Here is a 60029-nt window from a genome sequence, read left to right as displayed (position 1 = left end):
TGCAAGTTCGACGTGGCCGACTGGCTGGAGTCGCTGAACCTGGGCGAGCACCGCGCGCGCTTCCTGCACAACGAGATCGACGGGACGCACCTGCCGGCGCTGACCAAGGAGGATTACATCGACCTGGGCGTCACCCGCGTCGGGCACCGCATGAACATCGACCGCGCCCTCCGCCTCTTCCTCGAGAGGTGATGGAGGCGCCGCCAGGAGGGGCGGAGGGAGGGGAGGGGGCGGTGGGTGCCGGGGGGAGAGCTCCGGGTACCGGGGTGAGACCCCCAGGTGTGGGGGTGAGACCCCCAGGTGTGGGGGTGACGCCGTCAGGTACCGGGGTCAGACCTTCAGGTACCGAGGAGAGACCCCCAGGTACCCGGGAGAGACCCCCAAGTACCGGGCTGAGACCCCCAAGTACCGGGGAGAGACCCCCAGGTATCGGGGAGAGACCCCCAGGTATCGGGGAGAGACCCCCAGGTACCCGGGAGAGACCCCCAGGTATCGGGGAGAGACCCCCAGGTGTGGGGGATAGAGGGGGAGAGGGGGGAGGCGAGTGTGCAATAGGGTGTGAGTGTGCAAAGAGATCTCGGTGTGCAACGGGATCTGAGTGTGCAACGGGATCCAGGTGTGAAATGGGATCCAGGTGTGAAATGGGATCCAGGTGTGCAAAGAGATCTGAGTGGGCAAGAGGATCCAAGTGTGTAACGGGATCCGAGTGTGCAACGGGATCCAGGTGTGAAATGGGATCCGGGTGTGCAATGGGATCTGAGTGTGTAACAGGATCCAGGTGTGCAAAGAGATCTCGGTGTGCAAGGGGATCTCAGTGTGCAACAGGGTCCGAGTGTGCAAGGGGATCCAGGTGTGCAACGGGATCCAGATACGGGGCTGCAATGGGATCTGAGTGTGCAACGGGATCCGAGTGTGCAACGGGACCTGGACATGGGAATGTGATGGGATCTGAGTGTGCAAGGGGATCCAGGTGTGCCACGGGATCCAGGTGTGCAAGGGGATCCGAGTGTGCAAGAGGATCCAAGTGTGTAACGGGATCCGAGTGTGCAATGGGATCTGGACATGGGCATGCAGCGGGGTCCAGGTGTGCAACAGGATCCGAATGTGCAAGGGGATCCGAGTGTGCAAGGGGATCTGGACACGGGAATGTGGTGGGATCCGAGTGTGCCACGGGATCCAGGTGTGCAAGGGGATCCAGGTGTGCAAGGGGATCCAGGAGTGCCACAAGATCCGAGTGTGCAAGGGGATCCGAGTGTGCCATAGGATCTGAGTGTGCCACGGGATCCGAGTGTGCAAAGAGATCCGAGTGTGCAAGGGGATCCAGATGTGGGGATTCAGTGGGACCTGGACATGGGAATGTGATGGGATCTGAGTGTGCAACAGGATCCGAGTGTGCCACAGGATCCGAGTGTGCTACAGGATCCAGGTGTGCCATGGGATCCAGGTGTGCCATGGGATCTGGACATGGGAATGTGGTGGGATCCGAGTGTGCAAAGGGATCCGGGTGTGCCATGGGATCTGAGTGTGCCCCGAGATCCGGGCGTGCCACGGGATCCGAGTGTGCAAGGGGATCTGGACATGGGAATATGATGGGATCCAGGTGTGCCACAGGATCCGAGTGTGCAAAGGGATCCAGGTGTGCCACAGGATCTGAGTGTGCCCCGAGATCCGAGTGTGCAAGGGGATCTGGACGTGGGAATGTGACGGGATCCAGGTGTTCCACGGGATCTGAGTGTGCCACAGGATCCGAGTGTGCAAAGGGATCCAGGTGTGCCCCGAGATCCGGGCGTGCCACGGGATCTGAGTGTGCAAGGGGATCTGGACATGGGAATGTGATGGGATCCAGGTGTGCAAAGGGATCCGGGTGTGCCACAGGATCCGAGTGTGCCCCGAGATCCGAGTGTGCAAAGAGATCCGAGTGTGCAAGGGGATCCAGATGTGGGGATTCAGTGGGACCTGGACATGGGAATGTGATGGGATCTGAGTGTGCAACAGGATCCGAGTGTGCCACAGGATCCGAGTGTGCTACAGGATCCAGGTGTGCCATGGGATCCAGGTGTGCCATGGGATCTGGACATGGGAATGTGGTGGGATCCGAGTGTGCAAAGGGATCCGGGTGTGCCATGGGATCTGAGTGTGCCCCGAGATCCGGGCGTGCCACGGGATCCGAGTGTGCAAGGGGATCTGGACATGGGAATATGATGGGATCCAGGTGTGCCACAGGATCCGAGTGTGCAAAGGGATCCAGGTGTGCCACAGGATCTGAGTGTGCCCCGAGATCCGAGTGTGCAAGGGGATCTGGACGTGGGAATGTGACGGGATCCAGGTGTTCCACGGGATCTGAGTGTGCCACAGGATCCGAGTGTGCAAAGGGATCCAGGTGTGCCCCGAGATCCGGGCGTGCCACGGGATCTGAGTGTGCAAGGGGATCTGGACATGGGAATGTGATGGGATCCAGGTGTGCAAAGGGATCCGGGTGTGCCACAGGATCCGAGTGTGCCCGAGATCCGAGTGTGCAAGGGGATCCGGACATGGGAATGTGACGGGATCCGAGTGTGCCACAGGGTCTGAGTGTGCCACAGGATCCGAGTGTGCAAAGGGATCCAGGTGTGCAAAGGGATCCAGATGTTCCACGGGATCCGGGTGTTCCACGGGATCCGAGTGTGCCACAGGGTCTGAGTGTGCCACAGGGTCTGAGTGTGCCACAGGATCCGAGTGTGCAAAGGGATCCAGGTGTTCCACAGGATCCAGGTGTTCCACGGGATCCGAGTGTGCAAAGGGATCCGGACATGGGAATGTGACGGGATCCAGGTGTGCAAAGGGATCCGAGTGTGCCACGGGATCTGAGTGTGCAAAGGGATCCGGACATGGGAATGTGACGGGATCCAGGTGTTCCACGGGATCCAGGCGTGCCCCGAGATCCGAGTGTGCAAGGAGATCCGAGTGTGCAAGGAGATGCGGGGGGCGCGGGTGGGCTCTGGGGCGCGCGCCGGGGCGTGCGGCGGGAGCTGAGTGTGCAACGGGACGTGGACAGCGGGCGCCGGGACGTGGACGTGGGCATCCGCTGGGACACGAGCGTGCAACGGGAGCTGAGTGTGCAACAGGAGATGGACATGGGAGCCCGGCGGGATCTGAGCGTGCCACGGAAGCTGAGCGTGCAACGGGAGCTGGAGGCGCAGAGGAGGCTGAGCGTGCAACAGGAGCTGAGCGTGCAACGGGAGGTGGAGATCCAGAGGAAGCTGAGCGTGCAACAGGAGCTGAGCGTGCGGCGGCAGCTGGAGCTGGGCGTGCAATGGGAGCCGGGCGTGCAACGGGAGCCGGGCGTGCAATGGGAGCCGAGTGTGCAACGGGAGCTGAGCGTGCAACGAGAGCCGGGCGTGTCATGGGAGCCGAGTGTGCAACAGGAGCTGAGCGTGCAACGGGAGCCGGGCGTGCAATGGGAGCCGGGCGTGCAACGGGAGGCGGAGCTGAGCGTGCAACGGGAGATGAGCGTGCAATGGGAGCCGAGTGTGCAACGGGAGCTGAACGTGCAACAGGAGCCGGGCGTGCAATGGGAGCCGAGCGTGCCGCAGGACATGGAGCTGAGCGTGCAACGGGAGCTGAGCGTGCAACAGGAGCCGGGCGTGCAATGGCAGCCGAGCGTGCAACGGGAGGCGGAGCTGAGCGTGCAAGCGGCCCCGAGCGTGCGGTGGGACGTGGAGATGGGCGTGCAAGCGGAGCTGAGCGTGCAAGGGCAGGACGCGAGCGTGCAGTGGGAGCCGGGCGTGCAAGCGGAGCTGCTGAGCGTGCAAGAGGCAGCGGGCGTGCAAGGGGAGGCGAAGGCGCCGCAGGAGCCGGGCGTGCAAGAGGCGCCGGGCGTGCAACGGGAGCCCCTGAGTGTGCAAGGGGAGGCGGGGGTGTGAGCGGGCGTGCAAAGGCGCGGGCGTGGGGCTGAGGGCTTCCCCCCCACCCCCGGGGCACGCGCGTGTGCAAGGTGGCGTCGCTGCCCCCCCCCTTCCTCGTGCCCCCCCTTGCACACTCACAGCCTTGAACGCTCACGGCTTGGCCTTGCACGCCCACGCGTGTGCCCTCGGCCCTCTCCTTGCACACTCGTTACACACTCGGCCTTCTCTCGGCACACCCGTCACGCACTCGCCCCCCTCCTTGCACACTCGCCTTTCACACACTCACCCCCTCCTTGCACACTCGTTACACACTCTGCCCCACCCCCTTGCACACTCATCACGCACTCGCCCATCCCCTTGCACACTCGCCTTTCACACACTCAGCCCCATCCCCTTGCACACTTGCCACTCCCTCAGCCCCACCCCCTTGCACACTCATCACACACTCACCCCCCTCCTTGCACACTCGTTACACTCTCAACCCCACCCCTTGCACACTCGTCGCACACTTAGCCACACCCCCTTGCACACTCAGCCCCACCCCTTGCACACTCGTTACACACTCACCCCCTCCTTGCACACTCATCACACACTCGCCCCCCCTCCTTGCACACTCATTACACACTCACCCCCTCCTTGCACACTTGTTACACACTCAGCCCCTCCCCTTCCACACTCGTCACACACTCAGCCCCACCCCTTGCACACTTGTTACACATTCAGCCCCACCCCTTGCACACTCATCACACACTCACCCCTTGCACACTCGTCACACACTCACCCCCTCCTTGCACACTCATCACACACTCAGCCACACCCCTTGCACACTCAGCCCCACCCCTTGCACACTCGTTACACTCTCACCTTCTCCTTGCACACTCGTTACACACTCACCCCTTGCACACTCATCACACACTTGCCCCCTCCTTGCACACTCGTTACACACTCACCCCCTCCTTGCACACTCGCCTTTCACACACTCGCCCCTCCCCCCACACACCCCTCTCACCCCCCCCTCTCACCCCCCCCACACTTTTGCACACGCGCGTGCCCGCCGCCCCTCCCCCACCCCTCCCTCCGCGCGCGCGCCCGGCCGCGCCCGCCCCTCCCCCTCCCCCCCAAACACTTTTTGCACACGCGCGTGCCCGCCGCCCCTCCCCCCCCTCACCCCCCCCGCCCCTCCCCCACCCCCGCCCGTGCCCCGCATGCTCACGGGCCCCTCCCCCCGGCCAGGCCGGGCTCTCAAAGGGCTCTCTCAGGGTCGTCGCCCCTCCCCCCACCCCCCAAAAAAACACCCCCTCCCCCCCCCCAGGCAACGACCCCCCACTCGAATGTCTTCCAGCGCCCCTCCCCCCACCCCTCCCTCCGAACCCCTCCCCCCACCCCAAAATCCCCCCCCCCCAGGGTGGGGGAGGGGCGCACCCCCGATTCACTGTGACCCGCGGAAAGCGAATGAAAGGGGGAAGGGGGGGAGGGGCGGGAGCGGAGCCACGCCCCTCCCCCGCCCCTCCTCCCCTCCCCCCGCCAACGCCCCTCCCCCACCCCCCCTCCAACCCCCTCCCCCCACCCATAGAGAAAGGAAAAAAAACAAAAAACACAAAAAAAACCTTAAAACCCCTCCCCCCAAAACGCTGCCGAGCTGCCCCTCCCCCACCTCCTCCTCGCCCCTCCCCCTTCCCCTCCCCCCCCCCCCGCGCAGCGGCTCGGGTGTAATTACGGGGTAATTAATTAATTCAGTAATTAATGAACGAATGAACGAGCGAGGTTCCGGAGTTTTCTTTGCGAATATTAAACAGCGAGGAAGCCCCGCCCCCTCTCCCCCTCTCAAGCCCCGCCCCCTCCGAGTGTGCAAAGTGAGCGTGCAAGGGGTGGGGGAGGGGCTGAGTGTGCAAGGAGGGGTGGGCGTGGCCCTTTGGTGGACACGCCCCCCTCGCGTGACGACAGCGCCCCCTGGTGGCCCGGAGGAGTCTCCTGCAGGAGAGAGGAGTTGGCCACGCCCCTTCTTTGAGGACACGCCCCCTCCTTTGAGGACACGCCCCCTTTGGGAAGACACGCCCCCTTTTGGGGGACACGCCCCCTTTGGAGGGACACGTCCCTTATTTGGGGACACGCCCTTTTGAGGACACGCCCCTTCTTTGAGGACACGCCCCCTTTTGAGGACACACCCCCCTTTTGGGGACACGCCTCCTTTTGGGGGACACGTCCCTTATTTGGGGACACGCCCCTTCTTTGAGGACACGCCCCTTCTTTGAGGACACGCCCCCTTTTGAGGACACACCCCCTTTTGGGGACACGCCCCTTATTTGAGGACATGTCCCCTCCTTTGGGGACACGCCTCCTTTTGGGGGACACACACCTTATTTGAGGACACGCCCCTTTGAGGACACGCCCCTTCTTTGAGGACACGCCCCCTTTTGAGGACACGCCCCCTTTTGAGGACACGCCCCTTCTTTGAGAACACGCCCCTTCTTTGAGGACACGCCCCCTTTGGGGGACACACCCCCACCTTTAAGGATCCGCTCCCTCCTTTGGGGACACTCCCCTTTATTTAGGGCCACGCCCCCTTTTGAGGACACGCCCCCTTTGGGAGACACGCCCCTTCTTTTAGGACACGCCCCCTCCTTGAGGACACGCCCCTTCCTTTGGGGACACGCCCCCTCTGGGGACACGCCCCTTCTTTGTGGACGCACCCCCTTCTTTTAGGACACGCCCCCTCCTTTGGGAACACGCCCCTTCTTTGGGGACACGCCCCCTCATTTAGGGACACGCCCCTTATTTGAGGACACACCCCTTTATTTAGGGGCACACTCCTTTATTTAGGGACACGCCCCCTTTAAGGACACGCCCCTTTCTAGGACACGCCCCCTCTCTGAGGACACGCCCTCTTTTGAGGACACGCCCCCTCATTTGTGGACACACCCCCTTTTGGGGACACGCCCCCTTTTGGGGAACACACCCTTTTTAAGGACACGCCCCCTTTTTTGGACACGCCCCCTTGTTTGAGGACACGCCTCTTCTTTTAGGACACGCCCCCTCATTTAGGGACACGCCTCTTTATTTAGGGACACGCCCCCTCCTTTAAGGGCACGCCCCTTCTTTGGGGACACACCCCTTATTTGAGGACACGCCCCTCCTTTGGGGACACGCCCCTCCTTTGGGGACACGCCCCTTTGGGGACAAGCCCCTTTATTTAGGGACACGCCCCCTCTTATAAGGGCACGCCCCTCCTTTGGGGACATGCCCTTTATTTGAGGACACGCCCCCTTTGGGGGACACACCCCCTCCTTTAAGGACCCGCTCCCTCCTTTGGGGACACTCCCCTTTATTTAGGGCCACGCCCCCTTTGGGGGGACACGCCCCTTCTTTTAGGACACGCCCCCTCCTTGAGGACACGCCCCTTCCTTTGGGGACACGCCCCCTCTGGGGACACGCCCCTTCTTTGTGGACGCACCCCCTTCTTTGAGGACACGCCCCCTCCTTTGGGGACACGCCCCTTTTTGGGGACACGCCCCATTTTAAGGACATGCCCCCTCTTTTGAGGACACGCCCCCTCTTTTGGTGACACGCCCCTTCATTTAGGACACGCCCCTTATTTGAGGACACTCCCCATTGTTTGAGGACACGCCCCCTCATTTGGGGACACGCCCCCTCTGGAGTCACGCCCCTTCTTTGGGGACACGCCCCTTTATTTAGGGATACGCCCCCTCATTTAGGGACACACCCCCTTTGAGGACACGCCCCTTATTTGAGGACACACTCCTTAATTTAGGGACACGCCCCCTCCTTTAAGGACACGCCCCTTTTGGGGACACGCCCCCCTCTGAGGACACGCCCCTTTTTGGGGACATGCCCAATTTTAAGGACATGCCCCCTCTTTTGAGGACACGCCCCCTTTGGGGGGACACGCCCCCTCTTTTTGGGGACACGCCCCCTTTGAAAACACACCCCCTTTGGGGGACACGCCCCTTATTTGAGGTCACGCCCCCTTCTTTGAGGCCACACCCCTTTTTGGGACACGCCCCCTCATTCGGGAACACGCCCCCTTTTGGGGGACACGCCCCCTTCTTTGAGGACACGCCCCTTTTTGGGACACACCACCTCCTTTGAGGACACACCTCCTCTGGGGACACGCCCCTTTTTGGGGGACACGCCCCTTTATTTAGGGACACGCCCCCTCATTTGGTGACACGCCCTCTCATTTAGGACACGCCCCCTTGTTTGAGGACACGCCCCCTCATTTGGGAACACGCCCCCTTTTTGGGAACACGCCCCCTCCTTGTGGACACGCACCCCCTTGTGGACACGCCCCCTCTGGGGACACGCCCCTTCTTTGGGGACACGCCCCTTCTTTGGGAACACACCCCCTTGGAGGACACGCCCCTTATTTGAGGACACACTTCTTTATTTAGGGACACGCCCCCTCCTTTAAGGACACACCCCTTTTTGGGACACGCCCCCTCTTTGAGGCCACGCCCCCTCCTTTAGGGACACGTCCCTCTTTTAAGGACACGCCCCTTCCTTTGGGGACACACACCCTTTTGGACACGCCCCTTTATTTGGGACACGCCCCCTCCTTTAAGGGCACGCCCTTCTTTGAGGACACAGCCCTTGAGGACACACCCCCTTTTGGGGACACGCCTCTCCTTTGAGGACACGCCCCCTCCTTTGGGGACACGCCCCTTTTTGGACACGCCCCTTTTGGGGACATGTCCCCTCTTTGAGGACACACCCCCTTCTTTTAGGACACACCCCCCATTTAGGGACACGCCCCCTTTGAGGACACGCCCCTCTTGGGGACACGCCCCTCTTTTGGGGACACGCCCCCTCCTTTGGGGACACGCCCATTTGAGAACACGACCCCTCCCTTGGGGACACGCCCCTTCTGTGAGGACACACCCCCTTTTTGGGGACATGTCCTCTTTTTTGGGGACACGCCCCCTCTTTGGAGACACGCCCCCTTCACTGAGGACATGCCACATATTTGAGGACACGCCCCTTCCTTTGGGGACACGCCCCCTTCTCTGGGGACACGCCCCTTCTTTTGGGGACACGCCCCCTCCTTTGGGGACACGCCCCCCTGTTAAGGACACACCCCTTCCTTTGGGCCACGCCCCCTAGTTCCCCCATAGCCCCCCCAATAATCTCCTTCCCATAATCCCCCCTCAGACCCCATAAACCCCCCACGGACCCCCTATAGACCCCCCAATAATCCCCCCTAGACCCCCCCAAAATCCCCCCAAAAGGACCCCCCCATGATTCCCCTATAGACCCCCCATAGTGCCCCCCATAAACCCCCCATATGGCCCCCAATAATCCCCCAAAACCCCCCAAATCCCCCCAAAAGGACCCCCCCAAAATCCCCTACAGACCCCCCATATCCCCCCAATAATCCCCCACAGACCCCCCATAAACCCCCCACAATTCCCCTACAGACCCCCCCATATCCCCCCAAAAGGACCCCCCATAATCCCCCCAATAATCCCCCAAGACACCCCAAAATCCCCCCAAAAGGACCCCAAATAAACCCCCCCATAATTCCCCTTTAGACCCCTCATAGTCCCCCCATAATTCCCCCCATAAACCCCCCATATCCCCCCCCAATAATCCCCCCTAGACTCCCCCAAAATCCCCCCAAAATCCCCCCAAAAGGACCCCCCATAAATCCCCTACAGACCCCCCATAGTGCCCCCCATAAACCCCCCAAAATTCCCCCCATAGACCCCCATAGTCCCCCCAATAATGCCCCATAAACCCCCCATAATTCCCCTATAGTGCCCCCCATAAACCCCCCATATGGCCCCCAATAATCCCCCCTAGACCCCCCAAAACCCCCCCAAATCCCCCCAAAAGGACCCCCCAAAATTCCCCTATAGACCCCCCATAGTGCCCCCCATAAACCCCCCATATCCCCCCAATAATCCCCCCTAGACCCCCCCAAAACCCCCCAAAATTCCCCCAAAAGGACCCCCATAATCCCCCCAATAATCACCCAAAACCCCCCAAAAGGACCCCCCAATAATCCCCTATGGAGCCCCCATAGTCCCCCCTATAAGCCCCCCACAATCCCCCCACAGCCCCCCCATATCCCCCCAAAAAGTCCCCCAAAATCCCCCCAATAATCCCCCCTAGACCCCCCAAAACCCCCAAAAACCCCCCAAAAGGACCCCCCATAATCCCCCTATAGAGCCCCCATAGTTCCCCCTATAAGCCCCCCACAATCCCCCCTACAGACCCCCCCATATCCCCCCAAAAAGTCCCCCAAAATCCACTCAATAATCCCCCCTAGACTTCCCCAAAACTCCCCAAAATCCCCCCAAAAGGACCCCCCATTAAATCCCCCCAAAGGACCCCCCCATAATGCCCCTATAGCCCCCTCATAGTCCCCCCTAATAAACCCCCCACAATCCTCCCCATACCCCCCCCACAGGATCCCCCCCAATAATCCCCCCTAGACCCCCAAAATTCCCGCCAAAAGGACCCACCATAATCCCCCCCATATCCCCCCCATAGTCGCCCCTAAAGCCCCCCCACAATCCCCCCCTAAACCCCCCCAAAACCCCCCAAAAATCCCCCCACAAGGACCCCAAAATCCACCCAATATCCCCCCTAGACCCCCCAAAAATCCCCCCAAAAGGACCCCCAAAATCCCCCCAATAATCCCCCCTAGACCCCCCAAAAATTCCCCCAAAAGGACCCCCATAATCCCCCCATATCCCCCCCATAGTCGCCCCTATAAGCCCCCACAATCCCCCTAAACCCCCCCAAAACCCCCCAAAAAGCCCCCCCAAAAGGACCCCCAAAATCCACCCAATAATCCCCCTAGACCCCCCAAAAATCCCCCAAAAGGACCCCAAAATCCCCCCAATAATCCCCCTAGACCCCCCAAAAATTCCCCAAAAGGACCCCCAATAATCCCCCCATATCCCCCCATAGTCGCCCCTTATAAGCCCCCCACAATCCCCCTAAACCCCCCCAAAACCCCCCAAAAATCCCCCCAAAAGGACCCCAAAATCCCCCAATAATCCCCCCTAGACCTCCCCAAAACCCCAAAATCCCCCAAAAGGACCCCCAATAAATCCCCTCATTGTCCCCCCATAGTCCCCCCTATAAACCCCCCACAATCCCCCTAAACCCCCAAAATCCCCAAATCCCCCCAAAAGGACCCCCCATAATCCCCTATAAACCCCCCACAATCCCCCCACAGACCCCTCATATCCCCCCAAAACGACCCCCAAAATCCACCCAATAATCCCCCTAGACCCCCCCAAAAATCCCCCCAAAAGGACCCCCCATAATCCCCCTATAAACCCCTCATAGTCCCCCCTATAAACCCCCACAATCCCCTAAACCCCCCAAAATCCCCAAAATCCCCCAAAAGGACCCCCAATAATCCCCTATAGACCCCCCATAGTCCCCCCTATAAACCCCCCACAATCCCCCCACAGACCCCCCATATCCCCCCAAAAGGACCCCCCATAATCCCCCCAATAATCCCCCTAGACCCCCCCAAAACTCCCCAAAATCCCCCAAAAGGACCCCCAAAATCCCCCCAATAATCCCCCCTAGACCCCCCATATCCCCCCAAAAGGACCCCCAAAATCCCCCCAATAATCCCCCTAGACCCCCCCAAAAATCCCCCCAAAAGGACCCCCAAAATCCCCCAATAATCCCCCTAGACCCCCCCAAAATCCCCCCAAAAGGACCCCCAAAATCCCCCATATCCCCCCAAAACGACCCCAAAATCCCCCCACAGCCCCCCAAATCCCCCCGCAGCCCCCTCCCCCCGCCGCCGGTGGGCGGAGCCGAAGCCCCCTCGGCACCTGCCGGCCCCGCTCGGCCTCTCTCGGCTCCCATCGGCTCTTCCCGTCCTCCCTCGGGCCGGTTCGGACCGGTTCGGCTCCGTTCGGCTCCGCTCGGGGACTCTCGGGGTAGCTCGGGCCGGTTCGGCTCCGTTCGGGCCGATTCGGCTCCGCTCGCGCTCGTTCGGGCCGGTTCGGCTCCGTTCGGGCCGGTTCGGCTCCGTTCGGGCCGGTTCGGCTCCGTTCGGCTCCGCTCGGGCCGGCAGGTGAGCGGGCCCGGCCGGAGGGACCGCGGGTCCGGGGGGGCGGGGGGCGGATTTGGGGGGCGGATTTTGGGGGGCAGGTGATGGGGGGCAGGGCTGGGGGGGGCAGGTGTGGGGGGGGTGCAGGTGTTGGGGTGCAGGTGTGCGGGGGAGGGTTTGGGGGGCGGTTTGGGGGGACAGTGTGTGAGGGACAGGTGAGGGGGGACAGGTGAGGGGGGCGATTTTGGGTGCAGGTTTTGGGGGGGCAGGTGATGGGGGGATTTTGGGGTGCAGGTGAGATTTGGGGTGCAGGTGTTGGGGTGCAGGTGTGTGGGGCGGTTTGGGGGACAGGTGTGAGGGACAGGTGAGGAGGGGGGAAGGTGATGGGGGGATTTTGGGGTGCAGATTTTGGGGTGCAGATTTTGGGGTGCAGGTGATGGGGGGGATTTGGGGGGGCAGATTTTGGGGTGCAGGTGTTGGGGTGCAGGTGTGTGGGGGAGGGTTTGGGGGGCGGTTTTGGGGTGCAGGTGTGAGGGACAGGTGTGGGGGGACAGGTGATGGCGGATTTTGGGGTGCAGATTTTGGGGGGCGGTTTTGGGGTGCAGGTGTTGGGGTGCAGGTGTGAGGGGTTCAGTTGTGAGGGTGATTTTGGGTGCAGGTGAGATTTGGGGTGCAGTGTTGGGGTGCAGGTGTTGGGGTGCAGGTGTGTGGGGCGGTTTTGGGGGGACAGGTGTGAGGGACAGGTGAGGAGGGGGAAGGTGAGGGGGGGCGATTTTGGGGTGCAGATTTGGGGTTCAGGTGTGGGGGTGATTTTGGGGGGCAGATTTTGGGGTGCAGGTGTTGGGGTGCAGGTGTGTGGGGCGGTTTTGGGGGACAGGTGTGAGGGACAGGTGAGGGGGGACAGGTGAGGGGCGATTTTTGGGGTGCAGGTGAGATTTTGGGTGCAGGTGTTGGGGTGCAGGTGTGTGGGGCGGTTTTGGGGGACAGGTGTGAGGGACAGGTGAGGAGGGGGAAGGTGATGGGCGGATTTTGGGGTGCAGATTTTGGGGTGCAGATTTTGGGGTGCAGGTGATGGGGGGATTTTGGGGGGCAGATTTTGGGGTGCAGATTTGGGGGGGCAGGTGATGGGGGGGTTTTGGGGTGCAGGTGAGATTTGGGGTGCAGGTGTTGGGGTGCAGGTGTTGGGGTGCAGGTGTGTGGGGGTGGTTTTGGGGGACAGGTGTGAGGGACAGGTGAGGAGGGGGAAGGTGATGGGGGGATTTTGGGGTGCAGATTTTGGGGTGCAGATTTTGGGGTGCAGGTGATGGGGGGATTTTGGGGGGCAGATTTTGGGGTGCAGGTGTTGGGGTGCAGGTGTGCGGGGGAGGGTTTGGGGGCGGTTTTGGGGTGCAGGTGTGAGGGACAGGTGAGGGAGGCCAGGTGATGGGGGCGATTTTGGGGTGCAGATTTTGGGGTGCAGGTGTTGGGGTGCAGATTTTGGGGTGCAGGTGATGAGGGGGCAGGTGATGGGGGATTTGGGGGGTGCAGGTGAGATTTGGGGTGCAGGTGTTGGGGTTGCAGGTGTTGGGGTGCAGGTGTGTGGGGCGGTTTTGGGGGGACAGGTGTGAGGGACAGGTGAGGGGGGAGAAGGTGAGGGGGACGATTTTGGGGGTCAGATTTTGGGGGGCAGATTGTGGGGGTTCAGGTGTGTGGGGTCTGAATTTTGGGGGGCAGATTTTGGGGGGCAGATTTTGGGGTTCAGGTGTGCGGGGCAGGTTTTGGGGGGCAGATTTTGGGGGGTTCAGGTGAGCCGGGCAGATTTGTGGTCTGGATTTTGGGGGTCAGATTTTGGGGGCAGATTGTGGGGTTCAGGTGTGTGGGGTCTGGATTTTGGGGGCAGATTTTGGGGGTTCAGGTGTGTGGGGCGGATTTGGGGTCTGGATTTTGGGGGGCAGATTTTGGGGGTTCAGGTGTGTGGGGCAGGTTTGGGATGGAATTTTGGGGGGCAGATTTTGGGGGTTCAGGTGAGCGGGCAGATTTGTGGTCTGGATTTTGGGGGCAGATTTTTGGGGGCAGATTTGGGGGTTCAGGTGTGTGGGGCAGATTTTGGGGGTCAGTTTTTGGGGGTCTCACCTGTGCCCCTCCCCCTCACTTTTGTCTCCCCTCCCCCCCCCCCTCAGGTGACGCGAGGGGCCCCCCCCAGGCCCCGCCCTCCATGGCCCGGCCCCGCCCCCCCCTCCCCCCCCCCCGGGCCCCTCTGAGCCCCCCAAAAGTCGGGAGACCCCAAAGGTGAGCGGGGGAGGGGCGGGAGGGGCGGGGCTTGAGGGGGAGGGGCTTAAAGGGGTGGGGTCGGAGGGGAGGGGCTTAAATGGGGTGGGGTGAAAGGGGGAGGGGCTTAAATGGGTGGGTCAGAGGGAGGGGCTTAAAGGGGTGGGTCCTAAAGGGGAGGGGCTTAAAGGGGGAGGGCTTAAAGGGGAGAGGCTTAAATGGGTGGGGTCGAAGGGGAGGGGCTTAAAATGGGGTGGGGTCAGAGGGGAGGGGCTTAAAGGGGTGGGTCCTAAAGCGGAGGGGCTTAAAGGGGGAGTGGCTTAAATGGGAGGGGTTTGAGGGGGCTTAAAGGGTGGGTCCTAAAGGGGGAGGGGCTTAAATGGGTGGGGTGTGAAAGGGGGAGGGGCTTAAATGAGGGGAGGGCAAGGGGAGGGGCTTAAAGGGGAGGGGCTTAAAGGGGGTGGGGTGTAAAAGGGGGAGGGGCATAAAGGGGAGGGGCTTAAATGGGAGGGGTTTGAGGGGGCTTAAAGGGGTGGGTCCTAAAGGGGCGGGGCTTAACTGGGTGGGGTATGGAAGGGGGAGGGGCTTAAATGTGGTGGGTGTGAAAGGGGGAGGGCTTAAATGGGAGGGGTTTGAGGGAGGGGCTTAAAGGGGTGAGTCCTAAAGGGGAGGGGCTTAAATGGGGTGGGGTCAGAGGGGAGGGGCTTCAATGGTGGGGTTGGATGGAGGAGCTTAAAGGGGGTTAAATTTAAAAGGGGAGGGGCTTAATTGGGGTGGGGTTAAATTGGCGTGGTTTAAAGGAGTGAATGGTAATGGGGAGGGGCTTAAAAGGGTGGGGTTGAGTGGAGGAGCTTAAAGGGCTGAGAGTTGAAAGGGGAGGGGCTAAAGTGGGTGGGGCTCGAGGGGGAGGGGCTTGGAAAGGGAGGGGATTAAGTGGGTGGGGCTTAAAGGGGTGAAAGGTAAAGGGGAGGGGCTTAAAGGGGTGGGGTTGAGTGGGAGGAGCTTAAAGGGGAGGGGCTTAAAGGGATGGGGTTTAAGGGGTGGGGATAAAAGGGGTGGGGATTGAGGGGGAGGGCTTGGAAGGGGAGGGGCTTAAAGGGGTGAAAGGTAAAGGGGAGGGGCTTAAAGGGGTGGGGTTTAAGGGCGGGGCTAAAAGGGTGGGGATCGAGGGGGAGGGGCTTGGAAGGGGAGGAGATTAAGTGGGCGGGGCTTAAAGGGGTGAAAGGTAAAGGGGAGGGGCTTAAAGGGGTGGGGTTGTGTGGGAGGGGCTTAGAGGGGGATTTTAGGGGTGGGGTTTAAAAGGGGGAGGGGCTTAAATGGGGTGGGGTCAAGGGGAGGGGCTTAAATGGGTGGGATTTGAAAGGGGAGGGGCTTAAATGGGGATGGGTCAAGGGGAGGGGCTTAAAGGGGTGGGGTCAAAGGGGAGGGGCTTAAATGGATGGGGTCGGGGGAGTGGCTTAAAGGGGAGGGGGTTTGAAAGGGGGAGGGGCTTAAATGGGTGGGATTTGAAAGGGGAGGGGCTAAAATGGGCGGGGCTTAAATAGGAAGGGCTTAAAGGGGCGTGGCTTAAGTGGGAGGTGCTCAAAGGGGCGGGGCTTAAATGGGAGGGGCTCAAAGGGGGCGTGGCTTAAATGGGAGGGGCACGAAGGGGGCGTGGCTTAAAGGGTGAGGGGCTACAATGGAAGCAGCTCGTGCCAGATGTGCCCCAGATGTGCCCAGATGTGCCCCAGGTGTGCCCCAGGTGTGCCCGGCTCCATTTCTCGGCCCTGCCCACACCTGGATGTTTTTCCCACATTTTTCCATTTTTTTTTTTAAATCCCGTTTTTTCCTCCCCCCCGCCCGTGGGGGATCACGAGCGGGAAATTTCTCTGCTTTTTTTTTCCCCATTTTTCTCGTTTTTAACCCGTTTTTTCAGCCACGTTCAGGGATACAAAGGAAACATTTATCCATTTTTATATCCCTGTTTGATCCAGAATTTTCCCAATTTTCCCAGTTTTTCCCGCCAGTATCCGGTATCGCGACGAGTTCATTTTTCCCACCTTTTTTCCCAATTTTCCAGTTTTTCCCCCATTTTTAGCCCATGTCTGGGGACTAGAAGGAAAATATTTACACCCTCTATTTTTATCCATATTTTATCCAATTTTCCCCATTTTTTCAGGATTTTTTCCCCAATTTTTTCTCACATTTTTTCTCATTTTTGCCCTCATTTTTTCCCAATTTCTCCCTTTTTTCCCCCATTCCCATGTCATGTCCGGGGACTACGAGGAGAACATTTACACCCTGTATTTTTATCCATATTTTATCCATATTTTATCCATATTTTCACCAATTTTCCCCATTTTTTCAGGATTTTTTCCCCCTATTTTTTCCATTATTTTTCCCCATTTTTCCCCCATTTTTTACCAATTTCTCCCGTTTTTCCCCCATTCCCATGCCATGTCCGGGGACTACGAGGAGAACATTTACACCCTGAATTTTTACCTGAATTTTATCCATATTTTATCCATACTTTATCCATATTTTATCCAATTTTCCCCATTTTTTCAGGATTTTTTCCCCCTATTTTTTTCCAATTTTTTCCCCATTTTTCCCCCATTTTTTCCCAATTTCTCCCTTTTTTCCCCCATTCCCAGGCCATGTCAGGGGACTACGAGGAGAACATTTGCACCCTGTATTTTTATCCGTATTTCATCCATATTTCATCCATATTTTATCCATATTTTATCCATATTTTATCCATATTCTATCCATATTTTCACCAATTTTCCCCATTTTTTCAGGATTTTTTCCCCTATTTTTCCCATTATTTTTCCCCATTTTTCCCCCATTTTTTCCCAATTTCTCCCTTTTTTCCCCCATTTTTAGGCCATGTCAGGGGACTACGAGGAGGACGTTTACACCCTGTATTTTTATCCATATTTTATTCATATTTTATCCATATTTTATTCATATTTTATCCATATTTTCCCCAATTTTTCTCATTTTTTCAGGATTTTCCCCCCCTATTTTTTCCCTATTTTTTTCCCCATTTTTTCCCAATTTCTCCCTTTTTTCCCCCATTCCCAGGCCATGTCAGGGGACTACGAGGAGAACATTTACACCCTGTATTTTTATCCATATTTTATCCATATTTTATCCATATTTTCCCCAATTTTCCCCATTTTTTCAGGATTTTTTCCCCCTATTTTTTCCAATTTTTTCCCCCATTTTTTCCCAATTTCTCCCTTTTTTCCCCCATTTCCAGGCCATGTCAGGGGACTACAAGGAGAACATTTACACCCTGTATTTTTATCCGTATTTTATCCATATTTTATCCATATTTTATCCATATTTTCACGAATTTTCCCCATTTTTTCAGGATTTTTTCCCCCTATTTTTTCCAATTTTTTCCCCTATTTTTTCCCCCATTTTTTCCCAATTTCTCCCTTTTTTCCCCCATTTTTAGGCCATGTCAGGGGACTACGAGGAGAACTTTTACACCCTGTATTTTTATCCATATTTTATCCATATTTCACCTATTTTTTATCCATATTTTATCCATATTTTATCCATATTTTCCCCAATTTTCCCCATTTTTTCAGGATTTTTTCCCCCTATTTTTTCCAATTTTTTCCCCATTTTTCCCCCCATTTTTTCCCAATTTCTCCCGTTTTTCCCCCATTTCCAGGCCATGTCAGGGGACTACGAGGAGAACATTTACACCCTGTATTTTTATCCATATTTTATTCATATTTTATCCATATTTTATCCATATTTTCCCCAATTTTCCCCATTTTTTCAGGATTTTTTTCTCCTATTTTTTCCATTATTTTTCTTCCATTTTTTCCCAATTTCTCCCTTTTTTCCCCATTTTTAGGCCATGTCAGGGGACTACAAGGAGGACGTTTACACCCTGTATTTTTATCCATATTTTATCCATATTTTATCCATATCTTATCCATATTTTTTCCAATTTTCCCCATTTTTCAGGATTTTTTCCCCAATTTTTTTCCCACATTTTTTCGCATTTTTCCCCCATTTTTTCCCAATTTCTCCCTTTTTTCCCCCATTTTTAGGCCATGTCCGGTGACTACGAGGAGAACATTTGCACCCTGTATTTTTATCCACATTTTATCCATATTTTATCCATATTTTCACCAATTTTCCCCATTTTTTCAGGATTTTTTCCCCCTATTTTTCCCATTATTTTTCCCCATTTTTCCCTCATTTTTTCCCAATTTCTCCCTTTTTTCCCCCATTTCCAGGCCATGTCAGGGGACTACAAGGAGGACGTTTACACCCTGTATTTTTATCCATATTTTATCCACATTTCACCTATTTTTTATCCATATTTTATCCATATTTTCCCCAATTTTCCCCATTTTTTCAGGATTTTTTCCCCCTATTTTTTCCAATTTTTTTCCCTATTTTTTCCCCCATTTTTTCCCAATTTCTCCCGTTTTTCCCCCATTTCCAGGCCATGTCAGGGGACTACGAGGAGGACGTTTACACCCTGTATTTTTATCCATATTTTATCCATATTTTATCCATATTTCATCCAATTTTCTCCATTTTTTCAGGATTTTTTCCCCCTATTTTTTCCAATTTTTTTCCCTATTTTTTTCCCCCCATTTTTTCCCAATTTCTCCCTTTTTTCCCCCATTTTTAGGCCATGTCAGGGGACTACGAGGAGGACGTTTACACCCTGTATTTTTATCCATATTTTATCCATATTTTATCCATATTTTCCCCAACTTTTCTCATTTTTTTAGGATTTTTTCCCCCTATTTTTTCATTATTTTTTCCTCATTTTTTCCCAATTTCTCCCATTTTTCCCCCATTTCCAGGCCATGTCAGGGGACTACGAGGAGAACATTTACACTCTATTTTTATCTGTATTTTATCCATATTTTATCCATATTTCATCCATATTTCATCCAATTTTCCCCATTTTTTCAGGATTTTTTCCCCTATTTTTTCCAATTTTTTCCATTATTTTTCTTCCATTTTTTCCCAATTTCTCCTGTTTTTCCCCCATTCCCAGGCCATGTCCGGGGACTACGAGAAGAACATTTACACCCTGTATTTTTATCCATATTTTATCCATATTTTATCCATATTTTATCCATATTTTATCCATACTTCCACCAATTTTTCTCATTTTTTCAGGATTTTTTCCCCTATTTTTTCCATTATTTTTCCCCCATTTTTTCCCAATTTCTCCCTTTTTCCCCCCATTTTTAGGCCATGTCCGGGGACTACGAGGAGAACGTTTACACCCTCTATTTTTCTCTGCATTTTATCCATATTTTATCCATATTTTCACCAATTTTTCACCTATTTTCCCCATTTTTTCAGGATTTTTTCCCCCTATTATTTCCAATTTTTTTCCATGATTTTTCCCCCGTTTTTTCCCAATTTCTCCCGTTTTTCCCCCATTCCCAGGCCATGTCAGGGGACTACGAGGAGAACCTTTACACCCTGTATTTTTACCTGTATTTTATCCATATTTTATCCATATTTTATCCATATTTTATCCATATTTTATCCATATTTTCACCAATTTTTCACCAATTTTCCTCGTTTTTTCAGGATGTTATTTCCATTATTTTTCCATTATTTTTCCCCCATTTTTTCCCAATTTCTCCCGTTTTTCCCCCATTCCCAGGCTATGTCAGGGGACTACGAGGAGAACATTTACACCCTGAATTTTTACCTGAATTTTATCCATATTTCACCTATTTTTTATCCGCATTTTATCCATATTTTATCCATATTTTATCCATATTTTCCCCAATTTTCCCCATTTTTTCAGGATTTTTTCCCCCTATTTTTTCCATTATTTTTCCCCCATTTTTTCCCAATTTCTCCCGTTTTTCCCCCATTTTTAGGCCATGTCAGGGGACTACGAGGAGAACTTTTACACCCTCTATTTTTATCCATATTTTATCCATATTTTATCCATTTTTCATCCATATTTTCCCTAATTTTCCTCATTTTTTCAGGATTTTTCCCCCTATTTTTTCCACGATTTTTTCCTCGTTTTTGCCCAAATTTGCCCTTTTTCTCCCCATTTTTAGGCCATGTCAGGGGACTACGAGAAGAACATTTACACCCTGTATTTTTATCCATATTTTATCCATATTTTATCCATATTTTATCCATATTTTCCCTAATTTCCCCCATTTTTTCAGGATTTTTTTCCCTCTATTTTTTCCCCTGTTTTTTCCCCCATTTTTTCCCAATTTCTCCCTTTTTTCCCCCATTTTTAGGCCATGTCAGGGGACTACGAGGAGGACGTTTACACCCTGTATTTTTACCTGAATTTTATCCATATTTTATCCATATTTTATCCACATTTTATCCATATTTCCACCAATTTTTCTCATTTTTTCAGGATTTTTTCCCCCTATTTTTTCCATTATTTTTCCCATTATTTTTCCCCATTTTTCCCCCATTTTTTCCCAATTTCTCCCGTTTTTCCCCCATTTCCAGGCCATGTCAGGGGACTACGAGGAGAACTTTTACACCCTGTATTTTTATCCATATTTTATCCATATTTTATCCATATTTTATCCATATTTTATCCATATTTTATCCATATTTTATCCGTGTTTTGTCCAATTTTTCTCCATTTTTTCAGGATTTTTTCCCCCTATTATTTTCATTATTTTTCCCTATTTTTCCCCCCATTTTTTCCCAATTTCTCCCTTTTTTCCCCCATTTCCAGGCCATGTCCAGGGACTACGAGGAGAACGTTTACACCCTGTATTTTATCCATATTTTATCCGTATTTCATCCATATTTCATCAAATTTTCCCCATTTTTTCAGGATTTTTTCCTCCTATTTTTTCCATTATTTTTTCCCCATTTTTTCCCCCATTTTTTCCCAATTTCTCCCTTTTTTCCCCCATTCCCAGGCCATGTCAGGGGACTACGAGGAGAACATTTACTCCCTGTATTTTATCCATATTTTATCCATATTTTATCCATATTTTCACCAATTTTCCTCATTTTTTCAGGATTTTTTCCCGCTATTTTTTCCATTATTTTTTCCCCATTTTTTCCCCCATTTTTTCCCAATTTCTCCCTTTTTTCCCCCATTTCCAGGCCATGTCAGGGGACTACAAGGAGAACATTTACACCCTGTATTTTTATCCGTATTTCATCCATATTTCATCCAATTTTCCCCATTTTTTCAGGATTTTTTCCCCCTATTTTTTCCATTATTTTTCCCTCATTTTTTCCCAATTTCTCCCTTTTTCCCCCCATTTCCAGGCCATGTCAGGGGACTACGAGGAGGACGTTTACACCCTGTATTTTTATCCATATTTTATCCATATTTTATCCATATTTTCACCAATTTTCCCCATTTTTTCAGGATTTTTCCCCCTATTTTTCCCAATTTTTTACCCAATTTTTCCCCCATTTTTTCCCAATTTCTCCCGTTTTTCCCCCATTCCCAGGCCATGTCAGGGGACTACGAGGAGAACATTTACACCCTGTATTTTTATCCATATTTTATCCATATTTTATCCATATTTCATCCATATTTTCCCCAATTATTCCCCATTTTTTCAGGATTTTTTCCCTCTATTTTTTCTAATTTTTTTCCCTATTTTTTCCCCCATTTTTTCCCAATTTCTCCCTTTTTTCCCCCATTTTTAGGCCATGTCAGGGGACTACGAGGAGGACGTTTACACCCTGTATTTTTATCCATATTTTATCCTTATTTTATCCATATTTTCACCAATTTTCCCCATTTTTTCAGGATATTTTTTCCATCATTTTTTCCCATTTTTTTTCCTCATTTTTTCCCAATTTCTCCCGTTTTTCCCCCATTTTTAGGCCATGCCCGGGGACTACGAGGAGAACTTTTACACCCTGTATTTTTACCCATATTTTATCCATATTTTATCCATATTTTATCCATATTTTCCCCAATTTTCCCCATTTTTTCAGGATTTTTTCCCCCCTATTTTTTCCATGATTTTTCCCCCATTTTTTCCCAATTTTTCCCTTTTTTCCCCCATTCCCAGGCCATGTCCGGGGACTACGAGGAGAACTTTTACACCCTGTATTTTTATCCATATTTTATCCATTTTTTATCCATATTTTATCCATATTTCCCCCAATTTTCCCCATTTTTTCAGGATTTTTTCCCCCTATTTTTTCCAATTTTTTCCCTATTTTTTCCCCCATTTTTTCCCAATTTCTGCCTTTTTTCCCCCATTTCCAGGCCATGTCAGGGGACTACGAGGAGAACCTTTACACCCTGTATTTTTACCTGTATTTTATTCATATTTTATCCATATTTTATCCATGTTTTATCCATATTTTTCACCAATTTTCCCCATTTTTTCAGGATTTTTTCCCCCTATTTTTTCCAATTTTTTCCCCCATTTTTTCCCAATTTCTGCCGTTTTTCCCCCATTTTTAGGCCATGTCTGGGGACTACGAGGAGAACATTTACACCCGGTATTTTTATCCATATTTCATCCATATTTTATCCATATTTTATCCATATTCTATCCATATTTTCACCAATTTTCCCCATTTTTTCAGGATTTTTTCCCCCTATTTTTCCCATTATTTTTACCCATTTTTTCCCCCATTTTTTCCCAATTTCTCCCGTTTTTCCCCCATTTTCAGGCCATGTCCGGGGACTACGAGGAGAACATTTACACCCTGTATTTTTATCCATATTTCATCCATATTTCATCCCATTTTCCCCATTTTTTCAGGATTTTTTCCCCCCATTTTTTCCCATTATTTTTCCCTATTTTTTCCCCCATTTTTTCCCAATTTCTCCCTTTTTTCCCCCATTTTTAGGCCATGTCAGGGGACTACAAGGAGAACATTTACACCCTGAATTTTTATCCATATTTTATCCATATTTTATCCATATTTTCCCCAATTTTCCCCATTTTTTCAGGATTTTTTCCCCCTATTTTTTCCATGATTTTTCCCCCATTTTTTCCCAATTTCTCCCTTTTTTCCCCCATTCCCAGGCCATGTCCGGGGACTATGAGGAGAACATTTACACCCTGAATTTTTACCTGAATTTTATTCATATTTTATCCATATTTTATCCATATTTTCACCAATTTTTCTCATTTTTTCAGGATTTTTTCCCCCTATTTTTTCCATTATTTTTACCCCTTTTTTTCCTCAATTTTTTCCTTATTTTTTTCCCAATTTCTCCCTTTTTTCCCCCATTTTTAGGCCATGTCAGGGGACTACAAGGAGAACATTTACACCCTGTATTTTTATCCATATTTTATCCATATTTTCACCAATTTTCCCCAATTTTCCCCATTTTTTCAGGATTTTTTCCCCCTATTTTTCCCATTATTTTTCCCTATTTTTTCCCCCATTTTTTCCCAATTTCTCCCGTTTTTCCCCCATTTTTAGGCCATGTCCGGGGACTACGAGGAGAACATTTACACCCTGAATTTTTACCCATATTTTATCCATATTTTATCCATATTTTATCCATATTTCATCCATATTTTATCCAGATTTTTTCCATACTTTATCCATATTTTCACCAATTTTTCCCCATTTTTTCAGGATTTTTTCCCCAATTTTTTCCCACATTTTTTCTCATTTTTCCCCCATTTTTTCCCAATTTCTCCCATTTTTCCCCCATTTCCAGGCCATGTCTGGGGACTACGAGGAGAACATTTACACCCTGTATTTTTATCCATATTTTATCCATATTTTATCCATATTTTATCCATATTTTCCCCAATTTTCCCCATTTTTTCAGGATTTTTTCCCCATATTTTTTCCATTATTTTTTCCCCCATTTTTTCCCAATTTCTCCCTTTTTTCCCCCATTTTTAGGCCATGTCAGGGGACTACGAGGAGGACGTTTACACCCTGTATTTTTATCCATATTTCATCCATATTTCATCCATATTTTCACCAATTTTTCACCAATTTTCCCCATTTTTTCAGGATTTTTTCCCCCTATTTTTCCCATTATTTTTCCCTATTTTTTCCCCCATTTTTTCCCAATTTCTCCCGTTTTTCCCCCATTTCCAGGCCATGTCTGGGGACTATGAGGAGAATATTTACACCCTGTATTTTATCCATATTTTATCCATATTTAATCCATATTTTATCCATATTTTCACCAATTTTCCCCATTTTTTCAGGATTTTTTCCCCCTATTTTTTCCATGATTTTTTCCCCCATTTTTTCCCAATTTCTCCCTTTTTTCCCCCATTTCCAGGCCATGTCCAGGGACTACGAGGAGGCCGTTTACACCCTGTATTTTTATCCGTATTTCATCCATATTTTATCCATATTTTATCCATATTTTATCCATATTTTATCCATATTTTATCCACATTTTATCCATATTTTATCCATATTTTATCCATATTTTCCCCATTTTTTCAGGATTTTTTTCCCCTATTTTTCCCATTATTTTTCCCCCATTTTTCCCCCATTTTTTCCCAATTTCTCCCTTTTTCCCCCCATTTTTAGGCCATGTCAGGGGACTACGAGGAGAACATTTACACCCTGTATTTTTATCCATATTTTATCCATATTTTATCCATATTTCATCCATATTTCATCCATATTTTATCCATATTTTATCCATATTCTATCCATATTTTCACCAATTTTTCCCCATTTTTTCAGTATTTTTTCCCCCTATTTTTCCCATTATTTTTACCCATTTTTCCCCCATTTTTTCCCAATTTCTCCCTTTTTTCCCCCATTTTTAGGCCATGTCTGGGGACTACGAGGAGAACATTTACACCCTGTATTTTTACCTGAATTTTATCCATATTTCACCTATTTTTTATCCATTTTTTATCCATATTTTATCCATATTTTCACCAATTTTCCCCATTTTTTCAGGATTTTTCCCCCCTATTTTTTCCAATTTTTTCCGCTATTTTTTCCCCCATTTTTTCCCAATTTCTCCCTTTTTTCCCCCATTTTTAGGCCATGTCAGGGGACTACGAGGAGAACATTTACACCCTGAATTTTTACCCATATTTTATCCATATTTTATCCATATTTTCCCCAATTTTCCCCATTTTTTCAGGATTTTTTCCCCCTATTTTTTCCAATTTTTTCCCTATTTTTTCCCCCATTTTTTCCCAATTTCTCCCTTTTTTCTCCCATTTCCAGGCCATGTCAGGGGACTACGAGGAGAACATTTACACCCTGAATTTTTATCCATATTTTATCCATATTTTATCCATATTTTATCCAGTTTTCCCCATTTTTTTCAGGATTTTTTCCCCCTATTTTTCCCATTATTTTTCCCCCATTTTTCCCCCATTTTTTCCCAATTTCTCCCTTTTTTCCCCCATTCCCAGGCCATGTCCGGGGACTATGAGGAGAACATTTACACCCTGAATTTTTACCTGAATTTTATCCATATTTTATCCATGTTTTATCCATATTTTATCCATATTTTCCCCAATTTTCCCCATTTTTTCAGGATTTTTTCCCCCTATTTTTTCCAAATTTTTTCCCTATTTTTTCCCCATTTTTTCCCAATTTCTCCCGTTTTTCCCCCATTTTTAGGCCATGTCCGGGGACCAGAAGGAGAACATTTGCACCCTCTATTTTTATCCATATTTTATCCATATTTTATCCATATTTTATCCATATTTTATCCATATTTTATCCATATTTTCACCAATTTTCCCCATTTTTTCAGGATTTTTTCCCCCTATTTTTTTCCAGGTTTTTTCCCTATTTTTTCCCCCATTTTTTCCCAATTTCTCCCATTTTTCCCCCATTCCCAGACCATGTCCGGGGACTACGAGGAGAACTTTTACACCCTGTATTTTTATCCTTATTTTATCCATATTTTATCCATATTTTATCCATATTTTATCCATATTTCCACCAATTTTCCCCATTTTTTCAGGATTTTTTCCCCCTATTTTTTCCCCATTTTTTCCTCATTTTTTCCCAATTTCTCCCATTTTTCCCCCATTTTTAGGCCATGTCAGGGGACTACGAGGAGGACATTTACACCCTGTATTTTTACCTGTATTTTATTCATATTTTATCCATATTTTATCCATATTTTATCCATATTTTCCCCAATTTTTCTCATTTTTTCAGGATTTTCCCCCCCTATTTTTTCCCCATTTTTCCCCCATTTTTTCCCAATTTCTCCCGTTTTTCCCCCATTTTTAGGCCATGTCAGGGGACTACGAGAAGAACATTTACACCCTGTATTTTTATCCATATTTTATCCATATTTTATCCATATTTTATCCATATTTTCACCAATTTTCCCCATTTTTTCAGGATTTTTCCCCCTATTTTTTCCAATTTTTTCCCCTATTTTTTCCCCATTTTTTCCCAATTTCTCCCTTTTTTCCCCCATTTCCAGGCCATGTCCTGGAACTACGAGGAGAACTTTTACACCCTGTATTTTTATCCATATTTTATCCATATTTTATCCATATTTTCCCCAATTTTTCTCATTTTTTCAGGATTTTTTCCCCTATTTTTTCCATTATTTTTCCCATTATTTTTCCCCCATTTTTTCCCAATTTCTCCCGTTTTTCCCCCATTCCCAGGCCATGTCAGGGGACTACGAGGAGAACATTTACACCCTGAATTTTTATCCATATTTTATCCATATTTTATCCATATTTTATCCATATTTTATCCGTGTTTTGTCCAATTTTTCTCCATTTTTTCAGGATTTTTTCCTCCTATTTTTTCCATGATTTTTCCCCCATTTTTTCCCAATTTCTCCCTTTTTTCCCCCATTTTTAGGCCATGTCAGGGGACTACGAGGAGAACATTTGCACCCTGTATTTTTATCCATATTTTATCCATATTTCATCCGTATTTCATCCATATTTTATCCATATTTTTATCCATATTTTTCCCCAATTTTCCCCATTTTTTCAGGATTTTTTCCCGTATTTTTTCCATTATTTTTCCCCATTTTTTCCTCATTTTTTCCCAATTTCTCCCTTTTTTCCCCCCATTCCCAGGCCATGTCTGGGGACTACAAGGAGAATATTTACACCCTGTATTTTTATCCATATTTTATCCATATTTTATCCATATTTTATCCATATTTTCACCAATTTTTCACCAATTTTCCTCGTTTTTTCAGGATGTTATTTCCATTATTTTTCCATTATTTTTCCCCCATTTTTTCCCAATTTCTCTCGTTTTTCCCCCATTCCCAGGCTATGTCAGGGGACTACAAGGAGAACATTTACACCCTGTATTTTTATCCATATTTTATCCATATTTTATCCATATTTTATCCATATTTTATCCATATTTTCACCAATTTTCCCCATTTTTTCAGGATTTTTTCCCCCTATTTTTTCCAATTTTTTTCCCTATTTTTTCCCCCATTTTTTCCCAATTTCTCCCTTTTTTCTCACATTTTTAGGCCATGTCAGGGGACTACGAGGAGGACGTTTACACCATGTATTTTTACCTGTATTTTATTCATATTTTATCCATATTTTATCCATATTTTCCCCAATTTTCCCCATTTTTTCAGGATTTTTTCCTCCTATTTTTTCCATTATTTTTCCCCCATTTTTTCCCAATTTCTCCCTTTTTCCCCCCATTTTTAGGCCATGTCAGGAGACTACAAGGAGAACATTTACACCCTGTATTTTTATCCATATTTTATCCATATTTTCACCAATTTTCCCCATTTTTTCAGGATTTTTTTCTCCTATTTTTTCCATTATTTTTCCCATTATTTTTCCATTATTTTTCCCCATTTTTTTTCCAATTTCTCCCTTTTTTCCCCCATTTTTAGGCCATGTCTGGGGACTACGAGAAGAACATTTACACCCTGTATTTTTATCCATATTTCATCCATATTTCATCCAATTTTCCCCATTTTTTCAGGATTTTTCACCCTATTTTTCCAATTTTTTCCCCCACTTTTTCCACATTTTTTCCCAATTTTTCCCATTTTTCCCCCATTTTTAGGCCATGTCAGGGGACTACGAGGAGGACGTTTACAGCCTGTATTTTTACCTGTATTTTATCCACATTTTATCCATATTTTCACCAATTTTTCACCAATTTTCCCCATTTTTTCTGGATTTTTTCCCCCTATTTTTTCCCTATTTTTTCCCCATTTTTTCCCAATTTCTCCCTTTTTTCCCCCATTTCCAGGCCATGTCAGGGGACTATGAGGAGAACATTTACACCCTGTATTTTATCCATATTTTATCCATATTTTATCCATATTTTCCCCAATTTTCCCCATTTTTTCAGGATTTTTTTCTGCTATTTTTTCCATTATTTTTCCCATTATTTTTCCCCCGTTTTTTCCCAATTTCTCCCTTTTTTCCCCCATTTCCAGGCCATGTCAGGGGACTACGAGGAGAACATTTACACCCTGTATTTTTATCCATATTTTATCCATATTTTATCCATATTTTATCCATATTTTCACCAATTTTTCCTCAATTTTCCCCATTTTTTCAGGATTTTTCCCCCTATTTTTTCCAATTTTTTCCCCTATTTTTTCCCCCATTTTTTCCCAATTTCTGCCTTTTTTCCCCCATTCCCAGGCCATGTCAGGGGACTACGAGGAGGACGTTTACACCCTGTATTTTTATCCATATTTTATCCATATTTCACCTATTTTTTATCCATATTTTCACCAATTTTTCACCAATTTTCCCCATTTTTTCAGGATTTTTTCCCCCTATTTTTTCCAATTTTTTCCTCAATTTTTTCCCCATTTTTCCCCAATTTCTGCCGTTTTTCCCCCATTCCCAGGCCATGTCAGGGGACTACGAGGAGGACGTTTGCCGCAGCGCCCTGCGCCTGGTGCACGAGCTCTGCTTCGCCCCCCGCGCCCGCCCGCCCCACGCCCGCTGCCTGGAGTTCACCGACCTGCTCCGGCACCGCGGGCACCCGCGGCCGGCCGACACCGGTACGGGACACCTGGGACACCTGGGGACACCTGGGGACAGCTGGGGACAGCTGGGGACACACCTGGGGACACCTGGGAACACCTGGGGACACCTGGACACACCTGGGGACACCTGGGAACACCTGGGGACAGCTGGGGACACACCTGGGGACACCTGGGAACACCTGGGGACAGCTGGGGACACCTGGACACACCTGGGGACAGCTGGGGACACCTGGACACACCTGGGGACAGCTGGGGACACACCTGGGGACACACCTGGGGACACCTGGGACACCTGGGGGGGGCTGGGGACACCTGGGACACCTGGGGACAGCTGGGGACACACCTGGGGACAGCTGGGGACAGCTGGGACACCTGGGGACAGCTGGGGACAGCTGGGGACACCTGGGGACAGCTGGGGACACCTGGGGACACTTTGGGGACATTTGGGGACACCTGGGGCGGGATCTTCCCCCCCTCCCCCCAAATTCAGGACCCCCAAGTTTGGGATCCCCCAAAACCCCCCTGGGTTTGGGGCACCCCTGAGATTTGGGGTCCCTTGGGGGGAATTTTGGGGAATTTTGGGTGAATTTTGGGTGGATTTGGGTGGATTTTGGGTGGATTTGGGTGAATTTTAGGTGGATTTTTGTGGATTTTTGTGAATTTCTGTGGATTTGGGGTGAATTTGGGTGAATTTGGGTGAATTTCAGGTGGATTTTTGTGAATTTCTGTGGATTTGGGGTGAATTTGGGTGAATTTGGGTGAATTTCAGGTGGATTTTTGTGAATTTCTGTGGATTTGGGTGAATTTGGGTGAATTTGGGTGAATTTTGGGTGGATTTGGATGAGTTTGGAATTTTTTTTGGATTTTGGGTGGATTTTTGTGAATTTCTGTGGATTTGGGGTGAATTTGCGTGAATTTGGGGTGAATTTGGGGTGAATTTTGGGTGAATTTTGGGTGAACTTGGGGTGAATTTTAGGTGAATTTCGGTGGATTTGGGGTGAATTTGGGTCGATTTGGGGTGAATTTTGGGTGGATTTGGGTGAATTTCAGGTGGATTTTTGTGAATTTCTGTGGATTTGGGGTGAATTTTGGGTGGATTTGGGGAATTTTAGGTGGATTTCTATGAATTTCTGTGGATTTGGGGTGAATTTGGGTGAATTTGGGTGAATTTGGGGTGGATTTGGATGAGTTTGGATTTTTTTGGATTTTGGGTGGATTTTTGTGGATTTTCGTGAATTTCTGTGGATTTGGGGTGAATTTGGGTGAATTTGGGTCGATTTTGGGTGAATTTTGGGTGGATTTGGGTGAATTTTAGGTGGATTTTTTTGAATTTCTGTGGATTTGGGGTGAATTTGGGGTGAATTTGGGTGGATTTGGGTGGATTTCAGGTGGATTTTTATGAATTTCTGAGGATTTTGGGTGAATTTTGGGTCAATTTGGGTGAATTTTAGGTGGATTTTTGTGGATATTTTTAATTTTCTGTGAATTTGGGGTGAATTTGGGTGAATTTGGGTCGATTTGGGGTGAATTTGGGGTGAATTTCTGTGGATTTGGGGTGAATTTGGGTGAATTTGGGGTGAATTTTGGGTGGATTTGGGTGAATTTCAGGTGCATTTTTATGAATTTCTGTGGATTTTGGGTGAATTTGGGTGAATTTGGGTGGATTTGGGGTGGATTTGGATGAGTTTGGATTTTTTTTTTGGATTTTGGGTGGATTTCTGTGGATTTTTGTGAATTTCTGTGGATTTTGGGTGAATTTTGGGTGAATTTGGGTGAATTTTGGGTCAATTTGGGTGAATTCTAGGTGGATTTTAGGTGGATTTTTGTGAATTTCTGTGGATTTTTGTGAATTTTGGGTGAATTTTGGGTGAATTCTAGGTGAATTTCTGTGTATTTGGGGTGAATTTGGGTCGATTTGGGTCGATTTGGGGTGAATTTTGCGTGGATTTGGGTGGATTTCAGGTGGATTTTTGTGAATTTCTGTGGATTTGGGGTGAATTTGGGTGAATTTGGGTGAATTTTGGGTGAATTTTGGGTGAATTTCAGGTGCATTTTTATGAATTTCTGAGGATTTTGGGTGAATTTTGGGTCAATTTGGGTGAATTTTAGGTGGATTTTTGTGGATTTTTGTGAATTTCTGTGGATTTGGGGTGAATTTGGGTGAATTTGGGTGAATTTTGGGTGGATTTGGATGAGTTTGGATTTTTTTTGGGTTTTGGGTGGATTTCTGTGGATTTTTGTGAATTTCTTTGGATTTGGGGTGAATTTGGGTGAATTTGGGTGAATTTTGGGTCAATTTGGGTGAATTCTAGGTGGATTTTAGGTGGATTTTTGTGAATTTCTGTGGATTTTTGTGAATTTTGGGTGGATTTTGGGTGAATTTTAGGTGAATTTCTGTGGATTTGGGGTGAATTTGGGTGAATTTGGGTCGATTTGGGGTGAATTTTGGGTGGATTTGGGTGGATTTGGGTGAATTTTAGGTGGATTTTTGTGAATTTGGGTCGATTTGGGGTGAATTTGGGTGAATTTGGGTGAATTTTGGGTGGATTTGGATGAGTTTGGATTTTTTTTGGATTTTGGGTGGATTTCTGTGGATTTTTGTGAATTTCTGTGGATTTTGGGTGAATTTTGGGTGAATTTTGGGTGAATTTTGGGTGAATTTTAGGTGAATTTCTGTGGATTTGGGGTGAATTTGGGTCGATTTGGGGTGAATTTGGGTGAATTTGGGTCGATTTGGGGTGAATTTGGGTGAATTTGGGTCGATTTGGGGTGAATTTTGGGTGGATTTGGGACGATTTGGGGTGAATTTTGGGTGGATTTGGGTGAATTCAGGTGGATTTTTATGAATTTCTGAGGATTTGGGGTGAATTTGGGTGAATTTGGGTAAATTTTGGGTGGATTTGGATGAGTTTGGATTTTTTTTGGATTTTGGGTGGATTTCTGTGGGTTTTCTATTTCGGGTGGATTCTGGGTGGATTTGTGCAGATTTTTCTGGATTTTGGGTGGATTTTGGGTGAATTTTGGGTGAATTTTGGGTGAATTTTAGGTGAATTTCTGTGGATTTGGGGTGAATTTGGGTGAATTTGGGTCGATTTGGGGTGAATTTTGGGTGGATTTGGGTGAATTTCAGGTGCATTTTTATGAATTTCTGAGGATTTTGGGTGAATTTTGGGTCAATTTGGGTGAATTTTAGGTGGATTTTTGTGGATTTTTGTGAATTTCTGTGGATTTGGGGTGAATTTGGGTGAATTTGGGTGAATTTGGGTGAATTTCAGGTGGATTTTTGTGAATTTCTGAGGATTTGGGGTGAATTTGGGTGAATTTGGGTGAATTTTGGGTGGATTTGGATGAGTTTGGATTTTTTTGGGATTTTGGGTGGATTTCTGTGGGGTTTTTCTATTTCGGGTGGATTCTGGGTGGATTTGTGCAGATTTTTTTGGATTTTGGGTGGATTCTGGGTGAATTTTGGGTCAATTTGGGTGAATTCTAGGTGGATTTTTGTGGATTTTTGTGAATTTCTATGGATTTGGGGTGAATTTGGGTGAATTTGGGTCGATTTGGGGTGAATTTTGGGGTGATTTGGGTGAATTTGATGAATTTGGGTCAATTTGATTCAATTTGGGTCGATTTGGGTGAATTTCAGGTGGATTTTTATGAATTTCTGAGGATTTTGGGTGAATTTTGGGTCAATTTGGGTGAATTTTGGGTGAATTTTGGGTGAATTTTTGTGAATTTCTGTGGATTTGGGGTGAATTTGGGTCAATTTAGGTCGATTTGGGGTGAATTTTGGGTGGATTTGGGTGAATTTCAGGTGGATTTTTATGAATTTCTGTGGATTTGGGGTGAATTTGGGTGAATTTTGGGTGGATTTGGATGAGTTTGGATTTTTTTTGGATTTTGGGTGGATTTCTGTGGGTTTTATTTTGGCTGGATCGTGGGTGGAATTGTGCAGATTTTTCTGGATTTTGGGTGGATTCTGGGTGGATTTCCGTGGATTTTTTTTTTTTTACTTTGGGTGGATTTCTCTGGATTTTGGGTGAATTTCTCTGGATTTTGGGTGGATTTCTCTGGATTTTGGGTGGATTTGTCTGGATTTTGGGTGGATTTCTCTGGATTTTGGGTGGATTTCTCTGGATTTTGGGTGGATTTCTCTGGATTTTGGGTGGATTTCTCTGGATTTGGGGTGAATTTCTGTGCTTTTTTTTTTTATTTTGGGTGAACTTTTTCTTTATTTTACGACGATTTTTCTGCATTTTCCTTCATTTCACACGGAATTTTTCCAATTTCCTCATCCCCCCACAATAAAATTTTTTTCCCCATTTTTCTCCTCCCCCCCCCCATTTCCCCCCCCCCTCCGCATCCTTTCCGGAACTTTCCAGAGGTCTCCGTCAGCCTCCTCTCCGTCATCGTCACCTTCTGCGGCCTCGTCCTGCTGGGGGTCTCGCTCTTCGTCTCCTGGAAGCTCTGCTGGCTCCCCTGGCGCCACAAGGGGGGTCCCGGGGGGGTCCCCCAAAGGAAGGAGCCCCCCCAAACCCCCGGGGGGGTCCCTTTTGGGGACCCCCTGCCCGAGAGGGGGGACCCCGAGCCCCCCCCCGAGCGCTGCTACCTGGACATGGGGCCCTGCCCTGAAATCGGGGGGGGGTCCAGGGCTTTGGGGGGGGCCCCTCCCCCCGCCGGGACCCCCCTGCCCTGCCAGGGACCCCCCGAGTTTGGGGGGGAGGGCGGGGGAGGGGGAGGGGCTCTGCCCAGCGCCCCCTCCCAGCAGCTCGGGGGGGGGATGGGAGGCAGGTAAGGGGGGGTTTGGGGGGGTCTGGGGGGAATTGGGGGGATTTGGGGGGATTTGGGGGGGTTTGGGGGGGTTTGGGGGGATTAGGGGGATTTGGGGGGTTTGGGTGGGATTTGGGGAGGATTTGGGGGGATTTGGGGGGATTTGGGGGGGATTTGAGGGGGAATTGGGGGGATTTGGGGGGGTTTGGGTGGGATTTGGGGAGGATTTGGGGGGGAATTTGGGGGAATCTGGGGGGGTTTGGGGGGGTTGGGGGGAATTGGGAGGGTTTGGGGGGATTGGGGGGGAATTGGGGGGGATTTGGGGGGATTTTGAGGGGGTTTGGGGGGGTTTGGGGGGGAATTGGGGGATTTGGGGAGGATTTGGGGGATTTGGGGGGATTTGGGGAGGAATTGGGAGGGTTTGGGGGGGGTTTGGGGAATTGGGGGGGATTTGGGGGGATTTGGGGGGGATTTGGGGGGGATGGGTGGCAGGTAAGGGGGGGTTTGGGGGGGATTTTGGGGGGATTTGGGGGGGAATTTGGGGGAATTTGGGGGGGTTTGGGGGGTTGGGGGGGAATTGGGAGGGTTTGGGGGGATTGGGGGGGATTTGGGGGGATTTGGGGGGATTTGGGGGATTTTGGGGGGGGTTGGGGGATTTAGGGGGGGATTTAGGGGGATTTGGGGGGGTTTGGGGGAATTTGGGGGGATGGGTGGCAGATAAGGGGGGGTTTGGGGGGGTTTGGGGGGATTTGGGGGGGGTTGGGGGGGAATTGGGGGGGATTTGGGGGGAATTGGGGGATTTGGGGGGGATTTGGGGAGGATTTGGGGGGGTTTTGGGGGATTCGTGGGGGATTTGGGGGGGATTTGAGGGATTTTGGGGAGATTTGGGGAGGATTTGGGGAGAATTTGGGGGGGATTTGGGGGGGATTTGGGGGGGATGGGTGGCAGGTAAGGGGGATTAGGGGGTATTTGGAGGGGTTTGGGGGGATTTGGGGTTACTTGGGGGGGGTTGGGGGGGTTGGGGGGGATTTTGGGGGGATTTGGGGGGAAATTGGGGGGATTTGGGGTGGATTTTGGGGGGATTTGGGGGATTTGGGGGGATCTGGGGGGGGATGGGCGGCAGGTAAGGGGGGATTTTGGGCGGATTTGGGGGGGTTTGGGGGATTTGGGGGATTTGGGAGGATTTAGGGAGGATTTAGGGAGGATTTGGGGGGGATTTGGGGGGGATTTGGGGAGGATTTGGGGCGATTTGGGGGGATTTGGGGAGGGGGGAGAGGGGTCTCCAAACCCAAATCCTCACAAAATCTTCTCCCCTCGTCTCCTCGGGGTCTTTTGAACCCCAAATTCATCAACCCAAAGAGGTCTCTAACTCCCCAAATCCCACAGATTCCCTCAAACCCCCCCAAAATCCCTCAAATCCCCCCCCAAATCCCCCAAATCCTCCATCCCAAAACCGTCTCTGACCCCAAATCCTTCTCAAATCCTTCAAATCCCCCAAATCCTCCAAGTTCTCCATCCCAAAACCATCTCAAACCCCAAATCCACCCCAAAATCCTCAAACCCTAAATCCCCCAAATCCCCCAAACCTCCCAAATTCTCCCATCCTAAAACCATCTCCAACCCCAAATCCACCCCAAAATTCCCAAACCCCAAATCCCAAATCCACCCCAAAATTCGCAAATCACCAAAATCCCCCAAGTCCTCCACCCCAAAACCGTCTCTGACCCCAAATCATCTCCAGATCCCTCAAATCCTCCAAATTCTCCCATCCCAAAACCATCTCAAACCCCAAATCCACCCCAAAATTCCCAAATGCCCCAAATCCCCCAAATCCTCCAAGTCCTCAATCACAAAACCATCTCCAACCCCAAATCCACCCCAAAATCCCCAAATCCCCAAATCCTCCATCCCAAAACCATCTCCAACCCCAAATCCACCCCAAAATTCCCAAACCCCAAACCCCAAATCCACCCCAAAATCCTCAAATCCTTCAAATCCCCCAAATCCTCCATCCCAAAACCATCTCTGACCCCAAATCATCTCCAGATCCCTCAAATCCCCCAAACCTCCCAAATTCTCCCATCCCAAAACCATCTCTGACCCCAAATCATCTCCAAATCGCCCAAATCCCTCAAATCCCCCAAATCCCCCAAATCCTCCAAATCCTCCATCCCAAAACCATCTCCAACCCCAAATCATCTCCAAATCCCTCAAATCCCCCAAATCTTCCAAATTCTCCCATCCCAAAACCATCTCCAACCCCAAATTCTCTCCAGATCCCCCAAATCCTCTATCCCAAAACCATCTCCGACCCCAAATCCACCCCAAAATCCCCAAATGCCCCAAATCCCCCAAGTCCTCCAAATCCTCCATCCCAAAACCATCTCCAACCCCAAATCATCTCCAGATCCCTCAAATCCTCCATTCCAAAACCATCTCTGACCCCAAATCCACCCCAAAATTCCCAAATCCCCCAAATCCTCCAAGTCCTCCATCCCAAAACCATCTCCAACCCCAAATCCACCCCAAAATTCCCAAATCCCAAACCCCAAATCCACCCCAAAATCCTCAAATCCTTCAAATCCCCCAAATCCTCCATCCCAAAACCGTCTCTGACCCCAAATCATCTCCAGATCCTTCAAATCCTCCAAATTCTCCAAGTTCTCCCATCCCAAAACCATCTCTGACCCCAAATCCACCCCAAAATCCCTAAACCCCCAAATCCTCCATCCCAAAACCGTCTCTGACCCCAAATCATCTCCAGATCCTTCAAATCCTCCAAATTCTCCAAGTTCTCCCATCCCAAAACCATCTCTGACCCCAAATCCACCCCAAAATTCCCAAATCCCCAAAATCCTTCAAGTCCTTCATCCCAAAACCATCTCCAACCCCAAATCCACCCCAAAATCCTCAAATCCCCAAAATCCCCCAAGTCCTCCAAGTCCTCCATCCCAAAACCATCTCCAACCCCAAATCCACCGCAAAATTCCCAAATCCCCCAAATCCTCCAAGTCCTCCAAGTCCTCAATCCCAAAACCATCTCCAACCCCAAATCATCTCCAAATCCTTCAAATCCCCCAAACCTCCCAAATTCTCTCATCCCAAAACCATTTCCAACCCCAAATCCACCCCAAAATTCCCAAATGCCCCAAATCCCCCAAATCCTCCAAGTTCTCCAAGTCCTCCATCCCAAAACCATCTCCAACCCCAAATCATCTCCAAAATTCCCAAATCCTCAAATCCCCCAAATCCACCCCAAAATCCTCCAAATCCTCCAAATCCTCCATCCTAAAACCATCTCCAACCCCAAATCATCTCCAGATCCCTCAAATCCCCCAAATCCTCCAAATCCTCCATCCCAAAACCATCTCCAACCCCAAATCCACCCCAAAATTCCCAAATCCCAAACCCCAAATCCACCCCAAAATCCTCAAATCCTCCAAGTCCTCCAAATCCTCCATCCCAAAACCGTCTCTGACCCCAAATCATCTCCAGATCCTTCAAATCCCCCAAATCCTCCAAATTCTCCCATCCCAAAACCATCTTGAACCCCAAATCCACCCAAAAATTCCCAAATCCCCAAAATCCTCCAAGTCCTTCATCCCAAAACCATCTCTGACCCCAAATCATCTCCAGATCCCCCAAATCCCTCAAATCCTCCATCCCAAAACCGTCTCTGACCCCAAATCATCTCCAAATCCCTCAAATCCCCCAAACTTCCCAAATTCTCCCATCCCAAAACCATCTCCAGCCCCAAATCCACCCCAAAATTCCCAAATCCCCAAAATCCTCCATCCCAAAACCATCTCTGACCCCAAATCATCTCCAGATCCCTCAAATCCTCCATCCCAAAACCATCTCAAACCCCAAATCATCTCCAAATCCCCCAAATCCTCCCATCCCAAAACCATCTCTGACCCCAAATCATCTCCAGATCCTTCAAATCCCCCAAGTCCTCCAAGTCCTCCATCCTAAAACCATCTCTGACCCCAAATCCACCCCAAAATTCCCAAATCCCCAAACCCCAAATCCACTCCAAAATCCTCAAATCCTTCAAATCCCCCAAATCCTCCATCCCAAAACCGTCTCTGACCCCAAATCATCTCCAGATCCTTCAAATCCTCCAAATTCTCCAAGTTCTCCCATCCCAAAACCATCTCCAACCCCAAATCATCTCCACATCCCTCAAATCCCCCAAATCCCTCAAGTCCTCCAAGTCCTCCATCCTAAAACTGTCTTGAACCCCAAATCCACCCCAAAATCCTCAAATCCTCCAGGTCCTCCAAATCCTCCATCCCAAAACCATCTCTGACCCCAAATCATCTCCAGATCCTTCAAATCCTCCAAATTCTCCAAGTTCTCCCATCCCAAAACCATCTCTGACCCCAAATCCACCCCAAAATCCCCAAATTGTCCCCAAATTGTCCCCAAATTGTCCCCAAGTCCCCCCTGACCCTGTCCCCGTTGTCCTCCCCCAGCTCCTCGCTGCCCCCCGTCCCCGAGGAGGTCCCGGCTCTCCTGGGCCAGATCCAGCCCGAGCTCTACGACGCCGCCGCCGACGGCCGCGGTGGCCCCGGGGCGGCCGGAGGTGACCCCGGCGACCCCTGCGGCCGCTCCGGCCCCTCCTGCGGCCGCCTCAGCGTCTCCCTGCGCTACTCCTACGGCTCCCAGCAGCTCCTGGTGCGCGTCCTCCGCGCCCGGGACCTCCCGGCCAAGGACTCCAACGGCTTCTCCGACCCCTACGTGAAGATCTACCTGCTGCCCGACCGCAAGAAGAAGTTCCAGACCAAGGTCCTGCGCCGGACGCTGAACCCCGAGTGGGACGAGACCTTCAGCTTCGGGGTGCCCTTCGCCGAGCTGCCGGCGCGGCGGCTGCACTTCAGCGTCTACGACTTCGACCGCTTCTCCAGGCACGACCTGATCGGGCAGGTGGTGCTGGACAATCTGCTGGAGGCGGCCGAGGCCAGGCCGGAGGTGCCCATCTGGAGGGACATCCAGGAGGGGACGGGGGTGAGTGGAGGTTGAAGTGTCGAAAAGGTCCTAAAAGAACCCAAAACACCATAAAAAATGGTCATGGGATAGGTGAGGAGGACAGGTGGTGCTGAGGAACCTTCTAGAGATGTTCACTGGAGGTGCCACCTGAGGGATGTCCAGGAGGGGATGGGGGTGAGTGGACTCTGGACTCAGGGAACCTCAAAAAGGTCCTAAAAGACCCCAAAACACCATAAAAAAATGGCTAAAAGGGTCATAGAAACAGAGCAGGTGGAGCTGGAGAACCTTCTAGAGATGTCCACCTGAGGGACATCCAGGAGGGGATGGGGGTGAGTGGAGGTTGAAGTCGGGGAACCTCAAAAAGGTCCTAAAAGAACCCAAAACGCCACAAAAAAAGGGTCACGGGATGGGTGAGGAGGACAGGTTGTGCTGGAGAACCTTCTAGAGATGTTCACTGGAGGTGCCACCTGAGAGATGTCCAGGAGGGGACGGGGGTGAGTGGACTCTGGACTCAGGGAACCTCAAAAAGGTCCTAAAAGACCCCAAAACACCATAAAAAAATGGCTAAAAGGGTCATAGAAACAGAGCAGGTGGAGCTGGAGAACCTTCTAGAAGTGTCCACCTGAGGGACATCCAGGAGGGGATGGGGGTGAGTGGAGGTTGAGGTGTCGAAAAGGTCCTAAAAGGACCCAAAATGCCACAAAAAAAGGATCACGGGATAGGTGAGGAGGACAGGTGGTGCTGGAGAACCTTCTAGAGATGTTCACTGGAGGTGCCACCTGAGGGATGTCCAGGAGGGGATGGGGGTAAGTGGACTCCGGACATGGGGAACATCAAAAAGGTCCTAGAAGACCCCAAAACACCATAAAAAACTGGTAAAAGGGTCACAGGAACAGAGCAGGTGGAGCTGGAGAACCTTCTAGAGATGTTCACCTGAGGTGCCACCTGAGGGATGTCCAGGAGGGGATGGGGGTGAGTGGACTCTGGACTCAGGGAACCTCAAAAAGGTCCTAGAAGAACCCAAAACTCCTCAAGAAAGGGTCAGGGGACAGATGAGGAGGACAGGTGGTGCTGAGGAACCTTCTAGAGATGTTCACCTGGGGGATGTCCAGGAGGGGATGGGGGTGAGTGGACTCTGGACTCAGGGAACCTCAAAAAGGTCCTAAAAGAACCCAAAACGCCACAAAAAAAGGGTCAACGGGATGGGTGAGGAGGACAGGTGGTGCTGGAGAACCTTCTAGGGATGTTCACTGGAGGTGCCACCTGAGGGATGTCCAGGAGGGGACGGGGGTGAGTGGACTCTGGACATGGGGAACATCAAAAAGGTCCTAAAAGAACCCAAAACGCCACAAAAAAATGGTCACGGGATAGGTGAGGAGGACAGGTGGTGCTGGAGAACCTTCTAGAGATGTTCACCTGAGGGATGTCCAGGAGGGGATGGGGGTGAGTGGATGTTGAAGTGTCGAAAAGGTCCTAAAAGACCCCAAAACACCATAAAAAACTGGTAAAAGGGTCATAGGAACAGAGCAGGTGGAGCTGGAGAACCTTCTAGAGATGTTCACCTGAGGGACATCCAGGAGGGGACGGGGGTGAGTGGAGGTTGAAGTGTCGAAAAGGTCCTAAAAGACCTCAAAATGCCATAAAAAAGGGTCAACGGGATGGGTGAGGAGGACAGGTGGAGCTGGAGAACCTTCTAGAGATGTTCACCTGAGGGATGTCCAGGAGGGGATGGGGGTGAGTGGAGGTTGAAGTCGGGGAACCTCAAAAAGGTCCTAAAAGAACCCAAAACACCATAAAAAATGGTCACGGGATAGGTGAGGAGGACAGGTGGTGCTGAGGAACCTTCTAGAGATGTTCACCTGAGGTGCCACCTGAGGGATGTCCAGGAGGGGATGGGGGTGAGTGGACTCTGGACTCAGGGAACCTCAAAAAGACCCTAAAAGAACCCAAAACTCCACAAAAAAGAGTCATGGGATAGGTGAGGAGGACAGGTGGTGCTGGAGAACCTTCTAGAAGTGTTCACCTGAGGGACATCCAGGAGGGGACGTGGGTGAGTGGACGTTGAAGTCAGGGAACCTCAAAAAGACCCTAAAAGACCTCAAAACACCATAAAAAATGGGTAAAAGGGTCATAGGAACAGAGCAGGTGGAGCTGGAGAACCTTCTAGAGGTGTCCACCTGAGGAACATCCAGGAGGGGACGGGGGTGAGTGGAGGTTGAGGTGTCGAAAAGGTCCTAAAAGAACCCAAAACGCCATAAAAAATGGGTAAAAGGGTCATAGGAACAGAGCAGGTGGTGCTGGAGAACCTTCTAGAGATGTTCACCTGAGGGATGTCCAGGATGGGATGGGGGTGAGTGGACTCTGGACTCAGGGAACCTCAAAAAGGTCCTAGAAGAACCCAAAACGCCACAAAAAAAGGGTCACGGGATAGGTGAGGAGGACAGGTGGTGCTGAGGAACCTTCTAGAGGTGTCCACCTGAGGGACATCCAGAAGGGGATGGGGGTGAGTGGATGTTGAAGTCGGGGAACCCCAAAAAGGTCCAAAAAGAACCCAAAACACCATAAAAAACTGGTAAAAGGGTCATAGGAGCAGAGCAGGTGGAGCTGGAGAACCTTCTAGAGATGTTCACTGGAGGTGCCACCTGAGGGATGTCCAGGATGGGATGGGGGTGAGTGGACTCTGGACTCAGGGAACCTCAAAAAGGTCCTAGAAGAACCCAAAAACGCCACAAAAAAAGGGTCACGGGATAGGTGAGGAGGACAGGTTGTGCTGGAGAACCTTCTAGAGATGTTCACCTGGAGGTGCCACCTGAGGGATGTCCAGGAGGGGACGGGGGTGAGTGGAGGTTGAGGTGTTGAAAAGGTCCTAAAAGGACCCAAAATGCCACAAAAAAAGGGTCACGGGATAGGTGAGGAGGACAGGTGGTGCTGGAGAACCTTCTAGAGATGTTCACTGGAGGTGCCACCTGAGGGATGTCCAGGAGGGGACAGGGGTGAGTGGAGGTTGAAGTGTCAAAAAGGTCCTAAAAGGACCCAAAATGCCACAAAAAAAGGGTCAACGGGATGGGTGAGGAGGACAGGTGGTGCTGGAGAACCTTCTAGAGATGTTCACTGGAGGTGCCACCTGAGGGATGTCCAGGAGGGGATGGGGGTGAGTGGACGCTGAAGTCAGGGAACCTCAAAAAGGTCCTAGAAGACCCCAAAACACCATAAAAAACTGGTGAAAGGGTCATAGGAACAGAGCAGGTGGAGCTGGAGAACCTTCTAGAGGTGTCCACCTGAGGAACATCCAGGAGGGGATGGGGGTGAGTGGACTCTGGACTCAGGGAACCTCAAAAAGGTCCTAAAAGAACCCAAAACTCCACAAAAAAGGGTCACGGGATAGGTGAGGAGGACAGGTTGTGCTGGAGAACCTTCTAGAAGTGTCCACCTGAGGGACATCCAGGAAGGGGACGGGGGTGAGTGGAGGTTGAAGTGTCGAAAAGGTCCTAAAAGGACCCAAAACGCCACAAAAAAAGGGTCACGGGATAGGTGAGGAGGACAGGTGGTGCTGGAGAACCTTCTAGAGATGTTCACCTGAGGTGCCACCTGAGGGATGTCCAGAAGGGGATGGGGGTGAGTGGACACTGAAGTCGGGGAACCCCAAAAAGGTCCAAAAAGAACCCAAAACACCATAAAAAATGGGAAAAAGGGTCATAGGAACAGAGCAGGTGGAGCTGGAGAACCTTCTAGAGATGTTCACCTGAGGGACATCCAGGAGGGGATGGGGGTGAGTGGACTCTGGACTCGGGGAACCTCAAAAAGGTCCTAAAAGAACCCAAAACACCATAAAATTGGTCACGGGATAGATGAGGAGGACAGGTGGTGCTGGAGAACCTTCTAGAGGTGTCCACCTGAGGGACATCCAGAAGGGGATGGGGGTGAGTGGATGTTGAAGTCGGGGAACCCCAAAAAGGTCGAAAAAGAGCCCAAAACACCATAAAAAATGGGTAAAAGGGTCATAGAAACAGAGCAGGTGGAGCTGGAGAACCTTCTAGAGATGTTCACCTGAGGGATGTCCAGGAAGGGGACAGGGGTGAGTGGACGTTGAAGTGTCAAAAAGGTCCTAAAAGAACCCAAAACGCCATAAAAAATGGGTAAAAGGGTCACAGGAACAGAGCAGGTGGAGCTGGAGAACCTTCTAGAGATGTTCACTGGAGGTGCCACCTGAGGGATGTCCAGGAGGGGATGGGGGTGAGTGGAGGTTGAAGTCGGGGAACCTCAAAAAGACCCTAAAAGACCCCAAAACACCATAAAAAACTGGTGAAAGGGTCATAGGAACAGAGCAGGTGGAGCTGGAGAACCTTCTAGAGATGTTCACTGGAGGTGCCACCTGAGGGATGTCCAGGAGGGGACGGGGGTGAGTGGACTCTGGACTCAGGGAACCTCAAAAAGGTCCTAGAAGAACCCAAAACGCCACAAAAAAAGGGTCACGGGATAGGTGAGGAGGACAGGTGGTGCTGAGGAACCTTCTAGAGATGTTCACTGGAGGTGCCACCTGAGGGATGTCCAGGAGGGGACAGGGGTGAGTGGACTCTGAAGTCAGGGAACCTCAAAAAGACCCTAAAAGACCCCAAAACACCATAAACAACTGGTAAAAGGGTCACAGGAACAGAGCAGGTGGAGCTGGAGAACCTTCTAGAGATGTTCACTGGAGGTGCCACCTGAGGGATGTCCAGGATGGGATGGGGGTGAGTGGACTCCAGACTTGGGGAACCTCAAAAAGGTCCTAAAAGAACCCAAAACTCCACAAAAAAGGGTCACGGGATAGGTGAGGAGGACAGGTTGTGCTGGAGAACCTTCTAGAAGTGTCCACCTGAGGGACATCCAGGAAGGGGACGGGGGTGAGTGGACTCTGGACATGGGGAACATCAAAAAGTTCCTAAAAGACCCCAAAACACCATAAAAAAATGGGTAAAAGGGTCACGGAACAGAGCAGGTGGTGCTGGAGAACCTTCTAGAGATGTTCACTGGAGGTGCCACCTGAGGGACATCCAGGAGGGGACGGGGGTGAGTGGAGGTTGAAGTCGGGGAACCTCAAAAAGGTCCAAAAAGAACCCAAAACACCATAAAAAATGGTCACGGGATAGGTGAGGAGAACAGGTGGTGCTGGAGAACCTTCTAGAGGTGTCCACCTGAGGGACATCCAGGAGGGGATGGGGGTGAGTGGAGGTTGAAGTCAGGGAACCCCAAAAAGGTCCTAAAAGAACCCAAAACACCATAAAAAAATGGGTAAAAGGGTCATAGGAACAGAGCAGGTGGAGCTGGAGAACCTTCTAGAGATGTTCACTGGAGGTGCCACCTGAGGGATGTCCAGGAGGGGATGGGGGTGAGTGGACACTGAAGTCGGGGAACCCCAAAAAGGTCCTAGAAGACCCCAAAACACCATAAAAAAATGGCTAAAAGGGTCATAGGAACAGAGCAGGTGGAGCTGGAGAACGTTCTAGAGATGTTCACTGGAGGTGCCACCTGAGGGATGTCCAGGAGGGGATGGGGGTGAGTGGACACTGAAGTTGGGGAACATCAAAAAGGTCCTAAAAGACCCCAAAACACCATAAAATTGGTCACGGGATAGGTGAGGAGGACAGGTGGTGCTGGAGAACCTTCTAGAAGTGTCCACCTGAGGGATGTCCAGGATGGGATGGGGGTGAGTGGACTCTGGACTCAGGGAACCTCAAAAAGGTCCTAAAAGAACCCAAAACACCATAAAAAATGGGTAAAAGGGTCACAGGAACAGAGCAGGTGAAGCTGGAGAACCTTCTAGAGATGTTCACTGGAGGTGCCACCTGAGGGATGTCCAGGAAGGGACAGGAGTGAGTGGACTCTGAACTTGGGGAACTTCAAAAAGGTCCTAAAAGAACCCAAAACTCCACAAAAAAGGGTCATGAGAGGGGACAGGTGGTGCTGGAGAACCTTCTAGAGATGTCCACCTGAGGGATGTCCAGGATGGGATGGGGCTGAGTGGACGCTGAAGTCGGGGAACCTCAAAAAGGTCCTAAAAGACCCCAAAACTCCTCAAGAAAGGGTCAGGGGACAGGTGAGGGCGCAGGTGCTGCTGGAGGAGACACCTGAGGTCCCACCTGGAGGAGCTTTGGCCCCAGGTTGTGACCCCGCGGTGACGCTGTGTCACCTCTGTCACCCTCACCTGTCCTTGTTCCTCCTCACCTGCGTTCTCCTGTGTGATCTCACCTGTCCTTACCTGTCCTTGTCCTCACCTGTCCCTGTCCCCTCTCCTGTCCCCCCACCTGTCCCTCTGTCCCCACCTGTCCCCACCTGTCCCTGTCCCTGTCCCACCTGTCCTTGTTCCTCACCTGTTCCTGTTCTCACCTGTCCCTCACCTGTCCCCACCTGTCCCCTGTCCCTCCCCTGTCCTTGTTTGTCACCTGTCCCTGTCCCTGTCCCCACCTGTCCCCTCTTGTCCCTCTGTCCCCACCTGTCCCCACCTGTCCCTGTCCCTGTCCCCACCTGTCCCCGCCTGTCCTCACCTGTCCCCACCTGTCCCTGACCCCACCTGTCCCCACCTGTCCCCTCCCCCGTCTTTGTCCCTCACCTGTCCCCACCTGCGCTCACCTGTCCCACTGTCCTCACCTGTCCCTGTCCCCACCTGTCCCTCTGTCCCCACCTGTCCCTCATCTGTCCCCACCTGTCCCTGTCCCTCACCTGTCCTTCTCCCCACCTGTCCCTGTCCCTGTCCCTGTCCCCACCTGTCCCCCCCTGTCCCCCCCTGTCCCCACCTGTCCCTGTCCCTGTCCCCCCCTGTCCCCACCTGTCCTGCAGGAGAAGGCGGAGCTGGGTGAGGTGAATTTCTCTCTCTGTTACCTGCCCACGGCCGGGCGCCTCACGGTCACCGTCATCCGCGCCTCCAACCTGCGCGCCATGGACCTCACCGGCTACTCAGGTGTGTCACCCTGGGGACAGGTGTGTCACCGGTGTGTCACCGTGGGGACAGGTGGGGACAGTGTGCTCAGGTGTGTCACCCTGGGGACAGGTGTGTCACCGGTGTGTCACCGTGGGGACAGGTGGGGACAGTGTGCTCAGGTGTGTCACCCTGGGGACAGGTGTGTCACCGGTGTGTCACCCTGGGGACAGCTGGGTCACCACGGGGGACAGGTGGGGACAGCTGGGGACAGGTGGGGACAGGTGTGTCACCGGCTACTCAGGTGTGTCACCCTGGGGACGGCTGGGGACAGGTGGGGACGGGTGGGGACAGGTGGGGACAGGTGTGTCAGGTGTGTCACGGGTGTGTCACCAGGTGTGTCACCTGTGGGGACAGGTGGGGACGGGTGGGGACAGGTGTGTCATCGGGTGTGTCACGGGTGTGCTCAGGTGTGTCACCAGGTGTGTCACCAGGTGTGTCACAGGTGGGGACAGGTGGGGACGGGTGGGGACGGGTGGGGATGGGTGGGGACAGGTGGGGACAGGTGTGTCACGGGTGTGTCACCGGGTGTGTCACCTGTGGGGACAGGTGTGTCACCCTGGGGACAGCTGGGGACGGGTGGGGACAGGTGGGGACAGGTGTGTCACGGGTGTGTCACCAGGTGTGTCACCTGTGGGGACAGGTGGGGACGGGTGGGGACAGGTGTGTCATCGGGTGTGTCACGGGTGTGCTCAGGTGTGTCACGGGTGTGTCACCAGGTGTGTCACAGGTGGGGACAGGTGGGGACAGGTGGGGACAGGTGTGTCACGGGTGTGCTCAGGTGTGTCACCCTGGGGACAGGTGGGGACGGGTGGGGACGGGTGGGGACGGGTGGGGACAGGTGTGTCACGGGTGGGGACAGGTGGGGACAGGTGGGGACAGGTGTGTCACCAGGTGTGTCACAGGTGGGGACAGGTGGGGACAGGTGTGTCACGGGTGAGGACACAGGTGGGTCACCGGTGTGTCACTGGGTGTGTCACTGGGTGTGTCAGGTGTGTCATGGGTGTGTCACAGGTGGGGACAGGTGGGGACAGGTGGGGACAGGTGTGTCACCGGTGTGTCACCGGGTGTGTCATGGGTGGGGACAGGTGTGCTCGGGTGTGTCATGGGTGTGTCATGGGTGTGTCACAGGTGGGGACAGGTGTGTCACTGGGTGTGTCACGGGTGTGTCACCAGGTGTGTCATGGGTGTGTCACAGGTGGGGACAGGTGGGGACAGGTGGGGACAGGTGTGTCACCGGTGTGTCACCGGGTGTGTCACGGGTGTGCTCAGGTGTGTCACCGTGGGGACAGGTGGGGACAGGTGGGGACAGGTGGGGACAGGTGTGTCACCAGGTGTGTCACCCGTGGGGACAGGTGTGTCACAGGTGTGTCACCGGTGTGTCACCAGGTGTGTCACGGGTATGTCACCCGTGTGTCACGGGTGGGGACAGGTGTGTCAGGTGTGTCACCAGGTGTGCCACCGGTGTGTCACCAGGTGTGTCACGGGTGTGTCACAGGTGGGGACAGGTGTGTCACAGGTGTGTCACCCGTGTGTCATGGGTGTGTCACAGGTGTGTCACAGGTTATTATGGGATGTTCCAGGGTTCCATGGGTTATTATGGGATGCTCCGGGGTTCTATGGGATTCCATGGGTTATTATGGGATGTTCTGGGTTACTATGGGATCTGTGGGTTATTATGGGATGCTATGAGGTTCTATGAGGCCCATGGGTTATTATGGGATGTTCCGGGGTCCATGGGTTATTATGGGATGCTATGAGGTTCTATAGGGTTCCATGGGTTATTATGGGATGTTCTGGGATGTTCCATGGGTTATTATGGGATGTTCCAGTATTCCATGGGTTATTATGGGATGTTCCGGGGTTCTATGGGGTTCTCTGGGTTATTATGGGATGTTCTTTGGAGCCCGTGGGTTATTATGGGATGTTCTGGGGGTCCATGGGTTATTATGGGATGTTCTGAGGTTCTGTGGGTTATTATGGGATGTTCCAGGGTCCTTTGGGGCCCGCGGGTTATTATGGGATGCTATGAGGTTCTATGGGATTCTATGGGTTATTATGGGATGTTCCAGGTTTCTATGAGGTCCATGGGTTATTATGGGATGTTCCGGGGTTCTATGGGATTCTATGGGTTATTATGGGATGGTCTATGGGGCCTGTGAATTATTATGGGATGTTCCAGGGATCCATGGGTTATTATGGGATGTTCTGGGATGTTCTATGGGTTATTATGAGATGTTCTGGCATCTCGGGGTTATTATGGGATGTTCCAGGGTCCCATGGGTTATTATGGGATGTTCCAAGTTTCTGTGGGTTATTATGGGATGTTCTGGGGTTCTATGAGGCCCATGGGTTATTATGGGATGTTCTATGGGTTTCCATGGGTTATTATGGGATGTTCCAGGGTCCTTTGGAGCCCATGGGTTATTATGGGATGTTCCAGGGTTCTATGGGTTATTATGGGATGTTCTATGAGGTCCATGGGTTATTATGGGATGTTTTGGAGTTCCATGGGTTATTATGGGATGCTATGAGGTTGTATGGGGTTCCATGGGTTATTATGGGATGTTCCAGGGTCCCATGGGTTATTATGGGATGTCCAGGTTTCCATGGGTTATTATGGGATATTCCAGGGATCCATGGGTTATTATGGGATGTTCTGGGGTTCCATGGGTTATTATGGGATGTTCCGGGGTTCTATGGGATTCTATGGGTTATTATGGGATGTTCCAGGGATCCATGGGTTATTATGGGATGCCCGGGGGTTCTGTGGGTTATTATGGGATGTTCCGGGGTCCTTTGGGGCCCGCGGGTTATTATGGGATGCTATGAGGTTCTATGGGATTCTATGGGTTATTATGGGATATTCCAGGTTTCTCTGGGTTATTATGGGATGTTCCAGTATTCCATGGGTTATTATGGGATGTTCTGGGTTACTATGGGATCCGTGGGTTGTTATGGGATGCTGTGGGGTTCCATGAGGTCCATGGGTTATTATGGGATGCTCCAGGTTTCTCTGGGTTATTATGGGATGTTCCATGAGGTCCATGGGTTATTATGGGATGTTCTGGAGTTCCATGGGTTATTATGGGATGTTCCGGGGTTCTATGGGATTCTGTGGGTTATTATGGGATGTTCTGGGTTACTATGGGATCCGTGGGTTATTATGGGATGTTCTGAGGTTCTATGAGGCCCATGGGTTATTATGGGATGTCCCGGGGTCCTTTGGGGCCCGTGGGTTATTATGGGTTATTATGGGATTCCATGAGGTCCATGGGTTATTATGGGATATTCCGGGGTTCCATGGGTTATTATGGGATGTTTTGGAGTTCTCTGGGTTATTATGGGATGTTCTGGGGTCCATGGGTTATTATGGGATGTTCCAGGGTCCTTTGGGGCCTGTGGGTTATTATGGGATGCTATGAGGTTCTATGGGATTCTATGGGTTATTATGGGATGTTCCAGGTTTCTATGAGGTCCATGGGTTATTATGGGATATTCTGGGTTTCTATGGGTTATTATGGGATGTTCCAGTATTCCATGGGTTATTATGGGATGTTCCGGGGTTCTATGGGATTCTATGGGTTATTATGGGATGGTCTATGGGGCCTGTGAATTATTATGGGATGTTCCAGGGATCCATGGGTTATTATGGGATGTTCTGGGATGTTCTATGGGTTATTATGAGATGTTCTGGCATCTCTGGGTTATTATGGGATGTTCCAGGGTCCCATGGGTTATTATGGGATGTTCCAAGTTTCTGTGGGTTATTATGGGATGTTCTATGGGTTTCAATGGTTATTATGGGATGTTCCAGGGTCCTTTGGAGCCCATGGGTTATTATGGGATGTTCCAGGGTTCTATGGGTTATTATGGGATGTTCTATGAGGTCCATGGGTTATTATGGGATGTTCTGGAGTTCCATGGGTTATTATGGGATGCTATGAGGTTGTATGGGGTTCCATGGGTTATTATGGGATGTTCCAGGGTCCCATGGGTTATTATGGGATGTCCAGGTTTCCATGGGTTATTATGGGATATTCCAGGGATCCATGGGTTATTATGGGATGTTCTGGGGTTCCATGGGTTATTATGGGATGTTCCGGGGATCCATGGGTTATTATGGGATGCCCGGGGGTTCTGTGGGTTATTATGGGATGTCCCGGGGTCCTTTGGGGCCCGTGGGTTATTATGGGATGCTATGAGGTTCTATGAGGCCCATGGGTTATTATGGGATGCTCTGGGGTTCTATGGGATTCTATGGGTTATTATGGGATGTTCTGAGGTTCTATGAGGCCCATGGGTTATTATGGGATGTTCTATGGGTTTCCATGGCTCATTATGGGATGTCCCGGGGCTCCTTTGGAGCCCATGGGTTATTATGGGATGCTATGAGGTTCTATGGGGTCCATGGGTTATTATGGGATGTTCTGGAGTTCCATGGCTCATTATGGGATGTCCCGGGGCTCCTTTGGAGCCCATGGGCCATCACCAGACGCTCCGTGGTTCCCGCGTGTCCCACGCGGCGCCGTCCCCACCCAGACCCCTACGTCAAGGCCTCTCTGATGGCCGAGGGCCGGCGGCTGAAGAAGCGCAAGACGTCCATCAAGAAGAACACCCTGAACCCCAACTACAACGAGGCGCTCGTCTTCGACGTCCCCCACGAGAGCGTGCACCACGTCAGCCTCACCATCGCCGTCGTCGACTACGACTGGTGAGAGCCGGGGAGGGGTCGGGGGGGACGTTCCGGGGGGTTTGGGAGAGATTTTGGGGGGATTTGGGAGGAATTGGGGGGGTTTGGGGTCATTGGGGCCAGCCCAGAGCGATGGGACACCCCTGGTTGATGTCCACCATGAGAACATCACCATCGCTGGGTTGAACTGGTTTGTACTGGGAGGGTTTTTGAGGGTCCTGGAGGTTCTGAAGAGAATTTGGGAGAGATTTTGGGGGGATTTGGGAGGAATTGAGGGGGGTTTTGGGGTCATTGGGGTCACCCTGGAGTGATGGGACGTCCTTGGTTGATGTCCACCATGAGAGCGTCACCATTGCTGGGTTGAACTGGTTTGTACTGGGAGGGCTTTGAGGGTCCTGGAGGTTCTGAGGAGAATTTGGGGGTGATTTGGGGAGATTTTTGGGGGGTTTGGGGGGATTTTGGGGTGTTTGGGGTCACCCTGGAGCAATGGGACACCTCTGGTTGATGTCCACCATGAGAGCATCACCATCACTGGGTTGAACTGGTTTGTACTGGTTTGTACTGGGAGGGCTTTGAGGGTCCTGGAGGTTCTGAGGAGAATTTGGGGGTGATTTGGGGAGATTTTTGGGGGGTTTGGGGGGATTTTGGGGTGTTTGGGGTCATCCTGTAGCGATGAGATGCCCCTGGTTGATGTCCACCATGAGAGCGTCACCATCGCTGGGTTGAACTGGTTTGTACTGGGAGGGCTTTGAGGGTCCTGGAGGTTCTGAGGAGAATTTGGGGGTGATTTGGGGAGATTTTGTGGAATTTTGGGGGGATTTTGTGGAATTTGGGGGGATTTTGGGGGTTTTGGGGTGTTTGGGGCCACCCTGTAGCGATGGGACACCCCTGGTTGATGTCCACCATGAGAGCGTCACCATCGTTGGGTTGAACTGGTTTGTACTGGGAGATCCTGGGGGGTCTTTGGAGGGTCTTTTGGGGTCTTCCCGGGCTCCTGAAGATGTTTTGGGGGGATTTGGGGGGAATTTGGGGGGTTTTGGGGTCATTGGGGCCAGCCCAGAGCGATGGGACGCCCCTGGTTGATGTCCACCATGAGAGCGTTGACTTTGTTGTGGATGCTGGGTTGAACTGGTTTGTACTGGGAGGGCTTTGAGGGTCCTGGGGGTTCTGAGGAGAACTTGGGGGTGATTTGGGGAGAATTTTGGGGGGATTTTGGGGTATTTGGGGGATTTTGGGGTGTTTGGGGTCACCCTGGAGCAATGGGACACCCCTGGTTGATGTCCACCATGAGAGCATCACCATCGCTGGGTTGAACTGGTTTGTACTGGGAGGGCTTTCGAGGGTCCTGGAGGTTCTGAGGAGAATTTGGGGGAATTTGGGGAGATTTTGGGGGAATCTGGGGGGTTTTGGGGTGTTTGGGGTCATCTTGGAGCAATGGGCCCCCCCTTGTTGATGTCCACCATGAGAGCATCACCATCGCTGGGTTGAACTGGTTTGTACTGGGAGGGTTTTTGAGGGTCCTGGGGGTTCTGAGGAGAATTTGGGGGAATTTGGGGGGATTTTGGGGGTTTTGGGGTGTTTGGGGTCACCCTGGAGCGATGGGACACCTCTGGTTGATGCCCACCATGAGAGCGTCACCATCGTTGGGTTGAACTGGTTGAACTGGTTTGTACTGGGAGGGCTTTTGGGGGTCCTGGAGGTTCTGAGGAGAATTTGGGGGTGATTTGGGGAGATTTTTGGGGGGATTTGGGGGGATTTCGGGGTGTTTGGGGTCACCCTGGAGCAATGGGCCCCCCCTTGTTGATGTCCACCATGAGAACATCACCATCGCTGGGTTGAACTGGTTTGTACTGGGAGGGTTTTTGAGGGTCCTGGGGGTTCTGAGGAGAATTTGGGGGAATTTGGGGGGATTTTGGGGGTTTTGGGGTGTTTGGGGTCACCCTGGAGCGATGGGACACCTCTGGTTGATGCCCACCATGAGAGCGTCACCATCGTTGGGTTGAACTGGTTGAACTGGTTTGTACTGGGAGGGCTTTTGGGGGTCCTGGAGGTTCTGAGGAGAATTTGGGGGTGATTTGGGGGATTTTGGGTGGATTTGGGGGGATTTCGGGGTGTTTGGGGTCACCCTGGAGCAATGGGACGCCCCTGGTTGATGTCCACCATGAGAGCGTTGACTTTGTTGTGGTTGTTGGGTTGAACTGGTTTGTACTGGGAGGGCTTTAGAGGGTCCTGGGGGTTCTGAGGAGAACTTGGGGGTGATTTGGGGAGATTTTTGGGGGGATTTTGGGGTATTTGGGGGATTTTGGGGTGTTTGGGGTCACCCTGGAGCAATGGGACACCCCTGGTCGATGTCCACCATGAGAGCGTCACCATCGTTGGGTTGAACTGGTTTGTACTGGGAGATCCTGGGGGGTCTTTGGAGGGTCTTTTGGGGTCTTCCCGGGCTCCTGAAGATGTTTTGGGGGGATTTGGGGGGAATTTGGGGGGTTTTGGGGTCATTTGGGCCAGCCCAGAGCCATGGAACGCCCCTGGTTGATGTCCACCATGAGAGCGTCACCATCGCTGGGTTGAACTGGTTTGTACTGGGAGGGCTTTGAGGGTCCTGGGGGTTCTGAGGAGAATTTGGGGGAATTTGGGGGGATTTTGTGGAATTTGGGGGGATTTTGGGGGTTTTGGGGTGTTTGGGGTCACCCTGGAGTGATGGGACACCCCTGGTTGATGTCCACCATGAGAGCGTCACCATCGTTGGGTTGAACTGGTTTGTACTGGGAGATCCTGGGGGGTCTTTGGGGCGTCTTTTGGGGTCTTTCAGGGCTCCTGAAGATGTTTTGGGGGATTTTGGGTGGATTTGGGGGGTTTTGGGGTGTTTGGGGTCACCCTGGAGCAATGGGACACCCTGGTTGATGTCCACCATGAGAGCGTCACCGTTGTTGGGTTGAACTGGTTTGTACTGGGAGGGCTTTCGAGGGTCCTGGAGGTTCTGAGGAGAATTTGGGGGTGATTTGGGGAGATTTTGGGGAAATTTGGGGGGTTTTGGGGTGTTTGGGGTCACCCTGGAGCGATGGGACCTCTGGTTGATGTCCACCATGAGAGCGTCACCATCGCTGGGTTGAACTGGTTGAACTGGTTTGTACTGGGAGGGCTTTCGAGGGTCCTGGGGGTTCTGAGGAGAATTTTGGGAGATTTTTGGGGAGATTTTGGGGGGTTTGGGGGGGATTTGGGGTGTTTGGGGTCACCCTGGAGTGATGGGACACCCCTGGTTGATGTCCACCATGAGAGCGTCACCATCGTTGGGTTGAACTGGTTTGTACTGGGAGACCCTGGGGGGTCTTTGGAGGGTCTTTTGGGGTCTTTCAGGGCTCCTGAAGATGTTTTGGGGGGTTTTGGGGAATTTGGGGTGTTTGGGATCACCCTGGAGCGATGGGACACCCCTGGTTGATGTCCACCATGAGAGCGTCACCATCGCAGGGTTGAACTGGTTGAACTGGTTTGTACTGGGAGGGCTTTTGGGGTCCTGGGGGTTCTGAGGAGAATTTGGGGGTGATCTGGGGAGATTCTGTGGAATTTTGGGGGGATTTGGGGTGTTTGGGGTCATCCTGGAGCGATGGACACCCCTGGTCGATGTCCACCATGAGAGCATCACCATCATTGGGTTGAACTGGTTTGTACTGGGAGGGCTTTCGAGGGTCCTGAAGAGGTTCTGAGGAGAATTTGGGGGAATTTGGGGAGATTTTGGGGGAATCTGGGGGATTTTGGGGTGTTTGGGGTCACCCTGGAGTGATGGGACACCCCTGGTTGATGTCCACCATGAGAGCGTCACCATTGTTGGGTTGAACTGGTTTGTACTGGGAGGGCTTTCGAGGGTCCTGAAGAGGTTCTGAGGAGAATTTGGGGGTGATTTGGGGAGATTTTGGGGGGATTTCGGGTGTTTGGGGTCATTGGGGTCACCCTGGAGCGATGGGACACCCCTGGTCGATGTCCACCATGAGAGCGTCACCATCGTTGGGTTGAACTGGTTTGTACTGGGAGATCCTGGGGGGTCTTTGGAGGGTCTTTTGGGGTCTTTCAGGGCTCCTGAAGATGTTTTGGGGGATTTTGGGTGGATTTGGGGGGTTTTGGGGTGTTTGGGGTCACCCTGGAGTTATGGGACATCCCTGGTTGATGTCCACCATGAGAGCATCACCATCGCTGGGTTGAACTGGTTTGTACTGGGAGGGCTTGAGGGTCCTGGAGGTTCTGAGGAGAATTTGGGGTGATTTGGGGGGATTTGGGAGGAATTGGGGGGTTTTGGGGTGTTTGGGGCCATCCTGGAGCAATGGGACACCCTTGGTCGATGTCCACCATGAGAGCATCACCATCGCTGGGTTGAACTGGTTTGTACTGGGAGGGCTTTCGAGGGTCCTGGGGGTTCTCAGGAAAATTTGGGGGTGATTTGGGGGGATTTTTGGGGGAATTTGGGGGAATTCGGGGTGTTTGGGGTCACCCTGGAGCGATGGGACGCCCCTGGTTGATGTCCACCATGAGAGCGTCACCATCGTTGGGTTGAACTGGTTTGAACTGGTTTGTACTGGGAGGGCTTTTGAGGCTCCTGAAGAGATTTTGGGGGATTTTTGGAGATTTTGGGGGGTCTTGGAGGGAAATTTTTGGATTTTTTGGGGTTCCTCTGACGAGGAGATGATCGGGCTGTGGACGGGGCTGAATTTGGGGTCATTTTGGGGGATTTTGGGGTCGTTTGAGGGAATTTTGGGGTCATTTTGGGGTCTCTCAGAATGGGATTTTTTTGGGGTATTTTGGGGTGATTTGGGGAGTTTTTGGGGTCCCCCTGACCCCACTGAACCCCCTCCAGCATCGGGCACAATGAAGTGATCAGGCTGTAGATGGGGTCGAATTTAGGGTCATTTTGAGGGATTTTGGGGTCATTCTGAGGAATTTTGGGGTTGTTTTGGGGTCCCTCAGAACGGGATTTTTTTGGGGTATTTTGGGGTGATTTGGGGAGTTTTTGGGGTCCCCCTGACCCCCCTGAACCCCCCCCCAGCATTGGGCACAATGAAGTGATCAGGCTGTAGATGGGGTCGAATTTGGGGTCATTTTGAGGGATTTTGGGGTCATTTTGAGGAATTTTGGGGAATTCTGAGGTTGTTTTGGGGTCTCTCAGAATGGGATTTTTTTGGGGTATTTTGGGGTGATTTGGGGAGTTTTTGGGGTCCCCCTGACCCCCCCGAACCCCCTCCAGCATCGGGCACAACGAGGTGATCGGGCTGTGGACGGGGTCGAATTTGGGGTCATTTTGGGGGATTTTGGGGTCGTTTGAGGGAATTTTGGGGTCATTTTGGGGTCTTTCAGAACGGGATTTTTTGGGATATTTTAGGGTGATTTGGGGAGGTTTTGGGGTCCCCCTGACCCCCCCGAACTCCTCCCCAGCATCGGGCACAATGAAGTGATCAGGCTGTAGATGGGGCCGAATTTGGGGTCATTTTGAGGGATTTTGGGGTCATTTTGGGGTCCCTCAGATCGGGATTTTTTTGGGGTATTTTTGGGGTGATTTGGGGAGGTTTTGGGGTCCCCCTGACCCCCTGAACCCCCCTCCAGCATCGGGCACAACGAGGTGATCGGGCTGTGGATGGGGCCGAATTTGGGGTCATTTTGAGGAATTTTGGGGTCGTTTGAGGGAATTTTGGGGTCCCCAGAGTGGGATTTTTTTGGGTATTTTGGGGTGATTTGGGGAGTTTTTGGGGTCCCCCTGACCCCCCTGAACTCCTCCCAGCATCGGGCACAACGAGGTGATCGGGCTGTGGATGGGGCCGAATTTGGGGTCATTTTGGGGGATTTTGGGGTCGTTCTGAGGAATTTTGGGGTCGTTTGAGGGAATTTTGGGGTCCCTCAGAATGGGATTTTTTTGGGGTATTTTGGGGTGATTTGGGGAGTTTTTGGGGTCCCCCTGACCCCCCTGAACCCCTCCCAGCATCGGGCATGAGGAGATGATCGGGCTGTGGACGGGGCTGAATTTGGGGTCATTCTGAGGAATTTTGGGGTCGTTTTGGGGTCCCTCTGATCGGGATTTTTTTGGGGGTATTTTTGGGGGATTTGGGGAGTTTTTGGGGTCCCCCTGACCCTCCCGAACCCCCCCCAGCATCGGGCACAACGAGGTGATCAGGCTGTGGATGGGGTCGAATTTGGGGTCATTTTGAGGGATTTTGGGGTCGTTTTGGGGTCTTTCAGAACGCGATTTTTTTTTGGGGTATTTTGGGGTGAATTGGGGAGTTTTTGGGGTCCCCCTGACCCCCCTGAACCCCCCTCCAGCATCGGGCACAACGAGGTGATCGGGCTGTGCCGCGTGGGCAGCGACGCCGACGGCCCCGGCCGCGAGCACTGGGCGCAGATGTTGGCGAACCCCCGCAAACCCATCGAGCACTGGCACACCCTGGTGGAGGTCAGAGCCCACCTGGGACACCCCAAAACCCCCTGGGACCCCCCAGAAACCCCTCGGGACCCCCAAAAACCCCCTGGGACCCCCCAGAAACCCCTCGGGACCCCCAAAAACCCCTCGGGACCCCCAAAAACCCCCTGGGACCCCCCAGAAATCCCCAGGATCCCATAGGAGCTCTCCAGACCCCAAAATCCCCCCTGAGAGCCCCCAGATCCTGTAAGGATCCCATAGGGAGTCCCTGAAGCTGTAAGGACCCCACAGGGAGCCCCAGATCCCATTGGGGACCCCCTGAACCCCCCGGGACCCCCAGGGACCCCCAGAACCCCCCAGATCCCGTAAGGATCCCGCAGGGACCCCCTGAATCCCCTGGGACCCCCTGAACCCCCCCAGATCCCATGAGGACCCCACAGGATCCCACAGAGACCCCCAGAACCCCCCAGATCCCGTAAGGACCCCATAGGGGACCCCCAGATCCCGTTGGGGACCCCGGGAAACCAAAGGGGACCTCGGATCCCTGACAGTGTCCCCTGTCTGTCTGTCTGTCCCTGACCGTCTGTCCCTGTCCCCATCTGTCCCATCCCTGTCCCTCTGTCCCTGTCGCTCTGTCCCTGTCCGTTTGTCTGTCCCTCTCTGTCCCTATTCCTCTGGCCCTGTCCGTCTGTCCCTGTCCCCTGTCCGTCTGTCCCTGTCCCCTGTCCGTCTGTCCCTGTCCCTGTCCGTCCATCTGTCTGTCCCCTGTCCATCCGTCTGTCCCTGTCCCCATCTGTCCCTGTCCCCTGTCTGTCTGTCCCTGTCCCATCCCTGTCTGTCCCATCCCTGTCCGTCTGTCCCTGTCCCCTGTCCATCCCTGTCCCTCTGTCCCTGTCGCTCTGTCCCTGTCCGTTTGTCTGTCCCTCTCTGTCCCTATTCCTCTGGCCCTGTCCGTCTGTCCCTGTCCCCTGTCCGTCTGTCCCTGTCCCCTGTCCGTCTGTCCCTGTCCCTGTCCGTCCATCTGTCTGTCCCCTGTCCATCCGTCTGTCCCTGTCCCCATCTGTCCCTGTCCCCTGTCTGTCTGTCCCTGTCCCATCCCTGTCTGTCCCATCCCTGTCCGTCTGTCCCTGTCCCCTGTCCATCCCTGTCCCTCTGTCCCTGTCGCTCTGTCCCTGTCCGTTTGTCTGTCCCTCTCTGTCCCTATTCCTCTGGCCCTGTCCCCATCTGTCCCTGTCCTCCTGTCCATCCCTGTCCTTGTCTGTCTGTCCTGTCCGTCTGTCCCTGTCCCCTGTCCGTCTGTCTGTCCCTGTCCCATCCCTGTCCATCTGTCCCTGTCCCCTGTCCATCTGTCTGTCCTGTCCGTGTGTCTGTTCCCTGTCCCTGTCCGTCCGTCTGTCCCATCCCCGTCCGTCTGTCCCTGTCCCTCTGTCCCATCCCCGTCCATCTGTCCCTGTCCGTCTGTCCCTGTCCATCTGTCCTGTCCCTCTGTCCATCTGTCCCTGTCCGTCTGTCCCTGTCCGTCTGTCCCTGTCCCTCTGTCCGTCTGTCCCCGTCCGTCTGTCCCTGTCCGTCCGTCTGTCCCAGGAGAAGGCTCTGACCAAGGCGACGCCGCGGGACAAACCGGCCCTGGGGGAGTCCCTGGGCCCCCAGTGAGCTGTGAGAGCCAAACTGGGATGGACTGGGAGGGACTGGGAGGGACTGGGGGGGAACTGGGATGGACTGGGAGGGACTGGGATGAACTGGGAGGGAACTGGGGGGGGACTGGGATGGACTGGGATGGACTGGGATGGACTGGGAGGGACTGGGGGGGGACTGGGATGGACTGGGATGGACTGGGAGGGACTGGGATGAACTGGGATGGACTGGGATGGGTTGGGAGGGAACTGGGGTGGACTGGGATGGGAACTGGGATGGACTGGGAGGGACTGGGATGGACGGGGGGAACTGGGAGGGACTGGGATGGACTGGGAGGGAACTGGGATGGACTGGGGGGACTGGGATGGACTGGGATGGACTGGGGGGGGACTGGGATGGACTGGGGAGGGAACTGGGATGGACTGGGATGGACTGGGATGGACTGGGATGGGAACTGGGATGAACTGGGATGAACTGGGAGGGACTGGGAGGGAACTGGGAGGGACTGGGGGGAGACTGGGAGGGACTGGGATGGACTGGGATGGAACTGGGATGAACTGGGATGGACTGGGAGGGACTGGGATGAACTGGGAGGGACTGGGGGGGGACTGGGATGGACTGGGATGGGAACTGGGATGAACTGGGAAGGACTGGGAGGGACTGGGATGAACTGGGAGGGACTGGGGGGGGACTGGGATGGACTGGGAGGGACTGGGATGACTGGGATGGACTGGGAGGGACTGGGATGAACTGGGAGGGACTGGGGGGGACTGGGATGGACTGGGATGAACTGGGAGGGACTGGGATGGGAACTGGGATGGACTGGGAAGGACTGGGAGGGACTGGGAGTTCCTGTTTCCATACTGGGAGTTTCCATTTCCATACTGCTCCATACTGGTCCGTACTGTTCTGTACTGGTCCGTACTGGTCTGTACTGGTCCATACTGGTCCGTAGTGTTCCATACCCATCTATACTGGTCCATACTGGTCCATACCCGTCCATACTGTTCCATACCAGTCCGTACTGTTCCATACTGTTCCATACTGGTCCGTACTGGTCCATACTGGTCCATACCGGCTTGTTCTGGTCCATGTCACTCCATACTGGTCCATACTGGTCTGTACTGGTCCATACTGGTCCATACCGGCCCGTACCAGTCCATACTGGCCCATACTGGCCCGTACTGGTCTGTACTGGTCCATACTGGTCCGTACCAGTCCGTACTGGTCTGTACTGGTCCATACCAGTCTGTACTGGTCTGTACCGGTCCGTACTGGTCCGTACTGGTCCATACTGGTCCATATCACTCCATACCGCTCCATACTGGTCTATACCGGCCTGTACCGGCCTGTACTGGTCCATACCACCCTGTACCAGTCCGTACTGGTCTGTACCGGCCCATACTGGTCCATACTGGTCTGTACTGGTCCATACTGGTCTGTACTGGTCCATACCGCCCCGTACCGGTCCGTACTGGTCTGTACTGGTCCATACTGGTCCATATCACTCCATACTGCTCCATACTGGTCA

At 51.6% G+C, this 60029-nt stretch overlaps 2 protein-coding genes and 1 long non-coding RNA gene across 3 annotated transcripts in view; all 3 read left to right on the top strand.

Annotated features, from left to right (window-relative positions):
• Positions 1-192, top strand: part of LOC131573969 (SH3 and multiple ankyrin repeat domains protein 1-like) — a 41271-nt gene extending 41079 nt beyond the window's left edge. Inside the window, 1 exon segment of the mRNA XM_058828321.1 lies at positions 7-192. Within this exon segment, the coding sequence (XP_058684304.1) occupies positions 7-192 (186 nt within the window).
• A 13967-nt stretch (positions 193-14159) lies between these two features.
• LOC131573968 (synaptotagmin-3-like) lies at positions 14160-58516 on the top strand. Its single transcript, XM_058828320.1, has 8 exons — positions 14160-14193; positions 28918-29074; positions 33439-33847; positions 38305-38836; positions 45635-45755; positions 50316-50487; positions 56767-56896; positions 58448-58516. The coding sequence occupies exons 2-8, from the start codon at positions 28921-28923 to the stop codon at positions 58514-58516; spliced, it is 1587 nt and encodes a 528-aa protein (XP_058684303.1). The 5' UTR covers positions 14160-14193; positions 28918-28920.
• Positions 31318-31860, top strand: LOC131573967 (uncharacterized). The gene is made up of 3 exons (XR_009276315.1): positions 31318-31360; positions 31540-31601; positions 31725-31860. It is a non-coding gene; the product is annotated as an uncharacterized LOC131573967 (long non-coding RNA).
• Positions 58517-60029: the final 1513 nt, after the last annotated feature.

The sequence above is a fragment of the Poecile atricapillus genome, assembly GCF_030490865.1.
Source record: "Poecile atricapillus isolate bPoeAtr1 chromosome 30 unlocalized genomic scaffold, bPoeAtr1.hap1 SUPER_30_unloc_1, whole genome shotgun sequence".
NCBI classification, from domain to species: domain Eukaryota; kingdom Metazoa; phylum Chordata; class Aves; order Passeriformes; family Paridae; genus Poecile; species Poecile atricapillus.
This window is presented reverse-complemented; position numbering and strand designations above follow the sequence as displayed.

What these genes read in the sequence shown, in the direction of transcription:
- LOC131573968 (XM_058828320.1), top strand. Translation starts at nt 28,921, where the DNA reads ATGTCAGGGGACTACGAGGAGGACGTTTGCCGCAGCGCCCTGCGCCTG. An exon ending in GGGGGGGGGATGGGAGGCAG is followed by an intron (nt 33,848 to 38,304) that starts GTAAGGGGGGGT and finishes GTCCTCCCCCAG; the next exon opens with CTCCTCGCTGCCCCCCGTCC. An exon ending in GGACCTCACCGGCTACTCAG is followed by an intron (nt 45,756 to 50,315) that starts GTGTGTCACCCT and finishes GTCCCCACCCAG; the next exon opens with ACCCCTACGTCAAGGCCTCT.